Below are 72,089 nucleotides of genomic sequence, written 5' to 3'. Positions count from 1 at the left end.
GATGTAACACGAGCGTAATTGAAGTAGGCCCTAATGATGTGTTATCCATGCAAGTTGTTGGCTGAATGCGTGTTTACATTTGTTGGTCCTGGAAAGAAATGGTATGAATTTCACAAATATAATCACAGTTGCATCTTCCAGTGAAGATAAGGAAAAACATCAATACCTTTCTTTATTATGACAGCAATTCAAAATAAATGCTCTCATTCAACAAACTTATATGGCACGAGAAAACAACCAGTTGTACTTTCATACCGTCAACAAATTGTCGCCACGTAATAATAAAAAGCTACTTCCTACGATATTCACTCTCTATGATAATGACAGTAGTAATGATATAAGTTCGAATAATGATATTACAGCTGTAATAGTATATCCTTGTATCATAACCATTACGATGATTTTGATAAAGATATTAATGATCTAATGTTTGTAACGCGCTATGATCATTTTGTGTAAGGGTTTCTCATTTCCATGGCGTTTTAATTATTATTTCTTTTTTTTTAAATTATAGATCTCCACGGCTTTCTTAGTCTACAAAAACTTTATGTGTGTGGACATTTGCTTTGGTGTTCTTATCTTTCCAATCCGGCGATCCAACGTTTATCAATATTTTCAATTAAGAGTATTTCGCTGTATAGCACGTACCTCACGCGGTGCAGTTTTCGTAAACATATTATGACTATCCAAATGTTGTGAAAAGAAAATGTTACTGACAATATTTTCTTAATCATGAACACACGTGTGAAATCGTAAGGCTATGTAAGCTGTAAGTTTATCAATATCATAGCAACAAAAACTGTCATAGTATATGCAGTATAACAATCAATGTATAAAGCTCAAATATCATTCTTCTAAAGCTGCAAAAACTTTTGATATGCTTGGCAACAATAGACAGTTAAATGAAAAAGTGCAATTCGTAATGTATTAAGCATACTTACAACACAATTATCAACGTTTCTTTGCTTTTATCAAAGCAAAGTGAAGCGATGAACATGATGAACGGCCATGCGTAGGTCTATGCATGGAGTGACAGGGATTGTGATTAATGTGTGATGTAGAATCTTGGAGCGACTGACATGGACGTTAATCGCTCGTGCACCAGTTTCTGCCAAAAGTGTCACAAAATCATTTTGAACACGAGTCCTTGTTTGATCTCATCATTATCGCTAGAGAAAAACCTTCGTTAGTAGTCCATAATATAGATCCATGCTCCACGTATCTTCTAACATGAATTATCTCATGTTAATCGAAATCCCATGAGACCGAATACGTACACTGTTGTTTTCCATCACACCAACTGGGTTCTTCATTTTTATTCTTTTGTAAGATAGGATTAACCAGAAATATCGATGGCGATTGGTATTCCTCCGTCATAATGCAAGGTTCTCACAGTAATGTACAGAACGTCTTTACACCGTGTGATGACAGTTTCACTAATATAAAGCAGAAATTAAAATGGGGAAAAAATGAAATGACATGTTCCCCACAAAAAATAGTAATGTGTTGAATTTTTACTTTCCTTGAAGTATAGGTTTAATATGGATGGATGGATGGATGGATGGATGCCTATTTGGGACCCTCCACCTCATAACCAACAAAAAGTCGCCGCATATAGATGTTTAGCAATTGAAGGCAAATTCTAAAAGAGCAAAATATACGCTATAATATGATGTATAACTCCACAAAAATAAACTTCCCTAAAACATCTTTCTAACGAAAAGAAGTTGTGCACTCTAGAAAAGTGTGTATACTGAGAAGAGGCTCTGAAGAACAAAATCTATTCAAGCGCTTAATCTTTAATACCTAGCCGTGCTCTGTACAATATGAATTAGACAAAAACAGGTTGTAAAACTCCAGGGCAACAATAATGGAGGGATTGTCAGATTTAGCTGAGATTGAGCATGCTCTATTAGCACAATATTCTATTCATGACTTCTATCAACGTTCAATGCAGTAGCATTATTCCTTCAAAAGCTATTAGTTTGGAATACGAGGAGTCTGTAAAAGCTTTAACAAAATGAAAAGGGGCTTTAAATCCTTGGCAGTACATGCATATGTGTTATTCCTTGAGCCGCTTACATGGATATGGAGAAATGGAGAAAAAAAGTAAAGTTTAGCATTTTTACTTGACCTTCGACCTTTGTCCCAGTGGCCAAAAACTTTCCAGGAGATTTTTTTTTTTGTCTGGTAATACATACCTTCAGGTATATTGCATAGAAATAAGTGAAATAGTGAAGTTTTGAGCATTTTACGTTGACCTTTGATCTTTGCTCTTGATCATGAGCACCCGACAGTTGATAGGCACAACTACGTCTACTCTTATTTCAAATTTCATTAGGATACCTCAAACGAATATTTTAGCTACGGATGAACAATCCAAAAACATAATACCTCTGGCGATACTCTGTTGCGGAGGCATGGAATGGTTTCATGCCATTTTATTATTAGATTCTTAAATAGAAGAGAAATGTTGAGAGGCCGCTTCTCTATTGAAGTCATGCTGATTTCAGCAGACATGTTGCTCATTCAAACATGTTTTTTAACGGGCCTATAAAGTGCGTATAAAAAAAAAAAGGTAATTCAACTTTGAAGGGCTACTGTTTTATTATTGTCAGCTACGGAGAGCAATTTTTGTTGTGAGGAAAGGCGAACTCTTCCTCTTTCCATTCATACGTAATTATGTTGATAAATGTCATGCATTGCCAAGCTCATGAACTTTAAAGACAACAATGACAGATTGCACTTTTTCCAAGTTTGAGTGTCACATGAAGGAACAATGAATGGCTCACTGAATGAATGAGATTTCTCAGTGAAAGTGGCCAAATAAATAGGCCGCTTGCACGACTGCAGGTTTGCGTTTAGGGTTTGTGTTTAGGGTATCTTGTAACATTTTATGATCCATAACCTTTAACATGGCCATTTTCTAAGTTTTTATGGTTCATAATCTTCAACGTGGCCGCGTTGTATATAACTTGGTCACTCCCACAAAGGCAAATCCAAACACAGTCCTTTTTTTTCCTGTCCATATTCAACACATAGCTCGCAGCGACAAACGATGTCTTTAATATGAAAAGAGAGAGAGAGAAAAAAATGGATAATGGGTTAGCCTTTTTTGGAGTCCCTAAGTTATGGACAACGTGACCATGGTGAAGATTATGAACCATAAGGTTAGAAGAAGCTCTAAACACACAAACCTGCAGTCGTGCAGGATGGGCTGCTAATTTGACGACTTTCATTGACAGAGCTCATCCATTCAGTGAGACCTTGACTGTTCCTTTACCATAACAATCAAACTTGGAAAAAGTGCAATTTATCATTGTTGCGATTAAAGTTCACGTGTTCAGTCATGCATGACATTTATCAACATATTCATATTTAGGTATCAATGGAAAGAGGAAGAGTCCCCCGTTCCTCACAGTCAATATATTGCTCTTCGTTGCAGACAATTATGAAATAGTAGCCCTCCAAAGTTGGATTACCTTTTTTTTGACACGCATCGTACATACGCGAATTGAATATCTATTCAAATGCATGTCTATAAACCTTGCGCTTAACACTAAGAAAGAACGCACATATCCATATGTTATCTTAAAGGTTCCGGAAAAAAAAACCAACGAATTGGCAATCTAAGATGCAAAATATTACATCCAGGAGAAAAAAAAAGACCAAAATGTCACTCAGTACAGTTCAAACATTTTCAGCACAATATGGAAAGCAAACGGCAGACACCTCAACGACCTAACAAAATGACTACAATGGAGTTGAAATGACAATGTCAATGGCAATGACATCAATTTATCAATCCTATGTCACCATAACTGGTATTGGGGATATCTAATCTGTTTTACATGAATAACGTAGTAATGATTATTTACAATATTTACAGGGTATATTCACTGTGCTTATGTCTAACATTCCAATACAATCGATACAATATCTAATGAGTTGATAAACTTAAAGACACCAAAATACAATAAAGAAAACAATAAAGGTAAAGGAAAGAGAATGACGAAGAAATAAAGCAATACGGAGGAAGAAAGAAAGCGAGAGAGAGGGAGAGAGAGAAATACGCGATATAGGCGCCAGAAGAGCAAGAGTGTAATAAGCCCAACGTGATATGTGGTATTGGTAATAACATTTCTATTTTACAAGAATAATATAGTAATGATCGTTTATACAATATTTTCAAGAAGTCTATGGTGTGCCTATATATTTAATATATTCAATGATATTGAAAAAAAAAAAACGTTAACAAAGTAGAATACTCCGGAATTCAGTGAAGAAGAGGTAAAGAAAACAATAGAAATAAAGAAATACGGAGGGTAATAAAGACAAATAAACGCAAAAAGATAGGAGCGCCAGTAAAACAAGAATGCTTAAAGTGCACCTAAGTTGATTATCAATACCGAAAGTGGAGACCGAATAACATCACAACTCACTAAAGAATATAAAATGAACTCAAATTGTTTCAAGAAAGTGGAAAGAAGATTAAAGTATACTTAAAATGCTTCATAATTTTATCACATAAGTTTGAAAAGATTCGTTTAATCTATTTTTTAGCTTCTGGAGTTAAATAACGGATCTATTTTGTATGTAGTGAGTCTTTTGATAAATAATTCCTAAGATAAATATTTCTTTCCTTGAAAAAAAAAAACCCGGACATTCATTTAGAAAATAAAATTCATCTCCTAATGACTGTAAGTTACGGAATTAAATCACATAATCTTTTAATATAGATATATTTCAAAGACAGCGGTTGAGTGTTGTTTTATTTAGAGCATCTAAAGTTAGAGAAAATGATTCTTTTTTTTTAATTCAATCAAACATGTTTGAAAGTGGAAGTTTCGCTTGAATATTCCGTAAGATTGTGGAATGCGAATTTTCAAATATAGCAGAAGACAGACTTTGAGTATATCTTAGAGCCGAGGATTTTGATGAAATAATTCTTAAGATAAGTATTTCTTTCCTTAAAAAGAACGGACATTACAAATGGACATTAGAGCCAACGTTCAATTGACTTTTTTTAACCTATATTCACAACTGGATGTTTCGCACATGTCCCGCAAACTCCTATGAATAATCAATTTAGTTTTGTTTATCCAGGGTGATTGGTAAACATTTATTACGAAACCGATTACTTCACTTCCACACAACAAAACTAAACTAACTGATCGAAGAGCTGAGAATATTGATTGGTATATATAGATGGAGTGGATATGCTTTGGACAAAGGCTGTATACATTGTCCTTCTAGCATGATCGATTTGCTTATAAACTTGTGCTTTGTGGAATTTATTGCTATAATTAAAAGTGGTACACCAAGATACGCGTATTCATCAATAACTTCTACTATTTCATTTCCAAATTTAAAGATAAGTATTTTCCGTACTTTTCCACGAAAAAAACATAACTACTTTTGTCTTGCTTGTATTCACATGTAGAAACCACCCATTGCACACAAACTACTAAAATCAATTAACATATGGCTCAGACAGAAGTATGCATTAAAAATTCTCCTCACAAGCAAACTATTTCTACTTACTAAATTAAGACTTCCCTAGCACATAATCATATTCCTGAATATCATTAACCTAACCTCACAGCCGGATGAGCTCGCCTGAACACAATGATATGTGATACGGCATAACTGAATCCAATTAACTAATTTTCTTTTAAATATCTTGTCTGGAGTACCCTAACCAACAGAGGCGTCATTGACCTAACGAACTTTTGTACAAAATCAATGGTTACATAAACACTCGAGACAAATATATTCCTTTCCTGACAATATCCCCCACCTTGGGGATTCAATTACATGTACATTATATGTTAAAGAATATGTTTGGAAATGGCTTGGAAAAACTTCACAGAGTTGCATTGAAGAAATACGTACAGGAACTCAATTCGAACAGCATTACATGTCACTATAATTTCCTCAATAAACAGACAGGTTCTGTAGATATCCTTTTAAATGTTCACTATTAGCCTCAAGCTTCCATCGGATAACCATAGCATTACATAGCAGCATTAAACGTCATTAGAATTGCCTTAAAGACACGAACTTAACAAATCTGTCGTATTACAACTGTCACTTTTTTCTACAAGTCCAAGAAATTTAAAGCAGATAATACAGACATCAATCCGCCTTCCATACAATTATCTATAGACTTAAACCTCCTTCTATCGCTCCAACTCATTTTCCTAGCATGTTGTGTTTACATTTTCCGCGGACAATATTTCTATCAGCATATTGCCAGAATCAACATAATCGACTACGACATATATTACAGACCAGCGCATTCTCGTTATAAAGAACACTGACTTTACTAATGCTTTGTTTAAAATCTGGAAGCTCATTTCTTCTTTTCGTCCTTTTTAATTACATGAAAAAAGATGCAACTTTAAATATTAGTGTTTACCATAACATACAGTCTGCAGTCATCGACTTACAAATACATTATTACAAATCGAGATGTATAACTACTCACTTCTTTACTACTACATTTATTACATTTCTTTCTTGACTTGATGCTGTAACAAACTTTCCTGACAACAGTTTGCAGAAATAACACAATTTTCACTTCTTAACCTCACTGAAACAGATTGCGATTACCAGATTGCATGAGAATGGGAATGAAAAGGTGCACATTACGGACTACATCCGTAATCCTGACGATTCTTGTTGGTGTGAGCTGGATAGTAGCATTCATAGCAGTCAGACGAGACTATGTGTCCGGAATGCCCGCTAGCTTGAAGGCCAAACTACGCGGCTACACAAAGGTATAAAATATATTATATCCCTCGATCATGTAAAGTTTCTTGCCATATGATTGTACAAAGCACGAAAGTGGTGTAGTTTTACTAGCTAGCTACGAGCTGCAGGCAATCGTGATCGTGTGATCGATATCTACATTTCTCACATTAGAATGTACGCAGTGCGCGTAGTGGTGATATTAGCTAGCGACAGTGGCTAGCTAGCTAGCGCGGTGCCGACGGCATTACAGAAATCTGTGGTGCGATGGCGCTTGTGTGTAGTGAGATCAATGCAGTTCAGCTCAATTTGTCAAAGTGACTGCTTCAAGTAACGGAGGAATTTAACAAATTGCAGCAGAAGTACAACATAATTGTTCAGGTACAGTTTAGGAGGCATAAACTAAAAGCGATTTTGAAGATGATCTGGGTAACGAAGCCGCTTTAGGCCTACTTCTAGTCCTGGACCTCCTCGAACTTTCGGAGTTCTGCACGCTGTAATAGTGCAGCTCATGTGTAGGAATAAACAACGGTTTAAAAAGCGCAGCGGTGTCGTTCGCTACGCGCAGCACGCACTGCTGCTGCACTGCCACGACCTAGATTTAACGTTAAGCCTGCACATTTCCAAAAAGAACCTTGTCATCACTCTAGTAAAATGCTCGAGAGGGATATAAAACAAATATCGACTGCTTTCTTTCGGGCCATGGTAAAACTATTTGCCCTCGGTGATTTCTCAACAGTGCTATGTCCCTCGACTTCGTCTCGGGACATAGCACTGTTGAGAAATCACCTCGGTGCAAATAGATTTACCGTCTCCCTCTGTAGCGGTCGATATTTGCATATTATTAGATTTCTCCAGGTAGTAGGGATGTGAGACATCAAACGCGCACGCGCGCGCCCACACACACACACACACACACACACACACCCCTACAGAACACAAAGACACAAATATACATGTGAGAGATTCACCCTATCCGAACACTGCCGAAACGTGTACGTGTCTCATTGTCACGCGCATGCGGAAGAAATCAGCTTTGAGGAGCATGTTGCTCTCTACTTTTCCCTTTATTGAAGCTTTTGGCATACCATGACCTTCTTTAGGATCTTGGGAATAGTCGTGGTTGCGTCGTGGGACGTTCTGCATCACAGTAGTGTGCGAATATGTGCAACGTACGCTTACGGAGTCACGATCTCTATTCATATTTTTTTTTCTGCATTCAGTTATCTCTCTTTATATTCCACATACTAAGAATCTTGCCATAGGATTGGTCAAGAGCTGATCACGTGATAAAGCGTAGTTTTTGCCCATCACATCACCTGAGAAGAAAAGTTCGTTACACTCTATGATGATAGTCATTTTGTTTCGCTGATCTCTTTAGTTCGGTGGTCCTAACGCGTGATATAACTTACAATTTTGAGTACGCGCGAAATGAAAGTGCGTTGCACTCACCGAACTAAAAGACAGTGGAATGCGTGTCCCTATTGCCAACATACACAAGACCGTGCAGCCAAATTACCGTGTTGCGTCGCCATCTTGCTAGGGAAGTTTTTTTCCTTATATGGAGTGCACGCTTAGGCGCGGTCAGACTGGGCCACTAGTACGGGCGCAAGCAAGAGTGCGGCGTCCGGTGGCTAGTGATTAGTTCGGTGGTATACTCTCGCGATTATGACGTAGCAATGCACGTCATGACAATGGCCTTGCGCATCGGAGACACCGCCCGCAAACAGATCGAGAAGTTTGGCGGAAATTTTCGTGGGAAGTTTGCGGTCACACTGGCAAAACTTCGAGTTAAACTTCTCGATCGTTTGCCAGTCTGACAAAGTCGATAAAAAGGGTCTAGATCTCGACGAAGTCATGTTTGCACGGGCGCTGTGTGTAGGCTGTGTGGCGGCTATGCGGAGGACTCAAATTAGTTCTTTCAACATGTTTACGGCGCTTTTTTTTTTCTTGCTGTTGAATTTCTAAATTACTTTATTAAATCAAGAATTACATGCACCGTAAATAAATTAAGTTCTTCATTAATAAACACTTTAATTTAGGCATAATACTCGCCAGTAGTATAGGCCCAGAGTTTCAGTTGCTCATCAAAAGCAGGCAACATCCTGCGTCTGTCTTATTGCTTCATATCATCAGTGCTTCCACTTTTCAAGGTCAGTCCTCCTGAAATGAACACTAAAAACTCCTGGAATTTACAAAAAACATCCTGGATTTTTTTCATACAGGCTACACTAATGTGATAATACTCTTACCATGGCAACATCACATCTTGTTCAACAATGATGAGATATGAAGTTTGTGCATGTCGATCTGTACTATAGGCCTATAGTGGTCGCATGTGCCAAATTTCAACGTAAATGCTCAAAGACTGAGGGAGTTACCTAAATCCACAATATTTTTGTATGCTTTTAGTGAAAAATGTCGCAACCATGGCAACGCATTACTGACGAATGATTAAGTTTGCACATCTACGTACCATAGTGGTCACGTGTGCCAAGTTTCAAGCCATTTGTTTAGACTGAGGGAGTTAACTGAATTCACAATATTTTTGTATGATTTTCATTCAAAATATGCTATTACCATAGCAACGCATTGAACAACAATGACAAAAAATTATGCAAATACACAAGTATGCAAATCTACGTTTCATAATGGTCACATGTGCCTTTCATTTCAAGCTAAATGCATAAAAACTAAAGGAGTTAGGTCAATGCACACATTTAATTGTGTAATTGGTAAAAAGAAAATGTTTTTGCCATAGCAACAGATTTATTCATACACACATCAAAGAGGTTTTGAACAATAATGCCTTACTTTGATCGCATTTCCCAAATTTAAACTGAATTGCTGCAAAACTCACGAGTGTATTTCGATCCACAACATTTTACAAGATTTTCATAAAAAAATCTGCCGTTTCCATGGCAACGCTTTGTGCACTATCAAAAAGGTGTCTTGCATATCTGCTTGTTAAAACGGTCACACATGCCAAATTTGGAGTTAATCACTAAAAAAAAAAAAAGAAAGCAAGGGACCGACCGACCTGCTTGAGCGTGCACTCCATATAGGGCTCACACCTGTAAATAAAATGGACTGTCCCAGACCCCTTCACAAATTCGTACCAAAGATACCAAAATAAATGAAGAAAAAATTAATTAAAAAATCAATGATGTAGTTTGGCAAAAAACTGAATAGCTGTAGATATTGAGTATGAATTCCTCTACAAACTGCATTTTGGTTGGAAGATGAAAGCTTTTCTGATGGAATTTGAGGGGACTATATTTCATTGGGTACGTGTACGGAAAATAGGTGATTTTTTGAGTGACAAGAACTCGTAGTCTGGCTTTGCGGACCCTTGGACAGAATTTGAGCCGGAGAACCCACCCTGGAAATTTGATGGATGAAAGGTAATATCTCATTTTAATATCCAGGTTAGTGAAGATGAAACACCTCATTTCTCCCAGCTATTTTACAGAATTTTTTGAAATTTGAATTTTAACACACGTCTCTATGGGGAATTATTTACCCATGTGAGCCCTATAGAGAATGCACGCAATGCATGCAAGTCTATGGGAAGTATTCATCCCATACAAGCTCTGCTGGTTTATGTTGATCTTGTATTGTGTCAGATCTCTTCCTCCCTCCCCCTTCTCCTCCCTACCCCCTCCCTCTACCTCTCTCCTCTACTCCTCCCCCCCCCCAACTCTATCTTGCTACAATTTGTTTTCTTAATTATTATGTTCTTGTGGTACTAGATCTTAGTACATAGCAGTCATCAGTATCACACAACTTTGAATGACTGTTTTCTGTGTTATTCTTGTATTGTGTATCTTGTATTGTGTCAGATCTCTTCCTCCCTCCCCCTTCTCCTCCCTACCCCCTCCCTCTACCTCTCTCCTCTACTCCCCCCCCCCAACTCTGCCTTGCTACAATTTGTTTTCTAATTATTATGTTCTTGTGGTACTAGATCTTAGTACATAGCAGTCATCAGTATCACACAACTTTGAATGACTGTTTTCTGTGTTATTTTTGTATTGTGTATCTTGTATTGTGTCAGATCTCTTCCTCCCTCCCCTTCTCCTCCCTACCCCCCCCCTCTACCTCTCTCCTCTACTCCCCCCACCCCAGCTCTGCCTTGCTACAATTTGTTTTTTTAATTATTATGTTCTTGTGGTACTAGATCTTAGTACATAGCAGTCATCAGTATCGCACAACTTTGAATGACTGTGTTATTTTAATGTATTTCTTTGTTTTGGCTACCACTGAAACAGCTCAAAATACATAAAGTTAGTCTGTTTGACAAAACAAAGTCTTATCAAGTACTTTGTAGGCTATAAGGTGATGATGACACCCCCATAAGGATAACTGCCTGGATCTATGTATTCATCTTTTGAAGAACTGATCAAAACTGGAAGATTTATAAAAAAAAAAAAAAACTCCAAAGGGCATGATTTTCAAAAGTGTCCCATTGAGAAGCTTTATAACTCTTGAATGTGTAATTTCTCATATGATGTAGGGGCAAATATCATCAAAAACACATTTATGATGTTAAAAAGTCAAATAAGAAATATGGCCTCCACTATAGGGCTCACACCTGTAAATAAAATGGACTGTTCCAGACCCCTTCACAAATTCGTACCAAAGATACCAAAATAAATGAAGAAAAAAATTAATTAAAAATCAATGATGTAGTTTGGCAAAAAACTGAATAGCTGTAGATATTGAGTATGAATTTTTCTACAAACTGCATTTTGGTTGGAAGATGAAAGCTTTTCTGATGGAATTTGAGGGGACTATATTTCATTGGGTACGTGTACGGAAAATAGGTGATTTTTTGAGTGACAAGAACTCGTAGTCTGGCTTTGCGGACCCTTGGACAGAATTTGAGCCGGAGAACCCACCCTGGAAATTTGATGGATGAAAGGTAATATCTCACTTATCCAGGTTAGTGAAGATGAAACACCTCATTTCTCGCAGCTATTTTACAGAATTTTTTGAAATATGAATTTTAACACACGTCTCTATGGGGAATTATTTACCCGTGTGAGCCCTATAAGGAAAAAATTGCCCTAGCAAAATGGCGGTGGTCAGGTGAGTTAAACAAGTTTTGGTGGCTGCGTATTTCCTGGGTGAACACGCATTCCACTATGTTTTAGTTTGGTGGGGTGAACACGCATTCCACTATGTTTTAGTTCGGTGGTTGCACTGTGGTCTATCATTTGACCTGGGTCAAGTGATAGACCACAGTGCAACGCACTTTTATTTCGGTGCCACGCGCGGGGCGCGGAGCAAATTTGTTGTTTTGTCATTTACGCGCATACGTCATAAAGTAAACTACGTAGCCTAAGCCCTGAGGATACCCTAAGACAGCTAAAACGGTTTCAAATGTGGAATAAAATGGGAATATCTAGGACTCTAGATGTGGAATATAAAGCAAGTGATAAACTTTCAGTTTCAGGCAATGAGACAAACTATCACTTCCTCGGCGATCTCAGCTGCGCTTCGGAAAGATAGCTACATCCAGATCGCCTCGGAAGTGATAGTTTGTCCCATCACCTTCATCAACATTGATTATTTGCTTATTATTACACAAGAGTGATAGCCGAATGCTATATAGCCTAGATAGCATGATATTGCATCATTTTTGCGTCTTGCATCACAGTAGTGTGCGGATATGTACAATGTACGCCTACAGAGTCACGATCTACATTCATATTAGTTTGTGTGTGTGTGTGTTTTTTGTGTTTTTTTTTTCTGCATTCATTTATCTCTCCCTACTACACAAGAGAGATAGCCGAATGCTATAGCCTAGATAGCAGGATATTATATTCCATGTTACAGGTGCGATATCAAACAGTGCAATATTGGCCCTCACGAGTCCAATATTCCCTGGTATTCCATGATTACTATCATCTATAATGATTATCCAAACAAGGCATAAACATTATGTTAAATAATGACGTACTTCCGCTACACTTTGAAGTCGACTCTGCAATGAAAAGGGAGCGACTCGCACTTTACTTGCGTATAGAAATCATATAGAAGATATATATATATATATATATATATATATAATTCCTGCACGTAGTACATGTAGCGTAGCAAGCGTTCGCGCTATACAGGCAAGATAACTTTTAACTAATAACAACCTCTTCTTACTGCTTCTCTTTCACAAAAACAAAAAAATTGGGGATTATACAACCAAACAAGCTTTACTTTCATGTAGGTCCCGTCATACTTCTCTTTGTAGGCCTACATGATTTCGACCAGTTATCATCATGATTACTGTATATATTGTTTTTGTTTGTTTTGTACGTTATTGATAACGTAAAAGAACAATTACTTTTGATAGATGTTGATGTATATATGAGAAGCATGAAATAAAAAAAAATACGGTATATCATACAGCACTTAAAAAGAATGTAGCTATCCGATTGGTCGTTTGCTCATCATGTGACATGCAGTTAAAAGTTCAATTGCAATTTTGTATGAGCAAGCATGGCTATCGCACGGGTAAGGTCACCAATTTCTGACTCCCGTGTTATCAAAACTATGACAAGAGTGACAAGAGGGGTGCGCGTGCGCTTAGCCATTAGGGAGCTTTAGATTTTGACGCGCGGACGTTTGAGACGACGAGTGCGCTGGACGTTCTCCTCTCCCCTGCGTCGTGTAGAAAAGTAGCTTTAGATTACGCTGGGACGCAACGTATAAAAAATAAAATCGCGCCACCATATGATCAGTGCATGAAGTAGCTCTCTACGTTGCAAACTGTGCGGACGTAAAAATAGCCCAGTACGCGTAGTGAAAAACTCAGGTGACGCAGGCTAAAAATAGATCGACTTGACGCGCACTTCTGCGCACGCTCAGAACATGTTTTTTTTCCTTTGAACGTCCGCGCGTCTAAAATCTAAAGCTCCCTAATATCGCCATGGCAGCGCTCGATATATAATATATATATTCACTATTTCCCTGGGGAAATAGTTGGACTAAGATTTTCATGGTGGAAATATGTCTTGTCATTTTCAATGTTCTCAACCAATTAGAGGACAAAAAATAATTTGTGAGGGATAAAATATGCACTATATCCCTCAAAAATCATTTATTGTTATCTGATCGATCGGCGGCAATGAAAGCACACGAGCACCACTCATGTCACAAGCGCGTATGTGAGTTAGTGCATGACACATCATGTCACAGTACGGTTTTCCACCAAACGCTCAGCGTCTACGCTTCTCGAGGTAAAGTACATCGCGCAGTGGATGTATACATATACACTTTTCCCATGTAATTTTGTGAGTGAAAAAAAAAAGGATAAATTTAGATAGGTCAACCACCGATTATACTTTGCTGTTACTCTTAAAATTCCTTGGGAAGGACATAAAACTATACCATGCAGGTCATTTTTCGAAGTTCTGGTTAACCTACTTGTCTTCGGTGACTTCAATAGCACTATTTTCTTCGGGTCTGGGTCCCTCAGAAAACAGTGCTGTCGAAGTCACGTCATGCACATAGTTTTAACCAGAACCTCTCAGGCCTGGTATAATTTGTATTATTGCAAGACCACTAACAACGGTAGCCGATGTGAAGTCAATACATTGGCCTATGCGTTTTGTGCAATATGCTCTCGTATGGCACACTGAAAATCGAGTGGCCGAAAATATACGTTTTTGATGCGCCGCAAAAAAAAAAAAAAAAAAAAAAAAATCCTGTATATAGGTGATTGTCAATAATGATAATACGTATGAGGAATAAATCTCCTGAAATAATAGCTTTGCGCAATCTTTTCAAGTGCATCGATTTTCTGCAATTTCATTGACATTGTGCAATATACCAGTATTAATAGTATGAATATTTTCAACAATTATCATAATTTCCATCAATTATACAATACCTCTATAATATATATATATATATATATATATATATATATATTTTTTTAATTTCAATAGTTTATTCATTTCCATCATCAAAAAAGAAAAGAAAAAGGGAACATGATCCAAAGTGGTACAAGTTTTCAATTATTCTTTCATTCGTCTGATAAAGGCTTTTTTTTTTCGAATAAAAAAAAAAAAGAAACAATGCGCTTTGCCATGGCAACAAAAACAGTAAATAATCATAACGATGTAAAACAGTGTACCACTAAAAAGCCAAGCTTGTAAGACGTGAAACACTGGAACAAAAAAAAAAAACAAAAAAAAAAAAACAACAGCACCAATTTGTTATACCAATAAAACATATTCATTTTAAATTCTTCTATATACTATTGTACATTACTCATTGATTTGTATGCTGATACTATAAACAATACTATGATTTTAGAATGCAAACATATAAACTATATAACATATCACATTTATGGCACAGACACTATAATCACGTGAGTTACATCTTAATTTGCATACAGAACGATTGCCAAGAATAAGCACAGAGTATGACTGTTTGGCAACCGATAAGGAATAACATTACATGTTGACAAAGCATGGTTATTGGAACTGTAATACAGTGAACTTCTGATTTGTGTGTAGATTCGGAGCAGGTATACATATAGCATAGATATAATGATTTTGTGAAATTACCTGTGGCATTGCATGGTTGGGTTGTGGGTTGCTTTTTATCACAGCACTGTGCGGTTATGTTCAACATACAGACTCATGATCTATTTACGAAAGTGTCACAACGTGATAGGAAAGACTTCCAGTATGGGAGTCAAAGTGACTGAAATTTGCGAAAAGGCTATGTTGGGTTCATTTGTCAAAGTGAATACCATTGGGGTCAGTGTTTTCAGTCTGGATTCTAGGCCCGAATTCACGAAGGTGGTACAAATGAAACCATGGTTTAAACCATGGACAAAAACCATGGAGCGCCAAGTGTCGCACGGAATATTTCGTTAAGAAATCAGTCATTTCGTCAATGAAATGATTATTTTTTAACGAAATGACAACATTTTGTAACTAAATGAAGATTACGTCCACGAAATGATAATTTCGTTAATGAAACGGTCATGTTGCCAACGAAATGACCAATTTCGTAGTGAAATATTCCGTGCGACACTTGGCGCTCCATGGTTTTTGTCCATGGTTTAAACCATGGTTTCATTTGTACCACCTTCGTGAATTCGGGCCTATATGGAATATTAATTGACGGGACTTTGTCCTATTTTCCTTAATGCTGGTAATTTCTAGATTGTCAATTGATAATATTGTTCGGGCTGGTTGAACAAAATTTCAGTGACAGTCACGCCTCACTGACAGATTATAATTATGCTCCTGATTATGTGTTTAAAAGGACCATGTCACGCTTTAAAAGCTTTCTTTTCATACCACCTTATACATCCCTCCATTTTTAAACCACAGTACTTAAGTACTACCACCTTGACAACTACGAACACCCAGCCCCACTCCCCGAGGAAGGAGAAAAATGACAAGAAAAGAAAGGGTTCCCCCACAGTACTCCCAGATTGGGAATTATAAAGCCTACTGAAAACTACATGTTGTTATTTTACTCTAAAGTTCTACCGGTATTCAGGATCTGCACATACCTTTTCAATGACATCTTTCATCAACCTTTCCATTACAAGACGGGAGTTGTTTCTTTTTTTAGTTGTCCGTAGAATTTCATATTTTCTATTTTCAGCAATTTAAGCAGTCGTAAGTTCCTACTGCTTGTTCCATTGAAAATATGGTTGATGCGTGTGCAGGTCTACTGAAAGACGCAAACTAGATTAAAACACCCCGTTTGCGGCAGACTTTGTACAGGATGCCTAATTGCGGCAAGGGCCATTTCATTCATTGATGTAACGGCTCAATGAGGTGTCACTTCCCATAACGCTTGCGAGTAACTCCTGCTTGTGCTTTAATGTGGGACTAAGCACACATGATATTCATGAGCTGTTTTATTGATGAATAAAAGTGCCCCTGCCAGAAATAGGCACCCTGCCGCATATTTGGTGTTTTACTCTATACTATTTTTGTGAGACGACATGCGTGCTTATCTATTGTCTCACGATGCGAAAGAAAGAAAGAACAAGTGCGGATTTCCAGATGACCGTATTCATTACCCACACTGCGTTAAGATAATTTATTAAGTGCCGCAATGGGCTTGTTTTTGTGTTTCATCCAGTAGTTTTCCTTCTTTACGGAATGGGCAAGACACTTTTGATTCTATACAAGAATCAATAGTCTCCGAATACAAGGTTCCATAAAAAAAAAAAGGAAAAGAAAAAAGAAGCTGGCAAAATAAAGATTTCAGTATGGCACTCACTCTCAGACATCTACCCATTAAATCTTGTGCCAAATTGTTTCAGATGTTTGATAGTTTTGACGTTAGAATTATTTTTTTTTTCACTGCATTTTTTTTTCTCATGCCTAGATCGTGAAACTTTCCAAGATCAGGAAGAAATTTGCTACTTTTAGAGAGAAACAGTTTTTTTTTCTTCTAATGTTCTGAAATGTTCATTTATGTATCAAGAAACAAAGAGGGCTTTGAAATTCCATAATCTCAAAGAGCAAAAGCAATCGTTCTGTATGCAAATTATTAAGATGTTACTCATGTAATTATATTACAGATGTATTGTAGTGTATTGATGAAAATGATGATAATTGTTGAAAGTATGCTACCGTTATTTTGTACGTTGTTAATGAAACTGCAGAAAGTTGATGTATTTGAAAAAAAAAAATGGCATACAGAGAATAAATCAAATCAAATCAAATTTTACACTACCTTATGAAACGGTACCGATGGAGAGTAAAATAATAGATAATATATAATATACAGCAAGAAAATTGAAGATTACTTCAATTTCTCTGACTCGACGGATTTTGTGGCATAACTCATCTATAACATAATGTTAACAGGCATGAGATGCAATCACATATTTTCATTTCATCTTTCCTCCCGACTGTGAAGTACAAATACAGGGAAGATACGGAGAGCAAACACGCAGAAGCCGTTCTTCAAACTGTACGGACTGTGCCACATCCGTTTTGCCCCGCTCGTAATGTCAGCACAAAAAGCATGCGATTCAAGGAGTACGCCATCTGCCGGAATATATCGTGGCAAAACGTCACTGAGCTAACGAGCGGAGAGTTTTCATCATTCGTGGAGAGACCAAAGCACCGAGAGTTCCAGGTCTGCGACCAGCTGGAACTTGTCATCCAAGCACGTAACGGTCTGAACCAGACGAAGTCTTACGGCGGGGACTACTTTCGTGCAAGAATTTTCACCAAAAATCAGACCTTCGCCGCCAGTTCGACGACATACGGAGAGGTAATCGACCACGACAGTGGGACATACTCTGCTCTCTTCAGTCTAAAGTGGGACGGATTCGTCAACATCGAGGTCATGCTCGTTCACTCCAGTGAGGCCGTTCATGTTCTCCAGCAAGTGCAAAGTGAGGGATTCGTCGAAGCCGGTTATTTCGGAGGCTTTCGGGAGAGTGAGAATTCCTCGAAAGTAGAAGGTACTTTGTGCAATTCTGCTTTGCCGACAAAATACGTAAGCTTATGATATATATCGGAATCTATCGCTCTTTTCCGGTACTTATTGTTAGAGTATAGGGGGCCTTCGTACAAAAATCCAACCACACATCCATCCATTCATCCATCCATACATAAAAGCATACACACGCAGTGGCGTATCTAGGGAAAACGGCGCCCGGGGCAAGCACGAAAATTGCGCCCCTAATTTCTGAAAAAGTGTTGAACCCCAACCCCATCCCGGTAGGGACTTTAAACAAAGTCCACATGATGCTTTTTCAAGCACTTAAAAGGGATCTCTTGAACGTGATTTAAATGTAATGAATTTTGACAGATTTTGGCGAGCGAGCGCAGCGAGCGAGCCGAAAATTTTTGTATTTCAGCTTACAAAACATGGAATTCTTGTCATTTTTTGCTTACCAAATCTGACAATTCTAATCAAGATATAGTGACGGCTTTATAGATAACGATTTATACCAAAAAACTGAAGACTTTAAAAAATACTCTAACTTAGTGCGCGCGAGTGAGCTGAAATTTGTATATTATGTCCTCGTCATCATCACGTGTTGTTCTTATCTTTTTTTATATGAATTGTGGCGAGCGAGCGCAGCGAGCGAGCCGAAAATTTTTGTATTTCAGCTTACAAAACATGGAATTCTTGTCATATTTTGCTTATTAAATCTCACAATTATAGTGACGACCTTATAGATAACGATTTATACTAACAAACTGAGGACTTGAAAAAATACTCTAAATTAGTACGAGCGAGTGAGCCGAAATATGTATATTTCTGCGTCATCATTACGTTTTTTCCCTGCTCAATATAAAATGATATGAGTGAAGACAATAGACATTATCATTTTGTCCGCGTCATCGTCACGTTTTGTTCTTATCTTCTTCTCTTTTTTTATACAAATTTTGGCGAGCGAGCGCAGCGAGCGAGCCGAAAATTTTTGTATTTCAGCTTACAAATCATGAAACTCTTGTCATTTTGCTTATTAAATCTTACAATAAAAAATTCTAATCAAGATATAGTGACGGCCTTATAGATAACGACTTATACCAACAAACTGAGGACTTGAAAAAATACTCTAAATTAGTACGAGCGAGTGAGCCGAAATTTTTATATTTCCGCGTCATCATTACGTTTTGTTATTATCTTGTTTGATTCGGGGTTTTTTTCGCCCCCCCCCCCCCATGTTCGAAACCGTTGGCGCCTACTTTTGATCCAATTGGCGATCGCTTCAGAACGAAAGAAATTGCAGCCGCTGCTCCGTGTAACATTTTGCCTGCTAAATATAAAATAACATGTGTGAACCCAATAGACACTGTAATTTTGTCATCATCACGTTTTGTTCTTACCTTCTTTTTTATATAAATTTTGGCGAGCGAGCGCAGCAAGCGAGCCGAAAATTTTTGTATTTCAGCTCACAGACATCGAATTTTTGTGTGAACACAATAAACATTGTCTTTTTGTCCCCGTCATCATCATGTTTTGTTTTTATCTTGTTTGATTTGGTTTTCTGCCCCCTCCCCCCTACCATTCTCGGTCCCCCCTTCCGGGCGAGTTTTTTTTTTTCCTTCTTCTTCTTTTTCTTTTCTTTTTTTTTTCTTCTTCTTCTTCGTTTTTTTTTCCTCGTTTTTTTTTGCGCCCCCAAGGAGTGGCGCCCGGGGCACGTGCCCCCTTGCCCCCCCCCCCTAGATACGCCACTGTACACACGTACATAAACATGATAAATGCGCACATGTAGAGTGCACACTTACGCAGGTGTATATTTGATTCTGATATCAACTCCTCATGATTGGTCTATTGATGTGTACGGGAACACAGAGTCACATTGATACTACACAATATAAACAACCGTAATAGCTCATGGTTTACTAATTCATCATAAATCATGAATTGCACATTGTTATTGTTATCATTATTTTCTTTTTGCAGTAAGTATATGTGTCATGGTTAAGGGGATTTTTCACTCTATTTACTTCTGAAATGACCTTGTTTGTTTATTTGGTTGATTTTTTTTTAAAGCACACGAATCGTATATATGAGAGAAGGGAAGGGAAAAGGCTATTGTGCGCTATACGCTGCCGTTATCTGTAAGTTATAGTACTAACCTTGTGAAAAAGGGAATTCAAGAAATTCAGAGACTACAGTGGGTATTTAGTAAGTTAATGTCAGTTTTTTGTTTTAAGATAGATATGTGTGAAAGAAAATCTGAGACTAGAATCATGCGTGCTACCTACATTGCATGCAGCTTGACTTTCAGAAGCTGAATGAAATAGCGCAGTGTACGACGTATTAGTCGAAACGCCATCACAGTTATCAGTATAGGGTTCTGCAAGTATAAGTCTAGCTACCCCGACTTTCATAAGAATGCTACTCCCAATAGCTACATCTGTTAATTTCAGTAAATCTTATCGACTACAAAATATGCTGCTTTGAGTTTGAGTTTGAGTTTGAGTTTGAGTTTGAGTTTGAGTTTACTTTATTTCACCACGGGTCACTTACTTCAGCCAATGGCTGTTCTTCTGTGAGTCCGTGAAGTAAAAATCATACAGTTACAAAATACAACATTTTACACATAGTATAGGAAACGTTAAAAAAAGAACAACAAAAAAGAACAACAAACAAACAAACACACAAAAAACAAATCATATAGAATCATGCATATTACATGAAGAAAATGGGAATTAAGATACTGAAAAAAAAATGATTGATGCACAATGTTACAGTTCAATGCAAACAATTACTACGTATATAATTTATCCACCTCATTTTTAAATATAGAAAAAGATACACTTTGCTTTACATCATCTGATAAATTATTTAATAGTTTAGCGCCTCGATATGTTACACTACGTTTCTTGAAATGCTTTATAGTTGTTGTATTTGGTTTTCCTTTAATTCATGTCGTTTTGAGTATTCAACCCCCCTAAAAAAGCAACGAAATACTACATAAACACAAACATGATTTTGGCACAAACTGCATCAAAATTTTACCATCAGGTGCCCTTCAAAGTACATATCCAAGTGTGAGATTGCGTTAATATCAATCCAGAACAGGAACGTCGTTATCAAGGTATAATGCCATATATATTATTATTACCCTAATCAGGTACAGAAACTAACAATGTAATTGAAGTCAATGTACTATATGTTTGATTGCTTGTTAGCAAGAATGTTTTTATTGTATAGTTGTCCTACGCTGTTACGTCATTGTGTGATTACCTTGTTATTGCCTTTGTCATGAATGATTGTTCGTTAAAATAGTTGTTAAGGACTTCAAATTGAAATGCCGTACCCTCCCGTTTTCAGTGACAACAGCAGCTATCACTCTGTTGTATCACAACCAGTTCTGCCCAGTTCTTCTCTTCTTTCATTCTTTGTCTCCACAGTTTAATGTCTTTTCTACCCGTATTCTACCCTGTTGTATAGCATCCAGATTCTCGTCTTCCCTCCGGTCTCTGCCTCCATATCCTCCCTTTCTTCTCTACCCGTATTATACACGGTTATATCGAAACCAGCTGTCTCTAGTCCACCCCCCTTTGTGGAGTCTGCCTTTATCTCTTCCTCTTTTCTTTCACCCGCATTCCACCCCGAGCCACTTTAATGTCAAACAGGAATGTTGTAAAATGCACATTCCTTTCCAAAAAAAAAAAAAAAGATTGTATTGACATAAAAGATACTGCTTATTTCTCACTATGTGTTAGTTACAGTACTTGCTAGATCACCCCTTAAGTGTAGCATATTATTTGAATTTGTGTTTCTGTGTGTCTGTGCTCTGCAGTCCTGCAGGTCATGTCAATAATTTCGCTTCAATCACTCCTCTATAGTCTGTTACAGCACATCACGCACCGATGCACCTCGTCGTATACACCCCGTGTATGCGATGTCAGGATGCGCACTGCACTTCCCGTTGCACCATGATATGCTGCTATCACGTAATGCCACTCATTGTAAATGGATTCTGACTTTGGAATAGATGACCAACAGCTAGTCAACCACACAAGCCAGTACTTCACTATCAATGAATTTAAAAGTCATTTTTTTTTTTCAATAAGGCAAATCAGATTTGCGCTAGTTTCAGTTTAATCCATCTCAATTCAAGAAGCTTAAATAAAAATTTTTAAACGTTTGAACTATTTTTAAGTTCCCTCAATGATTTTCCATTTTCCGTTATAAGAGTTACCGAAACATGGTTGCACACCAATTCCCCGGATCTATTTGGCATTGAAAATTATAATTTTATTCGTAATGACAGAAATCGTGGCATGGGAGGTGGGGTTGCCATGTACGTTAATAATCAAATTAAATTCAAAATTCGAACCGACTTGCGCATTCAGGGAGCAGAAAGTTTATCTATTGAAATCTTTAAATGATAATGAGAAAAAATATTATAGTTGGTACCATTTACCGTCCTCCACAAAATGACATTCATTTTTTTTTTTGTGACAACTTCGACCAATGTGCTAACGAAATTCTTGGAGAGAGAAAATCCATTTCATTTTTGATGGGAGATTACAATATAGATTTATTACAACCCACCCATTTCCATGACATATTATTGATTCATTGAATCAACATTTATTCGAAGAACAATGGAATGACGTCTTTGAACTCCAAGATGTTAATTCTTCTTACGAAATTTTCTTACAAAAACTATTAGATTATTATGATAAACACATTCCTTTAACTCCCAAAACAAATGGAAGGAAAAGAGCTCGGCAACCCTGGATTACTCGAAATCGTCTTTACAAAATATCTCTGAGAAAACCTACTCCTGAAAACGTGAAAAGGTATAAAACATATAGAAACAAATTAACTACCTTTATTCGAGTTTCACGTAAATCATATATTTCAAATAAACTCGAATCTAATAAGGACGATAAAAGTGCTCTTTGGCGGACCGTTAATGAAATACTCAAAAAGAAACCTACGGAATGTCCTGACAGCATTACTCATAATGATAATGTCATTACCAATCCTGACCAAATTGCAAATATTTTTAACAATTTCTTTGTCAATATTGGTCCTTCTCTAGCAGCATCTATTCCCATAAATGATATCAAAAATTATAAAGATTACTTACCTGAAAGTGATCAAAATTCTTTGCCTTTTACTCCAATTAATGAATCGGAAATTATTGATACTGTTCTATCTCTGAAATGTAGTAAATCCTGTGGGCCTGATAACTTAAGGGTGAATTTGTTGAAAAAAATAATTTACCCCCTAGCAGCCCCTCTCAACCTATATTTAATCTATCCCTACTTAACGGTAAGTATCCAGACTCCTTCAAAATCGCCAAAGTTATCTCCATCTATAAAAGAGAAGATCCATCAATGGTGAAAAATCATAGACCCATCTCATTATTACCTGCAATATCGAAAATTTTAGAAAAAGGAGTTTACAAGCGTCTCTACTCGTTCATGATTGAAAATTAAATATCAAATGCGAATCAGTTTGGTTTTAGGAACGGATTTTCTACCGATTACCTAGTATGCTATAATCAAATCTGTTGACAATATCATTGATGTGCTTACTAAAAAGGAGCACATAATTGGAGTCTTTATGGATCTTAGTAAAGCATTTGACACTATCGATCATGACATTTTACTTGAACAATTACATAATATATGGTGTGAGAGGGATAACTTTGTCGTGGTTCAGAAGTTATCTAAGTCATCGAAAACAATATGCTGCATTTAAATCCAGCCACTCATCATATTCTGACGTGTCATGTGGTGTCCCGCAGGGATCTATCCTCGGGCCCCTACTTTTTTTGATTTACATTAATGATATTATCAATTCCTCTCCTCGTTTAAACTTCATCTTATTTCAGTGCAGACGACACCAACGTTTTTTATTCCCACAAAGACATTGTAACACTGGTTGATACACTAAATATGGAATTAAGCAACATCTCGAAATGGTTTAGAAGTAACAAGCTTTCATTGAATATTGATAAGACATGTTTTATACACTTTCATACGCTTCAATCCCAACCCACCCTTCCTCAAAGTATTTCTATTGATGATACAAACATTGCTGAGAAACATTCAACCAAGTTCCTAGGAGTGACCCTAGATAGCAATCTAACTTGGAATACTCATGTCCAGAATGTTACAACAGCAATATCTAAAGCAACTGGTGTTTTAAGGTGTTAAAATTTTTGTGTTGGAACCGCTGGATGAGGAGACTACTAAGGCTCGTGATGTCATATGAGTACAACAGTATAAAGAAAATGTAAAGAAAATTTAACATATTTTCACTTTTTTCACATAATAGAAGAGCACTTGACTTGCCTCTTTCTAAAGGCAAAGGGGATAATATTACCCATAAAATATGTCAGTAACGAGTCAAGGAAATGTGTACTTTTTTCCAAAGATGAAATTTTGTGAAATTCTCTTTATATTTTATTTATATTGTTGTACGCATGTGACATCATACACTGCAGTAGTCTTCTCATCCAGCGGTGACTGCACAAAAACTTCAAAAATTCATAACTTTTGAACGGATTGTCAGATTTTCCTAAAACTTTCAATGATGTGTTTTACTAATATTGCTACTTATCCTTATGTTAATGAAGGTGAACTTGTCCTTTAACTTCCTATTATATCGTTGTTTATGCAAGTCAAACGACTCTGTTTGAAATTTACTTTGTATATTTCCCACATGTTCATGGTTATGTAACTTATGTATATTGATTTGCAAAAAATAAAATATCTATCAAACAAACAAACAAACAAACAAATATTATGCGAATTAAGAACAGCATTAAACAAGCAAAGCCATAATGATAATAATAGTGATGATAATGATAATGATAATGATAATGATAATGATAATGATAATGATAATGACAATAATAATAACTACAACAACAATAACAAATATATCGATGATATCGATGATAATAATAATAATAATAAGGACTTCTTCAATGTTGCCACTCCTCTACCAGAGGGCCCTGCCGTTATTATTACCCTAATCAGGTACCAATTTACACACCTGGGCCGAGAGGGACATGGTGGATAAAAGCGTCTTGTCCTAGGACGTAAGCACTGGGCCGGAATGGAACTCGGGTCCTCAGATTAGGAGTCAGGAGTCTTATCCACCAGAGCCCTTATCCATTATGCCACAGCGCCCTCATTAACAGATTGAAACCAGTCTAGACTAAAGCAAATGTTTCTTCACCCCTGATATTGCGTGGACTATTCATAAAAAAACAAAAATCTATTTCTTTATCTGCAAACTGAGTACGATTAACTTTTGCATACGTCCACCACATTGACAATGTTGCTTATGTCGTAATGATGTGTTCTTTCGCTATTATTGTTATTATCATTTTTCCCCTTAACGGTTACAGAGATCCTTTAAGTCATGACTTTTCTGTTAATTTACCATTTACTAGTTCTTTCATTTTTTCTTCTTCAAGGTCAACACCGCTCAATCGGTTGATGATTATTTGAACTTGCGTTTTCCTTTGTCATTTTTTTTTTTTTTTGTACTAGGGCTTTATTATTTCGATCTCAAAAATCTTCGCCGTACGCATGTACAGTATGATGAAGATGACTGAACTGAAGTAAATTAAAGCGGACTGGTTAATGTCTTCATAGTATAAATCTAATAAATGAACGACTTGTTTGTGCTAATTAAAAAAAAAATGTCTGTATATGACTTTTGCTCTTCTGGCTTCACAAAAGGGTCCACTGTGTAATTTTACCGACGACAACAGTGGATCTCCTTGGTTCTGCGTGAAGCCTCAAAGCTTTTCATGTGAGCACTGGTTTGGACATCGCTCCCGCAGACGATCTTTATAGAAAGCCACCCGATTTAATGACAAGCATAGCACACTGCCTTTCAAAAAGTAAGAAATAGTGGGATTTTTTCTCTCTCTAGTCCGTAGTTCACGGTACCAATCAGAGTGGTAGTTTGAAAGAAACTCGTAGGGCATTTGATATCCAAATTCTTCTACTAATTCGTTACGAAAAACTACGCTTTGTTTTACAAGACTTGGCTGCTCGTTACGCTATACGTGTTAATTTTGCACGAACCTCAAGTCTGAATAGAGATTTGAGCATTGAATAACATGCTCAATGAAATGTAGTATCTTAGAGAAGAATATACAATGGTCACGTGGTAATGTTGAAGTGTCCTTACCACGACCCCCACATCAAATATTCGTCATGTTCGTTTTTGAAATATTTCTTAAAATCCCTCTGTCGAGGTTTGATCGTTCGAGCATCATTATCAACAAAAGTACGATACGGGTCGCTAGTCTAGCAGTCTCAAAACTGCAATTATTCGAAAATAACAACGGTATAGTTGCTGGTGCTGTAGTTGCTGGTGTAGTTCGTGACGTCATTGTAGGACATCGATGCAGACAAAATACAAAGAGAATTTAACATATTATTTTGAATTTTCTAGCGTAATGTGATAGCTCTTCACTTAAATATTTCAGAAAGCAAGGGAAATAATATTACCCTTAAAATATATCGGTAGCAAGTTGAGAGAATATGTACTTATGAATTCACTTTATATTGAATTCACGAATTGTTGCCGTCTTCGCATCCAGCGATGGCCGCACCACATCTTTAAAATTCTGAACTTTTGAACAAATTGTTTGATTTTCCTCAAACTTATATTCCACTGATGTGTTTTACTAATATTTGATGCATTCGGTGATTTGTATATTTGGTTGTAATTTTCCCTCAAGTGCGAGTGTGATTTTAGATCATGATTTTATGGAAAATGGAGAAACTTCTGAGCTCAATAAACTTTCTCGTGTCCGATTTCACTGTACATTCTACCAATGATCTTTTTTTTTTACTCAATTTATTTACGTCAAACTGATTAACGAGTTTTCACATCAAAGCCCATGGATCTGACATGTAAAGACAAATAAGCCAGTTTGCACTCCACTATAGCCTTTGTGCATGAGCAGAAAAGTGTCATTTGTACAATAAGGTACGTTGGTTTCTTCATGTATAAAATTAGTCATGTTTATTCGTGCAAACGTTATAAATAGCATATCCCCCTGGCAGCAAGCCTGCATGGTATATGGCGATATTAATAGAAGAAGATTGTTAATGCATTCAATACAAAACACTGAAATGTATCATTCTGGTCACCTAGTCTACACGCAAGTTCATTCTTTGTTTAAAAATGAGCTCCAATTACGTTGGGCAAGCTCGTGCATTATGCCGGTTTGAAAATGAGTAAAGTGCCTAACCAACTGGAAAAAAAAGGAAAGATATATCATACATACCAATGTGCACACGAGCTAATTTTGAACTGGATCATTATATCAAAGGCGTGCAATTGCGTTCTTTGAGGAGTATACTTTATGGGTCTTATCCCGTATGGGTTCACAAACTATATGATTTTCTTTCTTTTTTTTTTTTTTTTTTTTGGGGGGGGGGGGGGGGTCTTCTTGCACCGGTCCTTTCCTTATTTTCAATGTAAACAGTTAAAAGATACGTTGTTGTTGTTTTTTTTTCTCTCTAATAACCTTTGTAAACCATAACGTGGTGAGTTTGGTTCTGTATTTGCAGAGCTTGTGAGAGGATATCCGGAAACATAGACACAATAAAAGTAAAGTCACAAGAAGGTTAAGTAATAAGATCTTGTTGTTAGTGCTTTAAAGGGACTGTACAGTACTGGTTAAGGTGGCGATTCATGTTTTGAACATTCTTAAATGAGATAATGAGAAACCTCTTGTGAAATATGAAAGAGCACGTAATTTTAAGAAGGATTCAACGTTTATTTGATGAAGATTGGTTTTCAAATGGCTGAGATATCCAAAAAAGTGATAATAATAAAAGGCGACATGCCACAACTTTATCAGGATCTCTTTGTTTCACATTGTTTTTTGGATATCTCAGCCATTCCAAAACCGATTTTCATCGAATAAACTTTTGATACCCCTTAGAATCGCATGCTCTTTGGCATCTCATAGAGTGGTTTCTGAATATCTCGCAAAACGTTAAAAGCTAAATCCTCACCTCGACTAGAACTGTACACACCCTTTAAGGGATAATGATTGTTGCTTCTATACCATGTTTATTTTTATATTCATCTATCCCGTTTTATTTTTCACAGGGTAGCGCTTTCAATGAAAAAACAACAACAACAACCATGATTTGCATTGGGGCTCTGCAGAAAAGAGCACAAATTACATACAGAGTTACTTTACAATACAGTAAAATGAAGATGACACATATCAATCACAAGTTGAGTACAAAGGCAATGTTATAAAAAAAAAAGATTATCATGATTACAGAAGAAACATAGTTCACAGAAAGGCTCGGAAAACATCTCCACCGCTTTGAACCTGCTCGTAATACGTCGGAAGGGCCGGTCTAGAAACCTGTTTTAGCTGACACCTAAAGTGCCAGAACATTGAGTTGCACGTGCTAGCATCCTGGGATCTAAAAAAAGGTCGGTGCACAGCTGACTTTTCTTTTCGAAACGCCCTCCCCGTTCAGGGGTGGACAGGCAGAACCCCGCATGATGTTTCATGAGCCAAACAACGTAATTACGATGATGTTAATATCTGTCAAAAGCATTCAGACCAGCCAATGACACAACGAAATGCAACCCGACATAACTATTTTACGTTATACTTTTTAGCTATCATTATACATATGACAACAACACAACAAAATTAAGATGGAGTAGAAAGATAAGTTTTAAGCAATTATCAAAACTTATTGACACTTTCAGCATTTCGAATATAAAGAGGGAGTTAGTTCCAAAGAGCCGGAGAAATAACAGAAAAAGCCCTGTCACCATATTACGGGAACAGGTACGGGGATTTTTTATTGTGATAATCGCAAAGTGGAGGAAGAGAACGGGTTGAAGTGGAGGAGCGGAGAGATATCAAGTCTTCTAGATAAGATGGAGCAACCTTATTACATATCCTATAAACAATTAGAAGGATTTTAAAGGTGATGCATACATAATTGTATCATATTGACTGGTCTCTGGGGAGACATATCAGAATGCATCAATTACACTAAATTTCATAAGGAAATGACGTTTGGTGTGAAAGTATTATCGATTATATGATTTTTTTTTTTTAAATTCACAAAATGGCGCCTAGATGATGTCATGCGTCTGTGATTACAATGACAGCTATTTATAGCCACTAGTCATGGGCATGTGCAATGACCATGGGAAATTGCATGAGAATTGGTTATGCCGCTCCTGAGTTAATTATTTCCCACAAAACACGGCAGAAAGACAGAAGGATAAAGAAAGAATAAAGATTTTGACAAACACATTGATGATACTCATCACCTAACAAGACCACTACAAACACTACAGTACGAGAAAATGAGGAGGGGAAACATAGATCTATTTATAAGACCAATGTTTCGAGATATGATTTTACAGATATCATCAACACGACATTTTCAGGAGAGATTATTAACAATGGTAGTCCCTAGGATTAATGTTGGGAACATTTGTTTATGGAAATCTCACAGAAAGAAAAAACACCTCTGATTGTCAGACAAGAGGGTATCATTATTTCTAATGTTATCACGTAATCACTTTTCTGGAAATTTAGGCGAAAGTTTGGTAGCTCTTATCCATTGCTATTTATTGAACAATTCCATATCTGTTCTTTCAGAATTGAAGCGTGTGATCATTATGGCGTGAAAAGAATAATTTACTATCATCGTGATATTCATAGAAGACATGCCAGAATATCGTTAGTACATCAATGTTTCCAATTCATTTTTTTTTTCTTGTAATTTTCATACATTCTCCTCGCTCGTCCATTTCTCCATTCAAAGGTAAAGTTACATAACATCTTGTGATGACATAAATAACTACACCTTATACTTGTTCAATGTTTATTGTTCTATAGGATATTGAAAGTACTTCTGCATTGCTATTTCATTTCACTGGCCATTCGATTCACTTTTTATAAACGGTGAAAAGTTATACAGTGAGCCCCCCACCTCCCCAATTAGGTTACTAAATTTGCATCATTTTGCAATATGTCACTTTTGTTTGGAAATGGATTCTTTCTATCAAATTATTGCAGTTCTATAATAACCTACCAATCACAAATTATATGGGGGAGGGAAGTGCAGAGAGTAGGTTTAACATTGGCCAAAGGCAAGTTGTGCAAGGTTTAAAGGTAGGGAATCCCATTTGCTTGCCTTAAATGAAGAGTTGTATAAATACAGTGGTATGTTGAAGAGAGTATCATTTTAGAAACTCCCGTAAAGTATTGAAAGTGGAAGGTAACATTTAGTACATTTTTATTGACCGTTAGATTTTGAATTGAATTTTTTTTTTTTTTTTTTTTGGGGGGGGGGGGGGGGCTCACCGTAAATTCCAGTACATTACTAGGCTACCTTTGCAGACCCATGCACTGCATGTGTGTCCATCATGTATATTTTGTGAAGAAAGTTCATCAAAACTTACAAACATTTCTATATACATTCTTGCCACACACTCTATATGTTATTACATCAGCTCTTATACTTTTAGATTTGTGTTTATAGATAAAAAAATACAGAAGACTGCAACAAAAAGGCTTAAGTGTGACTGACACACAGAACTACTGAGTAGTTGAGTTTTGTGCATTATTCAAATTGTAGATAACTGTTGACTTCCAAATTTCTCAGCAGTGGCCTAAACAAGTCCCCTGAGGTTCATATTTAATGTTTTGCTGCATTTTGGGAGGTCTGTAAAAGGTATCCCCTACCTTTAAGTACTGTTCATCCTTTTCTGTTAAAGGTGTGTCCTCGGTGGTTCACAGCGAGGTACTAGCTCGATTGCCTTCTTGCCATCCCACTGCTCTTGACAGTCAAGCCGATGTCGCTGGCTTCTACTGGGGGAAGTACTGGCACTCTGGCAGCTGTAAGATTCACCAGTTCTCCGCGAAAGAAGCGATTTCATGCCTTCAAAACAAAAGCGTTCGTCTGCTCGGGGACTCTACTATCAGACAACTCTTTAAATATTACGCGAAGACATTGAAACTAAAGACTAGAATTTCGAGGGACGTTCCCTCTTGGTACATCGGACCGATGGAAGTGTTAGAAAATGAATTTGACATTGACATATCATTTCGGTTTCACGGGTATCCGATCGGTCGTGAAAGACATTGGGAGATAACATCATACATTGATTATGTGGTAAATGTCTTGGATAGTATCCGTGACGACGAAAATGTCACTGTGATAGTGTTGGCAGTGGGGGCGCACTTCACCATGGAATTGCCATCCCTCTTCGAGGTTCGCATCCAATCCATCGTTGACGCCATTCATCGTCTACGTGAGAGAAGTCCTCAGACCATAGTACTGTTCAAAAGTTTGAACACCAGAGAGCACAAAGATGTGGTGCACTACCTCATGAACAGCGACTGGGCTATGAGGGACCTAAACTCGAGATTGACAAGAATCATCTCAGAGGAAAATCACGTGGGTTTCCTTGATGCCTGGGATATGACTAATGCCCAATTTGCTTCACATCATATACATCCGCCACCGCCGCATATAGAGAATATCAGCAATCAAATGCTATCATATGTTTGCCCAAAACCTTAAACAGGATTGGGTTTGAAAGGAGGGGGGGGGGGGAGGGGGTGGTAGCAAAACATTGCTATAGTCGTCAGACCGAATTTCGTTACGGGTTTTGTTCTTGTTTTTGTTCTTGCTGTCATGAAAGGACAGAAATGACTTTTGAAATTATTATTTTGAGGGAAAAGCATGATTCGTGAGTATCACATTAAGTTCCTTGGAGCCATTGTAGATGGTTATCTCTCTTACATATTTCTGATTGTATTTGCCACTGTGACATAATTTCGCACAATATAAGCGTGTTAGATAGACTGAAATTTGATCTGTTAAAAATCATTACATGTGTTGATATACTCGTTCTTGATGTTGCTTTACCTTAGTTATTAAATCTTATTTTCGTTTACGGTCACTAGAATTTATTGGATGGTCTGTCACTTTTGCAAAAGAATGCTCTCTGTTAACTGTCTCTCTGTTCAACCATACGTTCACATACAAATCTATAATTTGCTTTCTATTAGTTGTTCAAATCAAGTTAAAGATTCGTTCTTACTTGATCTAGAATTTATGTAAATAATTATGTCATTCAACTTCCGTATATTTTCGATTCTATGCTCCTAAAAATCAATAATTAAAAAAAAAAATCCACCCAGGGCTCTAATGAGTTTCATTTACCTCTGCTCCAAAGGGTGTTATACAGTGAAAGACCGTTTATTAATACTTACCAAAATTATTGGAATTTCATGTGTCATAATAAAAAAAAAAGAATTAAAAAATTCCTTTGACATCATAAAAAAGTTCCTCCTATTCATTCATTTCAATAGGGATTGAAGTTTGCAATCTTATGATTATACAGAATCGAATTAGCCTGTTGCCATATAATTAGTTTTTCGTTACCCTCTCGAAGAATCTGCTTGGACAACTTTATTATCACAACTATTGCCTTTAGGGTTAGTTTTAGAAACTGTTTATGATAATCATTTTATTTCTTCTTTCCAAGCTTCACAATTTGTTATTTTTTTTTGACAAGATTTTTTTTTCTTCTCAAGATGGCTTTTTCTTCTGTGTGTCCTTGGCTGTTCTGTTCTCTTATGATATCATTGTGTTTGCCTTGTCTCGTTAATTTCGTCTTGTTAGGCAGTCTTTTCATTTCATTCATTTCATTTCATTTTATTGAAAATAAAATGAAATTCTCCATAGTAGTATTGTTGTTGTGGTCCGGGTCTCGTTTCATGTTGTTTGTTTGTGTTTGTTACTCTGTCTATCAAGTGGGCTTCCAGACGTTTTATTTTTATTTCTTATTTTCTTGTTTCAAACTACTTTTCTATCGATCTTCTTCCCGCAGGCAACCATTCTACAAGCATTGTATTTTCAGTGGTTCCCTCATTTTTCGAGCATTGCATATTGCTTTGATCATTTAGTATTCATTATATTCACTGTATCACTCCAATAAGGTGTAAATGTTGTATACGCTTTCCATTTCACTTCGTCTTGTTTACTTTATTTTCTGATATGAAAAAAAACCCCTAATATGTATACTTTTTGGATTGAATTGGATAAACAATACATTTATGGTAGTACACAGTATGGTTATTTTGTACAATTTCAACTATTTTCACGTTACACACATATACATGTGTGTAATGTGTGTATTATGTGTCAGCCGGACGGGTATCATAATATGCCCTTTCAATGCATAATGTAGGATGCAAATGGTGGAAAGTGTTCTCCGGGCCTTTTTGTGAAATACCTTTTGCCTGTAATATAGTATTCTATACATATATACACACTTTTTTTTATTCGTACCGAGTTTGTAAGCCATGTGTGATGTTTTGTTTCTCTTTTTTGATTTACTGTACTTTTGTATGTATCTTATATTGTTTTTATGCAGGGCCCATGTGTAAATCATTTTGTTAACTGAAAGGGCTACCCTCTGAAAATAAAACGGAATGAATAAAAAAGAACATATGAAGAGTTTGTTTGCAAAAACCGATAAGTCCATATTTGTCAAATGGAGATATTTGCGATTAAAGGTCAAGAAAAGTAAAGGGAATAATAAGAAAATTTTTGCTTCTTTTGACCATAACTTTAGAAATATACCTTTATATGTAGTGACCAATATATCATTTAAAAGGTATTATTTTGTACTTTATGACAGAGACCGTACTTCAAAATCTTCAAAAATGGACTCATCGGTTTTTGCAAACAAACTCTTCATATACAAATCTATAAAATAATATCAAGCGTTATATATAAATTTCCATACAGTACGGGATGCCAACAATAAGAAAGAAGCTTGAATCTTTTGTAATGGACAATATATTTGGACCCCGTTGCAAGAAAACATGAATTTCATATTAACTTTTAAAAAACTGCCGGAAACTTTTGGTAGTTGGGTTGTAGTAAGTTTGATGCACATGGTGAATGTCTATTTAGTCATTTAACTTTAAACTACTAAATGCTAAAAATTGGGTTTAGGGCGTTTCAAGTTCAAGATTATCATGCCTGTTTAAAAACAAATCATGAGTTTTAAACATGAAAAAGTCACAATTATTATCGAAATATTTACGCGTCATGTTTTATAACATAACGATCCAAGCGCGGCCATACGACTTTTGATACCAGTACCTGCTCATTTTATAAAATAGTCCTTCTTGATGCCAGACGTAATTATGTGGGGCTTGTTTTGGAGTTTAAGGATGCCTCAGCTTTCGATCCCAGGAGAATCTTCGTCAGAGGCAAAATGGACCTGAGCATACAAACGATCCCAGCAGAATATTCGTCAAGAGCAAAGTGGTCATTCTGCCACTCACGAAAATTCTGCTAAGATCAAAAGCTCAGGTCACCTTTGACTCTATTTTACTCCATTTTCTCTTCACTAGGGAAAAAAACACTTATTGAGTTTTTGTTTAGTTTACTTTTTCCGTTACTGTATGTCAAAGCTTGTTTTGATTCAATTTTCTAAAAGTGAATAGTTACTAGTATGCCAACGTACACTAGTAAAAGTGAATGGTTACTAGTATGCCAACGTACACTAGTATTTCGCCTATTAGTATACACACACAATAACACACACACACACACATGCACGCACGCACGAACACACGTACATATGGATATCATTATCCATCCAAATAGACTTGGTAAGTTGTAGTTAAGGGTGTAATAACCAAAACGAGCAAACCAAATACATTTCGCTCGGTCAAACAAAATCCACCCCCCCAAAAAAAATCCAAAGAATTTCTCAATTACCTTTTAAAAACTTTTCATTATCATTGTCCGTAGTGAAGACTTTTATGTTCTTGATGTGAGACTCTTCAGCATTGCGATTATATTACAAGCATTTTCAAGATTTTAGTTGAATGAAAAAAGACTAATCTGTCTCCGAAAAATCATATAGAATGTGCATCACAAACCCATTCACACTCATACACACACACACACACACACACACACACACACACATATATATATATATATATATATATATCTCGACAATTCACGTATTGGCTCCAATATAACGAAGAACCCAGAAATAAACTAGTAATGCATTTTCTTTGCCAATGAAGAATGAGTTTATTGTACTCGAATTTTCGGTGGCCTTCACCTTCTTCTTCCTTCCCTGTCGAGACTCCTGAAGAAGGTGGAGGCCACCGAAAATTCGAGTACATAAACTCATTCTTTATTGGCAAAGAAAATGCATTACTATAGTTTATTTCTGGATTCTTTGTTATATGATATATATATATATATATATATATATATATATATATATATATATAATTATATATATATAAATACATATATACATATATTATATAACAGAGAGAGTGTGAAAGAGAGAGAAAGAGAGCACTCCTATTATAAATTAGAATTTCGATACAAGGAACGATAAAAAACGGAAACATATAGATTTATTGGAATCATGCTTCGAATAACGTACACTCCAATCCTTAAATCGACGTTTTCTGTTACATTGCTTAAAAGAAAACTGATTTATGTATGAAATTAGTATATTGAAGAAAGACCGAGTTCAGCCTCTGCAAGACATCACCCCAAGAAATGACGAGGTAAGAAGTACATTAGCCATAAAGAGTCACACCATTTATTTCATTCTATTCAATGATCATTTTTTTTCTATCCAACAAAAAGTTAAACAACATAAAACGCATACCTTTGACGAATCATATGTATAATATTAATTTAATCAATTTGCGAGAAATACCTGATGCAGCGATGATCATTAAGTATGCAACAGAATCCGAGTATGCAATGCAGCCAACAAAGAAGAGCAATTTACAGTTGATTTACTTAATGCTCAGCTCGTTATAATGCTTATGAAAAATACAAGAAAAATACAAACTTCTAGACATTCAGGCATGACATCGGCCTATCCTTCAGCATGCTTCATTTCATTTCATTTCATTCATTTTCATTCTTCTTTTTCCAACAGAACGCAACACAGAATAAATCAGGAACTATATCACAAACGTCTACATTCGACTTTGCAAAGAATAAATGATACAGATAAAGATATTGCATGCATACTGGCAAAACCTACCAAGTTTCAGTTGAGAGAAAACAAAAGAATTGCGAGGTCCACCAAAAAGCAAGCTTGTATAATATGAACCACTGAAAGAAAAATCTTATAAAATACTTATTTGCAAATACTTAGGACAAATATAATTTAAGAAAGGACGGAACAAAACTGGAGAAACATAACAACACGACACGGTTTGACAGAATGGATGGAAAGAATTAAAGGAAAGAAAGAAAAAAGAGAATGCCTACACGCTCAACAAGGAAATGGAAGAGGGAATTGAAGAGGTGCTTGAGACAGCTGGTAGCTGGTGGCAGCTGGTGGTTTAAACAACTGAATCAAAAAATTAAGTGCCCAGCTTCATTTGAAAGAAAAAAGAAGATTAACAACGTTCTTCAAAATAATACGTTGAAGCAAAGATCTACATAAAAACAGGGTTCTCCCTATGTTGTCACTGGTTGTGTTAGCAAAATGTAATGAATAACGCATGACGCGATGATAATGAAAAATAGATGATTATAATAGCCAAACATGTGAAATAAGGTTCGTTGTTATTAAGGTTGGCTAATCTGAAAATAAAATGAAATTCATTTAGAGACAATATGCGTTGTTATAAATTAAAACGAGAGAAAAAAGAATGTAAGATATTATGCACTGAAAACTGAATGAAAATGTGCAAACACACACACGGACACAGATAAGTTCACAGACATGTAATAAACACACAAACACACACGATAAATATAGCAGAATAGTATGCAATCATAATGTGGAATTGTATAAAAACAGATGAAAAAGGAAGTATTCTAACGTCCGTATATTGTATATCACCCTTCCCCCTATTGAACACTTTCAAGGATGAGGCATACATAACGTAGGGACAATTATTGTTATCAGAGATCACTAAAAGGCAGGAAAAATAAATCGCACATGCGTGTACTGATCATCCCCTTTGAAAACGCACTGCTTATTCCTCTGATCATAAGGATTTAGCCCCTTCTCACCCTCATCGCTAATCAGGAACAGTGATTTTCATAGCTGCCCCACCCACAGATTAAATGCATTGAATTTTCGGAATACCAAACCTTATTCTAATTCCGGATTATGAACGATATTTCTTTTTCCCATTAACCAAGTAATAACGAACCTCATCTAATTTTCGGAACCCTTGAAATAACAAGCCCCATTTCATTTGGGATTAAAGAACCCTCGGAATAACTAATCGTATACAAAGGGATAGTACAGTTTTAGCTGAGATGGGGCTTCAGGTTTCGAACATTTTTGATGATGATTTTTTAAGATAATGAGAAACATGTTATGAAATATAAAAGGGCATATGATTCTATGAGGAAGTCAAAGTTTATTCAATGAAAATTGGTTTTGAAATGGCCGAGATATCCAAAACGAACCGATCCTATCAAAAGGTAGGACCCACCTTTAAGTAAGATGGCTTTGTTTTATTTTGCTTTTGGATATCTCAGCAATTTTAAAACCAATTTTCATCAAATGTGATCCTGCACACAAAAACCAACAAGAAGTCACCAGGCATGGATTTTTTAGTTAAGGGCAGGTTCTGAAAGAACAGACTCTAAGCTTTAAAATGATGTAATTTCTCAATTCAAATGGACTCTCCAAGCCTACCTAAATACAGTGTATCAGAAAGAAAGCACACTCTCTTGAAAAGTATGAATTGAGAAAAGAGGCTCTGAAGTACAAGGTTTATTCAAGCGCTTAATTTTTTACTAAGCCATGCTACCTGTGAGATGAATGAGAAAAGAAAGAGGATGTAAACCACCATAGCAACAACAATGAAGAGATTACCATATTATGCTGGAATTGAGCATGATCTGTCAACATATTATGTCCATGATTAATGGCAACTTTCAAAGCAGTAGCATTATCCTTTCAAAAGTTATAAGAGTTGAAAGTGAAGAGTGTGCAAAGGATTTTCAAGAAATGAAAAGGGACCTCTCAGACATACCTGCTCTCACTGCTCCACAAAAATGGTTGTAGAAGAAATGCTGAATACACACTTTCCCGTTCATTTTATGATCCTAATAAAGTATAAGAATAATATCTTTTGCAGAAAATAATATTACAAACTCAAAATGGACTTGGTTGACCCGATTCATCGTTTTTGAGTCCTCATGTAAAATCAAGTGGCACGACTTTTTGTTGGTTTTGAGATGCACGGTCAAAAAACAAACAAACAAACAAACAAACAAACAAACAAAACTTTAAATTCCATTTGGAATTGTATGCTGTTTGAAATTTCATAAATTGGTTTCGAAGTTTCCGGCAAAAAGTTAAGAGCTGAAATCTCACCTCAACCAATACTATACTATCCCTTTAATTTTCGGATTAACGAAAAAAATAATATACTAGGCATAGGGACTTTGTGTGTTTTGGATCGATCGTCTGACTTGAGTCAGTGCTAGAAAAGTCCTTTCGAAACCCACAGGAAAATGCAGACTACGGACTTGTATATGCGTACGCCGGCCCCGTTCACAGTTCACGCTCTTCACTCTTCAAGGAATGCTAACACAGAGGAAGAATAGGAGACAAAATGCATGCCCCGAAGACATTTATACAACAGTGACAAAATGGATGATATGATATTACATTTACCTATGAAATGCTGCCTATTACTGCAAGCGTCAATAACGGATCATGTTTTTCTTTCAAAATAATCTCATCTCGTACAGTCTTTTATTAAATCGAGTTTGATAAGGTGACTTCTCTACCATTCTCCATATTCCAAACCCCTCCTGTCAACGTGTAGTCCCACTTCATTATTCCGAAGGAGTTTGTTATTCCGAAAATTCTTTATACCTACAAGGAGGCAAGGTTCGTTATTCCAAAAATGAAATAAGGTTTGTAATACCGAAGGTTGGTAAGTACGCATCTGTTTTCATTCTCAGAGTGACTTTATTTCATTTTCGGATTACCGAACCGTCGGTCAGTGTCCGCATGTTCGAAATATCGAATCTTATTCATTTTTATTTTCCGATTAATGAACTTTCGGAATACGAACTCTACTTTAAATTCGGATCAACGAATCTTCGGAAGGATGCCTCAGATGTTCGGATTAACAAATCTGCGGAATAATGTGTTTTGGTCTTATGCTTTTGGACAAACATATGATAGCATTTGATTACTGATATTCTCAATATGCGGCGAGGGCGGATGGACATGATTTTTAGCAAATTGGGCATTAGTCATATCCCAGGCATCAAGGAAACCCACGTGATTTTCCTCTGAGATGATTCTTCTCAATCTCCAGTTGAGGTCCCGCATAATCCAATCGCTGTTCGTCAGGTAGTGCCCCGTATGTTTATGCTCTCTAGTGTTCCCACTTTTGAACAGTACTATAGTCTGAGGACTTCTCTCACGTAGACGATGGATGGCGTCAACGATGGACTGGATGCGAACCTCGAAGATAGTTGGAAAGTGTTTGGTGAAATGCGCCCCCAAGGCCAAAACTACCACAGTGACATTTTCAGCATCCCGGATATTATCCAAAACATTAACCACATAATCAATGGACGCTACAATCTCCCATTGCCTGTTACGACCAATTGGAAGTCCATGAAATCTAAAAGTTATGTCTATCTTGTATTCATTTCTTAACACTTTCATTGGTCCGAGGAACCAGGAGGGTATCTTCCTTGAAATGTTGGTCTTTAAATGAAATGTCTTGGCGTAATATTCAAAGAGTTGTCTGATGGTAGAGTCGCCGAGCAGAAGAACACTTTTGTTTTGTAGACATGACATGGCTTCTTCCTTAGAGAACTGGCGAATCTTACAGCTGCCTGAATACCAGTACTTTCCCCAGTAGAAGCCAGCGACCTCAGCTTGACTGCCAAGAGCAGTAGAATGGCAAGAAGGCAGTCGAGCTAGTACCTCGCTGTGAACCACCGAGGAAACACCTTCAACAGAGAATATCGATATAAAACTTACACAATCATGTAGACTCTGTAAATATCATGAATTTTGGCAGATGATATATCGGCAATTACCCCTTCACCCCCTGAAATTAGCAGTTGGTTGGATATCACGCGAAAATGCAATAATTTGATGGAAAGAATTTATATCGAAACATAAATAAGTTTTCGTAAAATTATGCGAGGGTACATTTTGAGAGTGTATGTTCATCACCGAATATTTGAAAAGTGATCGAATAAGCAGTGGAATTCAAGAGCACATAGGACAAATAACTTGTGACTTCCAATATATCCTTGAACGATGGACATCAAATAAATATATTGTTTATCTACCTATGCCGTGTTTTTGTCCCATTCATTGCACAGCCATCACGGCTTGGAAAAGATTAAGCGCTGGAATAGACCCTGTAGAACTACTTGAGAGCCTTTTTCTCAGTGCTTTCTTTCCAATGTTTTAATAGGTTAGAAGAGTCAATTTGAATTGAGTTATACATCATTTTAAAGCTTAGAGTCTGTTCCTTTAGAGTCTGCCTTTCATTAAAAATCTGGCAACTTTTCCCATTTCCAAGTTACATATCGCCCGAGTGATTCACATCTTTAATTCACTTCAAAAGTATATTGCACCTTGCTTTTTCTTATTACTCAACGTGTATTATGAAGGTTGACAGCGCTTCCCATTTGTTCATGTATATAGGTACTATTGCTTACGTACTGTAGAAAAATTGTTGAAATCGAACTTGAACCTGAAAGGTAGGGGATACCTTTTACAGACCTCCCAAAATGCAGCAAAACATTAAATATGAACCTCAGGGGACTTGTTTAGGCCACTGCTGAGAAATTTGGAAGTCAACAGTTATCTACAATTTGAATAATGCACAAAACTCAACTACTCAGTAGTTCTGTGTGTCAGCCACACTTATGCCTTTTTTGTTGCAGTCTTCTGTATTTTTTTATCTATAAACACAAATCTAAAAGTATAAGAGCTGATGTAATAACATATAGAGTGTGTGGCAAGAATGTATATAGAAATGTTTGTAAGATTTGATGAACTTTCTTCACAATATATACATAATGGACACGCATGCAGTGCATGGGTCTGCAAAGGTAGCCTAGTAATGTACTGGAATTTACGGTGAGCCCCGAAAAAAATTCAATTCAAAATCTAACGGTCAATAAAAATGTACTAAATGTTACCTTCCACTTTCAGTACTTTATGGGAGTTTCTAAAATGATACTCTCTTCAACATACCACTGTATTTATACAACTCTTCGTTTGAGGCATGCAAATGGGATTCCCTACCTTTAACATTTCATCGAGAAATACAACGAAATTAAAGAGATTTTCTAGAAATACTAGTAGCGGCGTGCACTAAAAAACAAACAAACAAACAAACAAACAGTTATTCTCTGTAAGCTTTGATGCAAGTTCTAACAAGGTATTTATTGATAAGAAGTTGGTGGTTATTTCTTTTTTTCATTCGATTCGATTCACATTTATTTCCATTATCTATTAACAAAATGAAATTAAATTAGCATATGCAAGTTTTGGAACATAACAGATTAAAGCTTAATAGAAAACACGTAAAACAAGGTAAAACCTTTTACAAGTTCAGAGAACTATAGTTTTTTGAAATAAACAGTATAAGAAGAACATACTAAGAAACTGATAATGTAGTATAGATTATAGTTTCCTCACACGAAGGGGAAAATAGCGGGATCTTTATCTCGTGCAATATATTTCTGACTGACAACTAATTCAGATATTTCCCCTGAAGATAAATCAATAACATACGAATATAGTCCGCTTATATCATACGATGTATAGGAATCGCCATTATACAAGAAATGATAAGATAAGAAACTTATTGCGGGTTGTATTTCTTTTGCCATCTATATGTTTACAATTTATGTACAGAAATTTTGACAGAAACGTAATTGTATGAACTTACTAATCAATCAGTGCAAAGAAACAACAATCACTGATCATTTCAAAGTACTAATGACAATATCTTATTGCCAAACGATTTATTACCTTCATGGGATTTTACGTTTACCGAGTCTACGTCTCCGGAAATATTCAAACAAGCTCTGCAAGTAGAAAATTAAATTCATGACAATATAGTGCGAAAAAAGGTTGAAGAAACAAATCATCACTTCTTTAGCATGCTACATTTCAAAGAAAATTATAGAGAAAAAGAGTGAAAATTTATTACAAAAAAAAAAAACACCCTAGAGGGGGAATGCCCATACGAGATTTGAATTTTTGATGAAAATGTTCATCAATTCGAATCATGTTTGATCAACATATGACTGCACACCATTGACACAATATAGCTCATAATCAGCTCATGTTAATATTGGCACAAATTATTTTTTTTTTCTCTGTTGGTTAGACACTTCACTCGTTTATAAGCGGCATAATAGATAAACTTGCCTGACGTCAAAACTAATGGAATTCATGTTCAAACAAGGAAAAAACGTGTGTATAAACTAGATGTCCAGAAAGGCCCGTCAACTGCCACTTCGGCAGTCATCCCTTTCATTATTTTGTATTCAGCTCATCAACAGCTCTTTGTTTTTGTTTTTTTTTGCTCTGAAAATTGCCAAATACCAGTCTTGATGTCGTTTGGATGAGTAGCAAGCACCATTTATAAGAATTACAAGGATTACTAGTTTATTCATTACATTGCAGATGCTTATCTCGGTGAATTTGATAACTACCATGCCTCTCATGCGCAGAGTAGATCCGTGAAATGGCTTATTCATCTCAAACATGTCACATCCACAGACTCTGAACTTGGGAATTTAAATATGCAATTTAACGTAAGTAAATTGAGTAAAATGATTTAAAAGAATTGTAGAAAGGACATTGAAATATGAGACAGAAATAAGTTCATTTGTTTTCATGACATTTGGTTATGTAATTACAAGTGCACTTAAAGGGGAATTGATGAAAAATCTAAAATTCAGTGAATGCATGAATATTAGAAATTAATAGAACACTCTAATTTGGACAAGGAAATCTGTAGAACTATAATGACTTTTAAAAGTTTTTTGTTTTGAGTGCCAATATAGGGCCATACGAAGATAACAACGATTTGTGAGTTAGAGAACAATATATTCATAAACATGAATAGGATACCACGCGCTTAAATTTGACTAACCCAAATGACACAGCCATTTACCATTTTGTCAGAATGTCGAGGGAACATGTGCTTTGCATCGAGCACAGGGCGGTGGAATCTTATTATCGATCACTAACTTGAATTGTATGATACTTGACATCTCAAGTTGATGTAGTCTTCTTATTCATGTTCAGTGATGACAAAGGGGGCTGAAGGAATTGGTCGATTTTTCTCAAGCATTATTGAAGCCCCGTGGTGTAATTGGTGTCTGACTTGTGATCATTGTTTGCCAAGTGTCGGACTCATGAGCCTTATTTGCCTAGTGTCGAGATTGTGGGCTGTATGATTCGTGGACTGTGCGTCTCGTGGGTGTCAGACTCTTGACGTGCACCCTCTGTAGTTGCTCATTCAGAGCAAGGAATTTCATGTTCAGAGCCAGATCACCAGCACTTCATGCTTTGCAGTTGCGACCAAAATCTTTGCCTTGAAGTCAGCCTGAAGGAAACCGAGGTTCTTTATCAGTCAGCTCCTCACCAGAAATACAAGACCATCACCCCCATCGCCATAGGGCACACTGAACTCAACATAATCGATCAATACACCTGTCTCGGTAGCATTATCACGTCCGTTGCAAGGATACACAAGAAAATAAACAACGGACTTGCCGAGGCAAGCAGCGCCTTTGGTAAAGACTGAAAAAAAAGAGTCGGAGACAACAACCACGTCTGAAGAAACACAGACCAGGATCAGGGTGCACGTAGCCGTTGTCATACCCATTCTCCTTAACGGCTCAGAGTCATGGGCAATCTACCAGAATCGGCTACAATTTCTTGGCCGCTTCCATCAGCGTTGTCTTATCGTTATCATCAAAATTCACTTCAGTGACTTCGCACAAGAACTTGAGCTGGCAGAAACATCAAGCATAGAAACTACGCTGCTGCAAATCCAACTGCGCTGGACCGGCCATACCTGTCAAGAATGGAAGACCATTGCGTTTCGAAGATCATATGTATGGTGAGCTCTCCACCGAGACAAAGGTGCACCTAGGAAGATATTAAACATGTTAAAAGAATGCCCCTGTAGTGCCTGTCACATTGGACAGTGGGCTTCAATCGCCTCTGACCTTCCATCTTGGCGACTCACTGTCCGGAGGGCAGCAGGATCCTTTGAAGATGACAGCAAAACCACCTCTTTGGAAAAAGATCAGGAGGAAAAAAAAAAAAAAACCCAAACCAAACCACAATCAACCAATATTCCCGTACAGTCCCTTTAACTTGCCTGATTGTCCCGGATCGAACTCGTCGGTCACCTTCGAGCTTGCATCAGACGTGATCTATCTCCTCCCCCTTCGTTAGCCAAGAAAAGCCACACACACACACACACACACACACAAGCACACACTTGAGGTGCCACTTCCGGGGTTTCGATGCAAATTTTTTTCATTTTCCGACAAAACATAAGTTACACTTCTTTTGACAACAGAGAATAAGGTAAACAGAACATTATGTATTGAAAAGAATGTACAACAATTGAGGACCTTACAGTAAGTATACATTGTCGTAAAAAAGAAACAGAAGTGATCGAAATGAAGTACATGTATAACTTTGCTTAAAGTGCGAAAAATGGAGAGACCCACTAAAAAGACAGAGCTTGTAGAATGTGGGCCCCTCTGGAAAAATAACATCAATGGGGAGATTAATTGAAGCATCATAAATACAAAAGGAGAAAAAAAGAAAAAAAGAAGAAGAAGAAGTCTGGAAACCCACTGAGAATTAGATTCACAGATAAATACATTTACTTTCATAGACGCGAACAAACATAGAAAAAGACTAGACAACGAAACAACTACTGAAGAAAAGGCTGTACGGGACAAAACGGAATGGACAAGACTAACAAACAGAAGACAAAGTAGCAAACGAAAATGCACAACAGAGACAGCGATCTTCGACAGAAGCATGTCAAGAGAAACAGATGATAGTTGTGGAGAAAAAAAAAGTGATATTGTAACGCCTGAAAAGAGAAAAGCAAGGAAATGAAGGGACGTATGAACAGTAGTAAGACAGAAATTCAAGTCTTTGACGCTTTGGGCGATAGCGTAGATGGCAGCAGACATCCAAAAGAATACAATTTATTCTTCAAAGAGGAAAAAAGGTAATTAAGTCAGTATGTAAGAAAGAAGGCCAAATGGCTGGTTCAGTACTGTAGAGTGTTACGACCAAAATCACTCTGAGAATGATCGCACAAAAGAAACAATCAACTAATGTTCAGGCGGTTTATTAACAGTGATATTGTGGGTACAGACTCGTAATCGGTTTTCACATCAGTACAATAATGATCAATAGAAACAATTATAAATCGGTAGCGGAATCACTTACACGTAGTACAGCCAAATTTGAAAGCAAGTAATCCTTTGACAGTGTCCAGATACGATGTTCGATGCACAGATGAATGATCCGCGATGCACCGATGAATGATACCTCAGACGTAAATCCAGAGGCGCAGGTTGTGATAATCCTCGGTATTAATCCGGGGTAAAAATCCAGGATATACGTCCACAGCGAAACGTGCAGAATCCACAGGAAACGGGCAGAATCCAAATGTTATGACGACCACGTCCAGTTGATGCGTTGAATGATGATTCACTTTATAATGTCCAGCAAGGAATCCAGCCCGTCACAGCTTTGCCGTAATAATATCCGTTGACACTTAAATATGGAGTCTCTCTCCAATGTAGGCAAATTAATTCTCTGCAGGCAAAATGTCTCCCAGGCCTTATCTCCACAAACACAGTTTGTATAGCAGGTCAGCAGGTAACACAGGACTGACTATAACAAGTCGCTTCAGAGCCAGAAGTGACGTAACTCTCAGAGCAGAGGTGTTGGGTACTCTGCCTACCTCAGAATTTCTCCGGCTTATATACTATCCATTCACCCCTTTCTAGTACATTCTGTAATTTTCTCCAACCTGGGGCCACATACCTGAACATACTAGCAAGTCCAAATTCCAGGAATCCTGGATGACTCACTGTCTAACTATGTGCATAACATCATTGCCAAAATTAACTACCAATCACATTGGGCTACAGGGATAGTGCCTCACTCAGCCAAGTATGTAAGCACTTCCTAGAATATTCTGGAATAGGTTAAATCATTCTAGATTGAGTGAGCTATAATGTATTTCCTGTCACATGCATGTACTGTAGCTAACTTGTATACCACGTAGAAAATTCTCCACTGATCTGGTCAGCCTGTATGTACTATATCTATATCATATAGAATGTTCTCCATTAATCTGGTCACCCCGTGTACATACACATTAAAACAACCATGCATACAGCCTTGATACATGTACATAACTACTTGTGTGTACATTTGTGACAAGAGTCATACGATTGCAATAGAAAGGACTTTTTAGTCTCCTCTTGAAAGAATATATAGATGGGGCGTTTTTTATATCATGATAATAATTTGGGCCTATATAGATAAGTGTATTTTTAGCAAGGATCGTGCGTAAAAGGGGTAAATGAAATTCATTGGAACCCCTAGTGGGATATTCATGAAATGATTGGTTTTTAAGGAACATAGAATCAAAAATAGATGGAAGCAAATTGTTGCAATAATTGTACATAAATTGGCCTAAATTATACAAAAACAGATCTTTAATTTTTAAGAGCTTGCTAGAGGCAGGGAGGTGGAAGAACCACCTCCCTGCTAGAGGCAAACAACGTGTTTGTATGAGAACGTACAGGGGAATGGCAGATAACGCGGAGGGCTTTCTTTTGCAAGAGGGACACTCTTTCAAGTAAATTCTGATGCGTGTTGCCCCAAACTAAAACTCCATAATTCAAATGAGGCAATATTAACGACGAATATAACATAAGTAATATTCTTTTTTTTTGTGAGTATGGAATATGAAATTTCAATCTATTTATAACACCTATATTACGCGATATTATGTTACAAATATTATCAACATGTGATTTCCAGGAAAGTTTATCACCCACAATGACCCCCAAGAATTTAATATTTGATACTCTTTGTAGATGAGAATCATCTAAAACTATATTTGTGTTTAAACTATCAACAGTATTACTAAAAATCTTACAATTCGTTTTTTGAGCATTGAGTGATAACTTGTTAGCTCTGACCCAGTTTGTCACTTTATTCAATTCAATATTGATTTTGTGATCGAGAAAATCAATATCGTTATGGGCGAAAAATACATTTGTATCATCTGCGAAATGAATAAAAGAGAGATCATCAGATACGCGACAAAAATCATTTATATAAATAATGAACAATAATGGCCCTAAAAGACTTCCCTGTGGGACACCACATTTAACTTCTCTGATAACTGAATCATTATTTTTAATTGTAACAAATTGTTTTCTTTCGCCGACTAAATAACTCTTGAACCACTCCAAGGCCTTCCCACGTACTCCATAATGCGATAATTTATAAAGTAAAATGTCATGATTGATGGTGTCGAAGGCCTTGGAGAAGTCCAAGAAAATACTAACTTAATGAGAATGATTATCAATGGCATGAACTACTCTACCAACGAAATATAAAAGAGCATGCGAAGTACTATGTTTCTCACGAAAACCAAACTGAGAGTTCGTAAAAACTTCATGTACCTTCAAAAATTGATCATTCTCTTATAAATAAGTTTTTCTAAAACCTTAGACAGTGAGGACAATAATGAAATTGGGCGATAATTGCTGATTACAAGTTTATCGCCTTTCTTAAATATTGGTATTACTTTAGCCAATTTCATTTTGTCGGGAAACACACCGTTAAAGATTGACAAATTAAATTTGTGAACAAGTGGATCAGCAATCGAGGAAATAAATAACACCCTTAAGTATAAAATTATCTATCTCATCATAACCAGAACTTCGTTTGTTCTCAAAAGAGGAAACTATATCAATAATTTCAAATCTATAAGTCGGTGTAAAAAATATGGAATCAGAGTTGCGCTGGCCTAAAAATTCAGTAAAATGAGTTTCTGTTGCAGGAATAGTTTGAGCATAATTTTCACCTATTTTTTTTTTTTTTTTTTTTTAGGAATTAAAGATATTTGCAATATGAAGAGAATCATTAATCAATTCATCATTCATTTTAATTTTGTCAATGTCAGAGTTTTTACTCGGAACATTCATGGCCTGTTTTAGAACTTTCCAAGTATTTTCCATATCATACCTATATCTCGAGAATTGCTTAAAGTAATATCTTTTCTTTTCAGAACGTAAAATCATTGTCAAAGTATTTTTGTATGATGTATATCTATTCTTCGATTGCTCAGTTTTTTCCAACTTATATTTATAATACAAACGATTTTTCCTACTAACTGAACGAAGGATTGATTTTGAGATCCAAGGTAACCTGGGTTTTTTTTTTTTTGTAATCTGTTCTATTTTTTTTTTTGGAATTACATCATCTAAATGATGATTGAATATTTCCATAAAATTATGAAAAGATATATTGATATCATCGCTGCCAAACACTCCTGACCAGTCAGCATTGGAAAATGATCAGTCATATCTGAAAGAATTATGAAAGAATCGGGGAGGGGTAGAATATTACAAAAAAAAAAAAAGGTTATCAATGAGGGTGGCAGAACGATCTGTAATACGTGTGGGTTTGGAAATGAGCGGAAGAAAGGATGAGGATAGAAGTGTGTGAAGAAAATCACTAGAGATATTATCATGCTCAGACTTCAGCAAATCAATTTTGAAATCGCCGAGTAAAAAGCAATCCTTATTTCGGAAAACGTGTGAATTTGCCAAATCTGAATAATAGGATAAAAAAATCATTAGCGTTTGAATTAGGAGGTCTGTATACAATGCCTAACATAAGATTTTTACATCCTGGGATGAGAATTTCTATAAACAAAGATTCAACCGTATCGTCCATTTTAGAAATATCTTGATGGACAATAGTTTCAAAGGAACATGATATGTACAATGCAACACCCCCACCATTCTTATCAGGCCTATTATTAACAAATAAATCGTAACCATCAATTGCAAAGGAATTTTCTGCATTAGAAGTTAACCATGTTTCACTTAATCCAATAACCGATAACGACTGACTTTCATCAGATTCTAATAAATACTTTAAATCATCAAAATGTTTATTTAAACTCCTAATATTTAAGTGTAACAAAGAAAACGTATCCTCAGAGAAGTTACGGTTACATTTGTATGAATCATATCTTTGTATTGATTTACTGTAATACAATTGCATAACATATTTTGAGTGAAATCATTACTAAAATCATGAGGCAATTCATTTGCTCCTGTATTCAGGGTATCGGTAACAAAATCATCATAAGGGGTGGTTCCTGTACTGGTTAGCCCACTAACTGGGTCAGAGTCTAACCTAGTGTTCCTAAACAATTCAAAAGAGTCATCATTCGATACGGAATAAAATGGAGCATTAAAAAAATAGCCATGATTAAAGGTACGAGACGAGATTATAAGAGTCTGCGATGACAACAAAACTAGGATGTCGTAAATAAGTGGATGATACAAGAAAATAACCAGTCGCCAGAAAGAGGCAAAACACTGGAGTAATCTACAAGTATAAATGGCGTCAAAATCACGATAAGCAGGAGATCGCTGAGGAGAAGAACGTGAAACGAGAAAGAGCAGAATAAGGTAAGTGAGAACGTTCAGAAGCATCGTCAGAGAAAGACATAGAACACACACAACACAATAACAAGAATAATTCAAGTGTCTCTGTGGGCTTCCGAAAGAGGAGAACAGGGATGAGAAGGGAAGTAAAAGAACGAGCTCGACCGGTTGTTGTCGAAAAAGGAGAAGTACAAAGACGTGAGTTGCACTAGCGTAAGAATTCAAAGTGTTGCACAGTGCGTATACTTGTGCATTGCAGCATTGACACATCAACTGAAACTTTGACGGAAAAAAAGAATCAGTAAGAGTTCAGTGGAAGCAGTATATATCGACAGCATTAATGGCTGTCCGTGCCAATCATAAATTTTTGGCAAAGCAAAATATCCAATGTTACATAAAAGGAAGAAGAAGAAGAAAAAAAAAAAGAACTCGCCACCTGCAACGTTACCTTTAAATTCTTGATCACAAGGTTCATTGGAACAACAGTCCATTGGTACTGTCATATATGGTACATTATACACGATGTCACGTGGATGTTGCTTAATAGTAATAATGCAAATCAAGAGAAGACATACATATACAGAAAATATTACCTAAGATTCATGAGATTCAATATAGAACATGAGGCATTAAACCATGTCATAGAATTGAAAATATAAAGTGAAAATAGAGGTACTTGGAATTCAATAGTAGGGCCACTTCAGCAATGTAACCAGATACATGCATGTTCTGTTCATAATAGTTAACAAACGCTGCCCGTAACAATCAAAAAAAGAGAGAGGGTTTAATAAAAAAGGAGAAACGCGTTGCGGCAGGCATGGCCTGTCTTTCGTCAAATGAATTCCCGATTAAAAGAACAGTAATAATAATTTTCTTACTTTGCGAAAGGCAGTATGCTCTGCTTGTCATTAAACCTGGTTTCTTTCCATACAGATCGCTCACGGGAGCGATGTCCAAACCAGTGCTTACATGACAAATTTCGAGGCTTCACGCAGAACCACGGAGATCCACTGTTGGCGTCGGTGAAATTGCACAGTGGACCCTTTTGTAAAGCCAGAGGAGCAAAAGTCACATACAGGAAAAAAATTCTTGAATTAGCACAATCAAGTTTTTTTTTTCCTATGAGTGCACTAGGAAAAGAGTAAGCATTTTGCTTTAATTCTGTTCAGTTCAGTTCTCTTCATCTACATGTACATGCACAAGGCGAAAACGTTAGGAGCGAACTTTTGTTTGATGTATATTACCTTGTATTACTTTATGTGGAAATAGAATTGCTTGAATAAAAAAAAAAATCATTGAACGAATAAAGCTGACTACTAACAAATGACAAAAGAAAACACAAGTAAATAAAAAAAATCATGAAATGATCGAGCGGTGTTGACCTTAAATAGGAAAATGAAAAATCTAGTACAGGCAGGAATAAACAACAAGCCTTTACATAATTATAGGAACTTTATTATAGATACTCGGAAAGGAATGATAGGGAAAAAAAGCACACACACATACATATAAAATCTGACATGAACAACATTAGTTCAATTCAGGCGATGATTCTTAACCCCAGTGATAAACTAACTACGAGAAAAAGTTCTATGGGGCGCCAAGTGTCTAGGTTTGATTTCGTTACGAAATCATTCATTTTGTCAACGAAATGCCTGATTTCGTGACAAAATCGGCCGTGCGATTCCTGTTAAAAATTCTAAACAAAGTCATTAGAGAAGTTGCTGTACATATCAATAAGAATGATTCTGACGCTTCACTGTTGGACTGGAAAATGCATTTCATCCCTACTTTGTCATCTTATACAGGGCTGCACACTAACCCATTTTTTCTGCCGGTCCAACCTGTCTCTGTCGGACCGGTAAATGCCCCGTTTTACCATTTTTTGCCGGTCCGAACAGAAAATTTACCGGTCAACAACGACAACCTAAAAAAACATTAAATGACTTGCAAACTTATTTTCTTGTTTTTTTTTTATGGACGTACCCCCTTACCCATGTACATTTTACAGATTAATATTATCTTTTTTTAAACTTGCATTATTTATTGCACAAGAAATAAAAAAAAAGATAGGAAAAAATAGAATGTTTGCTTGTGAATTCAAGTGTAAAATGATAATGAACAAAATCAGATTGTATCAAATACGTTTGTGACTTTTTCTAAACATCGGCGCACGAACTTGCTGCGTAACCTGCTCTTGGTGGTCAGTTGGATTGCGACGATTTAATGAATTATTTTAGCTGTGATATTTTCTGATGCACGCGCTACAAGTGGTTCTTACTTTTCTCCCGATAATCTATTCGCATTTGTGCATGCGTTCTTGAAAGGTACACGACATGCAGGGCCGAATTCGCAATCCTTTTTGCACCCATTTCCACCTCAAATATTAGCGGGATTGTGACGATTTCATAAATTACTTCGGCTGTAATATTTTCAGATGCAAGCGCCAAAAGAGGTTGAAAATGTGTCCTTTATTTTTCCCGATAAACTCTTCGAATTTCGTAAGTGCGTTCTTAAAAAAAGATGCACCACATGGCCGAATTCATGATACTTTTTGCGCCTATTTCTACCTCAAATATCAGCGGGATTGTGACGATTTCATAAATTACTTCGGCTGTAATCTTTTATGATGTAAGCGCCAAAAGAGGTTGAAAATGTGTCCTTTATTTTTCCCGATAAACTCTTCGAATTTCGTAAGTGCGTTCTTAAAAAGATGCACCACATGGCCGATTTCATGATACTTTTTGCGCCTATTTCTACCTCTAATATCAGCGGAATTGTGGCGATTTCATGAATTACTTCGGATGTAACTTTTTGTAATGCACGCACCGGCGAGAATGGTTGAAAATGCGTTCTTTATTTTTCTCCCCATAATCTCTTCGCATTCCGTACATGCGTTCTTGAAAGGTATACGACACGGCCGAATTCACGATCCTTTTTGCGCCTATTTCTACCTAAAATATCAATGGGATTGCGATGATTTTATGAATAACTTCGGCTGTAATCTTTTATGATAACGCGCCAAAATGGGTTGAAAATGTGTCCTTTATTTCTTCGCATTTCGTAAATGCGTGCTTAAAATATATACGTCACGGCCAAAAATCATGATTCTTTTTGCGCCTATTGTTTCCTCAAACTTCAATGGGATTGCGATGATTTCATGAATTATTATTCGACTGTAATCTTTATGATGCACGGGCCAAAAGGGGTTGAAAATGTGTCCTGTATTTTTCTCCCAATAATCTCTTCGCATTTCGTACATGCGTATACGACACGGCTGAATTCACGATCCTTTTATCGCCTATTTCTACATTAAATATCAGCCGAATTGTGGCAATTTCATGAATTACTTCAGATGTAATCTTTTGTGATGCACGCACCAGCTAGAATGGTTGAAAATGTGTCCTTTATTTTTCCCCGATAAACTCTTCGCATTTCGTAAATGCGTTCTTAAAAGATACACGACACGGCCAAAAATCATAATTCTTTTGCGCCTATCGTTTCCTCAAACTTCAACGGGATTGCGATGATTTTATGAATTATTATTCGGCTCTAATCTTTATGATGCACGGGCCAGAAGGGTTTGAAAATGTGCCCTGTATTTTTCACCCAATAATCATTTCGCATTGCGTACATGCCTATACGTCACGGCCGAATTCACGATCCTTTTAGCGCCTATTTCTACATCAAATGTCAGCGGGATTGCGATATGTCATTAATTATTTCGGCTGTAATCTTTTGTGATACATTCACCAGAAGGGTTGAAAATGCGTTCTTTATTTTTCTCCCGATAATTTCTTCGCATTTGTTCATGCGTTTTCAAAATTATACATTGCATGCAGGGCCGAATTCGATATTCTTTTTGCGCCTATTATTGTGTACTCAAATTCCAACGGGATTGCGAAATTTTCATGAATTACTATTCGGCTGTAATCTATATGATGCAAGCGCCAAAAGGGGTGAAAATGTGTCCTTTATTTTTCTCCCGCTAATCTTTTCCCATTTCGTACATGCGTTCAACAAGGGAAGGTATACGACACGGCCGAATTCACGATCCTTTTTGCGCCTATTTCTACCTCAAATATCAGCGGGATTGTGGCGATTTCATGAATTACTTCAGATGTAATCTTTTATGATGCACGCACCAGAAGGGTAAAATGTGTTTTTTATTTTTCTCCCGATAATCTCGTCGCATTTGTGCATGCGTTTTTGATAACCAACACGGCATGCAGGACTGAATTCAAGATCCTTTTTGCGCCTATTATTTCCTCAAATTTCAACGGGATTGCGTTGATTTCATGAATTGTTATTCGGCTGTAATCTTTTATGATGCACTCACCAAAATGTGTCCTTTATTTTTCTTTTTCTCTCTTCTCTATAATCTCTTCGCATTTCGTACATAAGCTTTTGAAAGATACAACGCGGCCGGTCGAATTCATGATCCTTTTTGGGACGATTTCTACCTCAAATATGTAAGCGGGACTGCCATGATTTCATGATTTTTTTTTCCTCCCTAGTATTATCTCTTCACATTTTGTGCATGCGTTCTTAAAAAGTACACGGAAGAGCCGATTTCGTGATCCTTTTTGCGCCTATCTTCATTATGAGACCATTCTGAGCGAATGAAAATATTCATTTGTGAAATGACTGTGTAAAATGAAAATGAACGCAATTAGATCCATTTACTGTATCGCTGAATATCGAATGTGTTTTTACTTTTTCTAAAAATCGACACAAGTAAATTAGTTCTAACATAACTGCCACGCTGCTGCGAAGCCGGGATCGGATCGATCTTGCGTTAAAAAATCATGAGTAAAATGAACCAGAAATGCGTGCGCTTCTATCAATGCTTCTTGTCTGGCATGACCGCCGATCGCAAGCAAACGAAAAGCAGGACTTTACACTGTACATGCTCTGCATGTATTGCATTGCATGGCAGTGCGTGAGCAGCGCCAAATGCGCAAGCGAGGGCGAATAACTGGTCGACTGCTAGTGCTCAAAACTAATGTATGTTTACTGTACAAAGTGCACCGGTAGACATAAACGAAAACTTGCGCAAAACTTGTTTAACAGTGCGATATCTTGCATTCTGTTTCACCCTGATCGGGGCTGCTCTTTTTCTTTCTACTGACCCCACCAATGCTTTTTTTTTACTGGTCATGTCGGACCGGTAACTTGTGGATTTCCTGAAAAGTTACCGGTCCGACAGTGACTTTTACCGGTCTTTGACCGTCGGACCGGCGCCAGTGTGTAGCCCTGTCTTATATACAAATACACAAATATAACATAACTCGCACATTATTATACATATAATTCATACATAATTATATGGGTCAGATTTTTCAACGATGTACAATTGAGCTAAAACAACACAAAAATTTAAAAGTAGAAATTACTCAAAATCATTTATCTTACCTGAAAGAGTACAATCAAGCTTTAATATAAAGCCAATTATACCGGGATTTTCCCAGAGAAACAAGTTTTTATTCACCGCGGAAGTTTACCATGTCCAGCAGGGCCCCGTTTTATCAAGATAAAGTTAGCGTTGATTGTGAACTTTATCCAACTTGGGCCCTGTTTTATCAAAAGATGAATTTAATGTTAAGTCAAGATAATCTATGATTAACTTCTCATATCAACTCTAAGTCCACTTAATCTATGATTAACTTTCAAGTTAACTTAAAGTCCGTTTTATCAAGACACCCACAGTTGGAAAAAAATTTAACTTTCTCCAAAATCAACTTATAAGTTTTCTCAACCGCTCCCAATTCATGATTAACTTAACAGTTGATAAATATCAACTTTAAGTAGAAACAGTCTAGGTAGACTCAATTGTAAGGCAATTTACAGAAGAAAGATGACTGGAGAAACAAATCAACAACCAAGGCCACCAGATGTAAACACCTCATAATATCGTTTTCACCTAAACGAATATCAGGCCCATTCCACTTTTAGAACATTGGACCTTAAGAATAGTGAAACTTAATATTTAATTTTCGGATTAACAAACTTTCGGAATAAGAACATTTTTGATAAGGAACCTCCTGAATTAATTGCGAATCTTTCTTTCCATTTTCGGAATAACAAACTTTTGGAATAATGAATCTAGGGAATAACGGACATTTACGTTTCTTCTTGCCACATGCCCGTTACAGACTTCTTCCGTCATTTCATCCTTTTCGTTTCAATATATTCCGAATGCGACTGCGTAGCACTTTTTGGATTTGTTTTTGTTTTCTTTTTGGTCGCAGCATGTTCAGACTACTTAGGGAATGAGAGAAAAATCGTTGTAAAGAGAAAAAATAAGAATGTATAAAGGCATAGAATATAATTATGACAATTACAGCGAACGTCCGTGATAGAGACCAAAAAATTGATAGATGTGTTCTGTTTGAGATGGCAGCTATACCTTCCTCAAAAGATATACAAGAGGATCATCTGTCACTAAAAAGTGACACTGTTCCTCTATCTCCTACTATGAAATTCATTGACTTATTCTACCAACGAACATCCGTGAGCAAAACGTTTTCCTGTTGTTATCACAGGTAAATTGAATGCTGAACGTTATTCACTTATGGGTATGAGAGACTCAGTGATTTGATAATATTTTCAAGTAACATTAACTTATCGTACAATGATATAACATCAGAAATTTTCTTTCACGGACCGAACGTCCGTGAGCGAAACTTTCAGAACCTAAAACAATGCAAATTGTCTCGAAACCTCATCAGAAAGAAATTCAAACGCACAGAAATTACAAATTACGCAAAATTCAAGTTTCCTTTAACGTGGCTTTCAGTGTTAAGCTGTATTTATATAACTAGAGGGAATACAAGCGTAAAATTGCAAGTAAATTTTGAGCTGTTTGTTCATCATGATCTCATACCGCCTCAAAGGGACTGTACAGTACTGGTTGAGATGGGGATTCATGTTTTGAACATTCCTAGCTGAGATAATGAAAAGACTCTTATGAAATATGAAAGAGCATGTAATTTTAAGAAGGATTCAACGTTTATTTGATGAAAATTGGTTTTCAAATGGCTGAGATATCAAAAAAAGTGACAATAATAAAAGGCGACATGCCACAACTTTATGAGGATCTCTTTGTTTCACCTTGTTTTTTTGATATCTCAGCCATTTCAAAACCGATTTTCATCGAATAAACTTTTGATACCCCTTAGAACTGCATGCTCTTTGACATCTCATAGAGTGGTTTCTGAATATCTCGCAAAACGTTAAAAGCTAAATCCTCACCTCGACCACAACTGTACACACCCTTTAAAATTCTGAAACTACTGCTCTAAGCTCATTGTTTACTTTTTAAAACTTTACTTTTCGTTATTTCAGCTGAAAGTTTTAAAGAATAAATGGCACTTTCGAGACAAGTTATCCCTATCTGTCAGATTGTTTACGTCACGGACGTTCGCTGAAATTGTCAAGGACGTTCGTTCTACCACTAGGGTCATGTTCCAACTAATGGACAGGGAGTACGTATCTTTCCTAACTCTTTCAAAATTTTGAAAGGGTATTTTCAAATGTAAATTATTAGAATTTTGACACCCTTTCAATATATATATATTGCTCAGAGAGGGAGAAGAAGGTGGATTTTAAGAGAAAATATTTACTATTTGCTTGGTTTTCGGTGAATCGCATGGTGCAAAAACTGCAGACGAGCTCCAGTCCGCTCCAAACATGACATGCAGCTTCTCGGCTAGACAGCCGGAGGTAAAATGTACCTGCACCATCAAAGCAAGATGGTGCCCCACTCGATAACGTTTTAATCATCACGGACGTTTTTTTTTTTTTTTTTTTTCTCGAAGGTTCGTCTAAAAATGTAATTTCGGTTCGCATTTTACAAGGGATGGACAGAAACTAAAAAAATTCATATTACCATGTGGCTAGATCTTAGTTCATTACGACTCAGAACAATATCTCAAATAACGTTCAATGGGCTACGATCTGTATTAGTAAATAGGGGACGCACGTCCGTGACGAAAACTAAGAATAATTTCGCATAAAAGAATGTTACATCCCATATACATTGTACAGCCAGCAGATGTACATTCGGTGGAACACCAAATTTTCATACAATGGGATATGGCAGCTGGGACAACAAAGTACAATGTAGAATTTGCAGCAGCGATAGAGATAGAAGCATCACGGACGTTCGTCTGTTTAGGACTTTGATATTTGAATTGTTCTCTGTAATTTTATACGTGCTCATAGAGTTCTTATAATTTTGTGGTACATACCCATGATATGTCAAATCCAGAACACGGTCAGATAATAGATGCCACGTACGTTAAACAGTCACATCATTGGTTTGAATATAAAAAAAAAAATATTGTGAAAATAGCATTATTACCGCATTTTTACGCCTTAAAAGAAAACTGTACTGACATTTTCTAATTGTCTGATAATTCTAATCTACATTTTTGATGCCTACTACTGGGAAGAGAGGATTGTAAAACCCAGGATAAGCCTGTAATGATTTTTTGAAAAAAATGAAAACGAGCAAGCCATGGAACGATCCACACAATTTGGCCTACGTCACAGGTGCTCTTGGTGCACAACTCCGACATTAGCAAGACGAACTACATAATGCCAATTTACTGATGAAATCTCACACGAAGTGCTGCAAAAGCTGTTATTTAGTATAATTGCAATATGAAGCTATAATAAACATGTTAAACAATATCTATTAATCTTTAAAAGCAATCTCTTCAACAGCTTTTTATTTAGACAAAACTTGTGGGGAAATTCCAGATATGCAAAATGAAATTGGCATCGTTATCCGAACGTGCTGCCCATATAAGACTGTGTGTAAGTAACGTTATTGATGATCATGATCGAGCGATGGTTCGCCAGTTTTAACGTAGATGAGGGCTGAGTGAATCTAAATCTAAATGTAGATAGACTCTCTTCAACGGCACGCACGATTTACGCTTAGTAAGATGAAAACGGTACCCAGTACACATAGACTCTGAAATACTAGAACTAGGACTAGGACTACTGAGCAGTCCGAGGAGTAGGTTCTACGTGGCAGTCCAAGTTTTGATGAGTAGGCCCTACACCCACTCACCGTCGACATTGCAGCTGTAGGCCCTATGTGCACAGCGCTAATAAGGCACAGCGTAACGTTACATACCCCTGCTGCCAGAACTTGAAGAAAGTCCAGACGAAAGTCCAGACTCCAGATCTAGATCTGGACCCTTGTCCTGCAGGCACTGTGCTTGTTCCTGTGCTGGATTTTTCAGGTAAGGTATCTGCTTAATGGATTTCCGATGTTTTGTAGTCGAGATAAATCTCATAGTGGTGTTATTTACACCAAGGACTAATGTTAGATCTAACAGTTTGTTTCAGTAGGCCTACTAGGACCCATCATATCTCGGAAGAGTGGCCTGACCACGTAGATTCTAACACAGTGTCGCCGCTTCGCGATCCCAGCGCTGGTGTACGTATATAGTGCTAGCGTACTTCCGTATCCATGTAGATATCTCAAAATTCACCTTGCCAAATGGCACCAAACTCACAGGAAATACTTTATGATTTATATCCAACAGCTCACGTTAATTGGAAACAAATCACATGTCGGGAAGCGTAAGTGTAGATGTCGACTTTCCTGTCGGCGTCGCTAAAAATAATCTGCTCTACGACTAACACGAATGATTGCGGCCAGGCCCTACCTACCTGCTGCGCACGCACAAACTGAAGTTAGCCATTGAATATCATGAGACAAATCTTTCAAGTAATCGGGGGCAATTTAAATAAATTCAAAAAGTATTTGTGGTAAGTTGAATGAAAAATTTAGTTCCTATATCACACAAGTCGCAAAAATCATTACACTTTTGAGTTTAGTTCTCGCGTAAATGCCCCGTTCGCACAGTCTAGTCGGCTAACTTCAGTTCTAGATTGTGCATCTTGCGTTCGCCAAGATCTCTCGCGAAGAGTGAGTTTTTTTTTTTTAGTGACGACTTGACAGTCGACGTCAATATTGATACTTCTCGATTACTGATTTCGTTCAAATATAAAAGAATACTTTGAAATATGCTATGAAGTATATCCTGTAATTTTGGCGCGATTTGGTTTAGTGAAATTTGAGATATCTACATGGATAGAACAGTACACAAGCGCCGCCTGCTAGCTAAATTAGGCCTAAGCGTCGTCTGCTACTCGATACGAATTAACGCACGCGTATGCGAGCACTTGTAATCAGTAATAGTGAGAGCACCTGTGACATCATAACATCCGGGCTCGTCAGCTCATTAGCATAATTCTCACCTAAAAAAGTTCCATTTTTAACTTTAAATTACGGACTTAATCGTTATGAAATTTTGATTCTGTTTGCACCGCTGGGTCTTTTAGAATTAAAAGAACAACATATAAAAAAATAAAAAAACGGTACAATGCCCTTTTAAGTCCTTGTCAAATGCAAAATATCAGTCGAAAGTAAACCAATCCATACATTTCCTGAAAGGAAATTTACCAGGTTTTGAGATGATATGAAAGAAACTGGTTTCTTAGATCATCCTGGTGTGTTCTAAGGGAAAGAGTGCCATAAGGTGCGACAATTGGCAATTGTACATTGTTCAAAATTCTCACCCATATAAGTGTGTGAGTGCACTCTACATTCTATGCAAGTATACCTGTCTATATCTTTGTGAGTGGATGATAATAACTATAGATTCAAATATAGATTGTAAACTTACGTCTTGTTTCGGCAAACCAGAATCGCACACAGTAGCTTCTACTTTCGAGGAATTCTCATTCTCCCGGAAGCCTCCGAGATAAGCTGCCTCGACGAATCCCTCACTTTGCACTTGCTGGAGAACATAGACGGCCTCGCTGGGGTGAACGAGCGTGACCTCGATGTTGACGACTCCGTCCCACTTGAGAGTGAAGAGAGCAGAGTAGGTCCCATTGTCGTGGTCGATTACCTCTCCGTCTGTCGACGAACTGGCGGGGAAGGTCTGACTTTTGGTGAAAATTCTGGCACGAAAGTAGTCCCCGCCGTAAGACTTCGTCTGGTTCAGACCGTTACGTGCTTGGATAACAAGTTCCAGCTGGTCGCAGATCTGGAACTCTCGGTGCTTTGGTCTCACCACGAATGATGAAAACTCTCCGCTCGTTACATCAGTGACGTTCTGCCACGATGTATTCCGGCGGATGGCGTACTCCTTGAATCGCATGCTTCTTGTACTGACATTACGAGCGGGGCAAAATGGATGTGGCACAGTCCGTACAGTTTGAACGACGGCTTCTGCGTGTTTGCTCTCCGTATCCTCCTTGAACGGATACTTCACAGACGGGAGAAAAGATGAAAAGAAAATACCTGATTATTTCTCATGTTTGTTGAAATAGAAATGAATTACTTATACAACAAATTCCGGCGAGTCAGAGAAACTACACCATCTTATTCTTTCTATGCTGTGTACAGTATGTCCCCCCCCCCCCCCCACAAAAAAAAAATACAGTCTGATTTTTGCATTGATAATTATTCCAATTTGATTAAACTGTCTGAATGATTTTCAGGGTCTAAAAATATAACATCCTACCTTTATTTTGCAGGAAACTCCATTCAATTTGGTTAAGTGGTCACAGAGATATGTGAATCGTTGTGAAGCATGTCGTGGATGTCGTGGGGGGGGGAACATACGGTATTATAGGCAAATACTATTCGTGTATTCTTCATTGCTTTAGTTTCATGAGGTTAATATCATATTTTCATAATCATTATCATCATTTTTTATTCTTATCATTTACGGGAGTATGATTGCGGTGTGATGATGATGATGATGATGATTTTTGCTATTATCATCAATATTATCATTGTTATTACTGTTACTATTATTATTATGGTTTGTGAATCTTTTGTTTGTTTGCGCCCTTTGTCCTTTTGAGGCATTTAATTTCAGTATCCTTTTTGTTAATAGATTAATAAATGATTTTCAAATCAGAAAGACATATGAAAAATAAAGTGGATTTTTATGTTCTCATTTTTGCTTATTGATGATCTTACCCTGTGAAGAAAATTACGTAGAACTCAAAGATGTTTTTTTTTTTATGATAAAATATCTAAGATTTCGAAGGATTGCACCAATACTTAATGGGTAAAAAGTTTCAAGTTCGAATAAGCCCTCCTCATACTGAAGACTTTGTACCCCTAGTTTGTTTTAGTCCTTTGAAGGAATTTCGCATTTGGAGACTGTTGTCCTTTGTGTAAAAATGAAAAGTCTTTTCCCTAGTCCATAAGGAAGGAAAAGACGACAAGATACAATACAAGCCAAGTGTGGTATAATCTTAACGGAAGGTAATAAACGCAGTGCTCTGGAAATGAATAATTATTCTTTCTTTCTTTCCCGCTCGTCTAGTGCGAGACAACAGATAAATGGAAATGCAACATTGCTAAATCGTGTCTTTAAATTTTCTTGCGACCGCTCGGAGACACTGTAATTTCACAATAGACATGATAGACATCTATGAGTCCTGGGCTAGCGAAGACATCTCTGCAACTAGCAAAATCTACAGTCGCGAACTAGTTTCAAGCCCGGTGAGATAATGAGTACCCGTTAATTCGTTCATAAACCGACACAGCAATATTCTCAGTTCTCACTGCATTTATAAATGTATATACTTAATTAAAAGTACGGGCTTTATTCCTAAACCACTCATGAACTCACGTCAATGCCAATCATGCCTTTGAATAAACCTCGCTATTTCCAGCTAATCTCAATGAGCCCAACAAGTCGTCTCATTCACAATGATAACAGACAGTGACAATCACACCGTCCACCCCACATTCCACACATTGTGAACTCTACTGGTTCTATGGCAAGCCGCATTGTCACTGGTTTCTGTATGTCTCTGAGTGCAAAATGATCACATTTTGAAAATTGCAAGGGTTGACAAAAATGGTCCCAAATCATAACGCATCAACCAAAATTAAAGGACTTGGTGTCCTTCTATTGAAAAAAGAATGGCCTTTCCAATAGTATGCAAAATAATGACATATTTGCAACAATATTGCTGAAGTTCAAGATCTTGGGTGTTCCGTTCTTTTTGGGCCACCCTGTATAGGTATGCGCGCACATGAGGCATTCCATATATCGTGTTACATTGAACCTGTATTTAGGTTTCGTTCTTCTCTGGTGTGACCGAGAAGAGGGGCCCGTAACACCAACCAAGGATAAGTGAGCACCTATCCCAATGAATGAGGTTATGTTAATTGACATTCGAAAAAAAAAAATACACTGCCACAGAGATAACACGTAAAATGGTCAAATTTTACGAGTTTACTTCGATTTCGATTTTTTTTTTCACTAGGATGATGTCACTGAATCAAGAAACATGCATGTCAAGTCAAAATTCGACAGACTGAATAGGCTACAACATACTGAAGTCTGAAAAAAAAAATAGGCAAGGATAAGCTACAATATTGTTTTTTAGTGGGTCCCGCCATTTTTCGATATTTTGTGTAATGTTATATCGTCTATATCACTTCAATCAATTTTCATTACAACATATTTGTTACCCCAAGGTTCCACAATTATGTTTTCTCAATTTACTTTGTATTGATTATATGTAACCTTATTCTCTGTTACCAAAGAAAGTGAAATGTTTATGTTCTTTTCGAAAAATGAAATAAAGTTTGAATTGAATTGAATTGAATGAATTTGAAATTTGATGACGTCGTTATGAAATTTCACATCGTCTTCAAATCCCACTGCACATAGATATTACCGAAACAAAATTGCGTGCTCCTAAACGAAATTGCTTCTTGTTCGCCCCACTTGAATGGTCGATAGATTCCAAAAGAATGGCGTTGCTAAATTTGAATGACCATCTCACGAATTTGATTGCCAAGACTTTAAAGGGATCTCATAGTCTTAGTGAAGATCTAACTTCAGGTTTCTAATATTTTTTGGTGAGATAATGAAAAACCTCTTGTGAAATATGAAAGAGCGTGTAATTCCAAGAGGGATTCAACGTTTGTTTGTTGAAAATTGGTTTTGAAATGGTTGAGATATCCAAAACTTTGTTTTACATTGTTTTTGGATGTCTCAGCCACTCCGAAACAGATTTTCATCTGACAAACCTTGAATTCCTCTGACAATACTATATCGTGTTATTTGTTTCAAAGCTATCAGCATTACTGAAGAGTACAGTTGTAAACGGTACTAAAAGTAGATATATTGTAAGGATGTATATGGTTGGCACACTCATACATATAAATATAATTGCATGTATAGCGGTTATGGGATTTCATACCACATAGAAAGTGACAATGCAGTACAGTGTATCTAATAGCACCAAGTTATAAAATTACACCTACCATTTTAATAGTAGGTGTTCGGGATAATAGGGTTTGGGATAGTAGGGTTTGGGATTTGATACCACATAAGAAATGGCAATGCAGTATACAGTGAATCTGATACACCAAGTCATAAAATTACACCTGCCATTATAATGATTTCTTATTAATGAAAATTACTTCAATTCTATGTGTTGTCAGTTCACAAAACCAGAAAAGAAAAAAAAAAACAAAACACTGTCTGGATTATACAGGGACGCAAATCAGCTCAATGAGCATGTAGGCCTATTCGAAAGTTAGAATGTAGGCCTATTTGAAAGTAAGAATGATGTATAGGCCCTATATCAGTACTTTACCCATTCAATTTCTTACTTGTAAAACAGTCTACTGTGCTGTTTCCTGCCACGCGTTCCACGCCGATGGTGGGCCGTTGGGGCTACTGATGTTTCTGGTCTGCAAAATAACTCGCGTGCCACTAACTATTATCCTGGTTGCCAAGTTGCCGCGTTCTTTCCTTAGGTTGTAGGCAATGGTAGCAAGCCTGCCACGTTCCCGCTTCATGGCTGGTGGGAGGTCAGTACGGATAGTGATGGTGGGGTCCGTGGCATGCGAAGTGGAAGCTGCTTGGCGTGGACGTTGTTGGAAAGCGCGTAGAATCCTGTCGCGATCCTGCATACGGCCAAAACGAACAATAATGGGGTCGGACTTGCTGTCAGCTAGGGTGTTCCCAGCGGGGGCCCTCCTGGGAAGCCTGTGGGCATTGACGAGGGGTATGGTGCGCATAGCTTCTTCCACCGGAATTTTTAGTAGCGTAGCAAAAGTAGAGAAGCACTCACCGTAGACATCCTCCCGTGTGGAATTGGGTTTCCCGTAGATTAGGAGATTCAGTTTACGTTCGTGAATTTCAAAAAGTGTGAGCTTCTCATCCAGTTCGTCTTTAACTTTCTCCAGTTTTTTTTTTTTATCACGTCAGGGATTCGGTTGCTTTCAATATCTCCAATCCGATTTGAGGCATCAGCTGCAAAATTTTCCAACTCGTTAACAGTTTTTTTTTTTTTGATACCAGACATTTCAGATTTCAGAGCGTAAACGTCAGATAGAAGAGTGTCCAGCTTCGAATTTAGCTGCGCGTTGTTTGCTTCAGTAGCCGTTTTCATACTGGTTATCAGTACAGCCAGGCCACTATTAGATGGCGCCGCGGGCGTGTTCGAGACTGAAGACGCATGCGTCCGTCTAGTCCGACATGCTGCTCATATTTCCTATATCTATCCAATATTTCCTATATCTATCCAATACGTGTTGTATACTGAAAGCCCAAATTCGTTCAGAATTTGAAATACAAATCTTATTTGATGGTTGACATGGCAACGATGATTTAACAGAATACTTAGTTATTACGTCATATCATTCATAAAAAGGTTGGGGAAAGACACTAACTTTGGTAATTAACGTACCAAAACCATGGGACTGTGAGCTGTTAAAGGGGCACAGTATTCCCCCGTCCACGACTCACGCGCGGCTTGCATAAACACGTCAAAAAGTGACAAAATTTGGGCAAAATTAAATAATAATAAATTAAATATTTCTATACCTTTCTGTAGCTGCGAAGTTCAGTCTTGGTGCTGACGGCAATTCCGGACATATAGCCTCGTCTGAGTACTATGGTTGTTGCCATCAAGCTCACAAGAGCAAGAATCATCAGGATTGCGAATGTGGTCGATATACACCTTTTCATTCCCATCCTTGTGCTATCTGGTAGTCTTCAGCTGTTTCATTGGGGTTGAGAAGTGAAAGCTGATTTATGCTTGCAGACTATGCACATATATAGACGTACAATGGAAGACATAGCGAACGCACGTTTTTTATTAGGACCAATACAAGAGGCCTATACAGGTACATGCACGTGCAAGAGAAGTAGTCCAAAAATACCTGGTGCTACAAAGCAAAAGCTTTCTCCTTTGTTGAACTCAAGTGTCTTCTTGATAAACCTGATAACGTTAATCATGCTAACATTGATAAATCACCTTTATTCGCCTTAGTTCAACGTAGAGCTTCTTGAATAAATAAAACAAACCAAAAAAAACAAAACAAAACAATGACTTTGGCGAGCAAAGTGGTAGTGATAGTTGCCTAACTAAATTTGCAAGCTACAACAAAGCACTCACCGGAGCAAAAGATGATTACTATTCATATCAGCCGGAGGGATCGTGGACCAAGACAGTACTAAGGAAGTCCAGGGTACTGTCCAGCGAGTTCCAAAAGTCTTCCAAGTGCTTTTATTCTTGAGGTTATCCTCGAAGACTGATCGATTTTTCTCATATGTCACCAACAAAGCTAGCTGCAGCAATCCTGAAAGCACTGGGTTATTTCCTCACAGGGAGTACACAAACATTGAATTCCCGCGGCAGCTGCTCAGAATTTTGTTAAACTTTCCATCGGAACTTCTGTTATGGCTGGAAAACGAGTTCACGGTCAAATTTTCGCTGTCTTGATATCACCATCACTGATGATGTTAGGTTGGTCGTTCTAGTGTGTTTGCGCCAGTATATAGTGACTAGTATCGCATGTATACATTGTGTCATCATATGAACTCTGGTTTCAGGCTTACTGCAGCAGGATGCGGTATTGTTATACTGTCTTGCCGCAACCAGAGGAGCTAAGAATCATACGTAATCATGTACATGTCGCCCATAGATACGTAATTGCCGTGTAACAATACAATTGTAGCGGAGTTGATATGGTGGCTTGTACCGAAAGGGTAGGTAGCGTCGGTCCGCGTTGGCTAATTCTCTTACCATTCAATCACTTCCACCTCCTCCCCCCCCCCCCACGGGTTTCACGTGACACTGTTGAACTTCTCTTCATCCAGAAGAACTGCAGTGTTAAGTTAATATCATAAACGCCATTTCTTCTTTCAAACATAATTGTGCATCATCAATTTCACCTTATAATGGTTTAGACTTTATAATGTTATTACAAATATTCCGTTTTTCTGTGAATCGAGTTTACATGCGAAGCATGTTCTGAAAAAAGATTTTTGAGAAACTGTTATTGAAGAGAATGCACAAAATTCTTACTATTCCACTGAAGACAAAGCAAAACAATATACAGGCTCTATAGCCAAGTGTGGAGAAAGATTGGTGGTCCGAATCACACCGGGGTAGATTCGCAAGCCTACAATAAAGCCCGCCTCCACATACGAAGGAGCTTTTGATTTTCGCAACGCGGACCTTCAGAGGAAAAAAAAATGATGAAAAACTGTTCTGCGCATGCGCAGAATAGCTTATCAAAATTGATCTTGCGTTGTCTGATTTGTCACGGTTGGCTTCTGGGCCTTTTTTTTTTTTTTTTTTTTTTTTTTTTGCGTCTACTGAATTCACGACGCCGAGAGCTACTTCATGCACTGATAATGATATGGGGCCGCCATTTTTCTTTGTACTATGTTGCGTTTTCCCGTTAAATCTAAAGATATTTTGCAACACCATGCAGGGAGAGAGGAGAACGGCCAACGCAATCGTCGTCTAAACATCCCCTTCGCAAAGACTGAGCTCCCTGTTTTGTGTATCAAAGTATTTTTCATTTTAATTTAAAGGGATCGTCTGGTTTCGGTTGAGACAAAGCTCCGGATTTCTCATATAGTTTGTGAGATAATGAGAAACCTGTTATGAAATGTGAAAGAGCATGTAATTCCAATAGGAATCCAACATATTTTATTTGATAAAAATTGGATTTGAAATGGCTGAGATATCCAAAATAGCGCACTCCTAATAGAAAGTGGGACCCACGTTTTATTACGATCACTTTGTTTTACCTTGTTTTTGGAAGTGCAGAACAGATTATTTTTTTTTTCATCAAATATACTTTAAATTCATCTTAGACTGGTATGCTCTGTACTATTTCATAAATGGTTTCTTGGTATCTCACAAAAAGTTTCAAGCCCAGTGTTCGTTTTCACCAATACTATACCATCCCTTAAACATGACTGCCAATCTGCAGGCTTCCCCCTTTTTGCCAAAAAAAAGTATATACACAACCATCAGATTCAAATTTTCAGAAAAAAAAGGCAAGATTTGGAATTCAAAGATGACATTTCAGAAGTAAAATTTGAAAATCGTCAATATTTTCGTTATCGTGATGGTACCATCTCAAAGTATTGGTGATGAAAAGTATAGGGACACATTTTCCAGGTTTTTTTTTTCCTGTTATCAATACTAAGGATTGGGGGGGGGGGGGTTGGTATAGTCATCGTTGGTATAAAATTTATATTACTCCATCTTGAGTAGATTTGTGCATAATTTTGCCAACAGGTTGATACCTTTATGTTAATTCTTTCGGATTAAAGTCCGCAGAGGTCCACGCAGAACATCAGTAGAAGGGTCGTAGCGATAGCACCTCGCAGGCAACTCCCACGCAAATTGCCCGTATAGAACGTGAATAGAACGTAAGTAGCACACGTTCAGCAGGTAAGAAACACGTGAAACTCTCCCAAATCATTGTCCGCCCGCAGAAAATTATCCTGCGTGCTGGAGAGTCCATGCACGCAACAAACCCGCGTAGCTTGCCCGGAAAGGTGTGACAGGGCCTTTAAGAATTGGCTAATGTGTGTTTCTGATGCGTGTTTAATAACATTTTGCTTAACAGTCTAAGAAGTGTTACTTTTTTTTTTTTACTGATTTTTTCTTTTTGTCTGCGTGTTGTATTCTCTACACACTAGATAATTGCTGCTAAAGATACTGAAAGGGACAGCGAACTAATTATAGTTCGGTTTGTTGTGACGGAGGAATGATGCATGTTTAAACAGAAGTGCCCTAATAGGTCAGGGAATGTGTGCTTTTCATTTTGAAAATAAATATAAAATATAAAAAAGGAAATTCCTTTTATCTTGCTTTTCTATCATTCAACTGCTAAATGTAAATGTCAAGACAAACTTCAATTCAGCTAGATTACTTCATGTGTAATCCAACTGTGCTTTGGATTTGCAACTTGATAGTGGTATTACATTATAGTGCAGACGGATCACAGATACGTGGGAAGTGCGATAAACAATGCAACGCCCAAACCGAAATTTCGTGCATGATCATGACTTTATTCATATCCTCAACTCTCAGACGTTTGTCTGGTCGTTTCTTTCCCAGCTACATTCACAGAAAAAAGAGAATGGGGTTCCATTCTCTGCGAGATCATAAAACATTTCAATGCCATTTTCATTGTTGCCTAGACTGTTAACTGCTTTTAACTTTTGTCTGTGTGTCGCGCTTTTTCTATAACTGCCCTCCGTGTGCACGTATCGAGGTCTGTTCTCAATTATGTCAATAGGCTAAATATAGCAGACACATTTATTTATCACTTAATGAAACTTGTGAAAAAAAAAGAGACGCTGTAGTACCCTGAACTGGAATCATAGATGTACATGCCTAACAGTCCAAGCAAGTAACCTGAAATACCCTCTCAGGGCTATTCAGCGGCTCAACGAAGCGATGCGATCGTTATCTCTATTCTCATTGCCGGTCGTTCCGATTTATGACTAGAAATTCTGCGTATTTTGCTGGCTCGTGCGAGCGCTGCACGCTCGCCATGAGCTGGGTGGCCTTGTACACCCACATGCAGGCCGGACAAGTCGCAGCGTCACATACCAGCCGGGGAGATACCACACACAGCCTTCGCATCCACCAAGTATTGTAAAGTAACTCGCGCTAAGATGGATTGCAACAATTTGCACAAATCCAAACTAATTTAAACTACACTAAGTACACGTTGTTGCAGGATGATAACACAAAAAATAAACAAAATACACAGTCCCCCCACAGTCATGTACGCACACAAGCACAAGCACCCACAGCAAACACAAGGGTGTCAACAATATCAAAAGCAAAAACATAACGAAAACTGGCATCATTCAGAAAGTGTTGAATTCGAGTATCTTATATGTTATCAAGATACAGTTGTGACTTGTATCTTGAGAAGAACGTATAGCAATTTTTTTTCTTTTCAAATCATGTTAATGTTGTATCAATTATTAAATCTGTATTTAATAATCACATCCAGTATCATCTGCAGTGTGGACATATCATACTATAATTTGAGCAACGTTTGTCTGTCTGTCTGTCTGTCTGTCTGTTTGTTCCTCTACTCCTCCCAGGTCCTTGGTCCGATCTCCATCAAACTTAGTGGGTGGATGCAGGTTGACCACGAAATTGCCCTTGAGGGGTTCATTTTTGAAAAGGTCAAGGTCACTGGGGTCAAAGGTCAAATTACTTCTAATCTTCGTCAGCTGCAATAAGCAAACACCCGATAGAGGGGGCTATGTAGTCCTACTCATAATATGGGGATTCCCAGGTGTACGCCTACTTATGCTTCCAGCAAGTTTGGCCAAGATCGGACCTAACGTAGCTCCATGATCGGACCAAGGAGTAGCGCAAAACAGTTATTTGACCTCCGTTGACCCAGTGACCTTGACCATTTCTGGGGGAATCCCCATAGAGGATTTCTGGCACTCCACGGGTACACTGACTAGTTAGTATAATCATGGAGCTACTTAGTAGCTCCATGGTAAGAACCAGTTTGCGAACGCGCTGCGGATGACGTCATTGTGCGTACGCACTGTCTCATCTGTCATCGCTCTCGCTCACGGGGGCTTAGCGAGGATTACTTTTTACGAGTCGGCTTCGAGCATCACTTCAAAAGGACCCCAACCGTTGTTACTCCATCTCTGTTAGTAGCTCCATGGTATAATATACGCATCTATAATATAAGAGTAAGAACATCTTCTATAGACGATCAAACGCAATTTCAAACCCCAGTTTTGGCAACTGAATGGATTTCGTTCTCCTACCTGCCCGTGGCCAGTACACTTGCCGAACTGTAAAGACGATGGTATCACACATCTCCTCAACTGGAACTACAGCTGTATTTTCAGTTATGATTCTCTCACAGTCCCAAGTAGATATATCACAAAACGCCATCTTAGTCTTCATAAAATGTTATCGATGCAGTCATGGCAGCGTATATTCCATAATTCAGGGAGATGGAAAGAGAATTGAGTAATTATACCTAGTTAGTGCACAGGGATAGACTGTACCATGCTAATGCCAGGTCTCAGTGGCAGCTGACTGGTGTCGAGGAAACCCCACTAGGGAATTAAGATAAAACACAAAAACAACATCACTCCCCCACCCCACCGAAGAACCCTCTGGCTGGTATGTGTACGTAACTTTCCACAGCAGACACTCTGCCGAGCGAGACTGCCTTTTCAATGTCACAACACTTTCCCAACGACGCAGGGACGTGATCAATTCACATTTGATTTTTCTGATAAAATGCGTTGATACCATCTTTTAATGTCCCCTGAAGATCATACTATAAAGATGTAAGCATCGATTTCATCCTACATAATGTATTTCCAAAACTTACAGTCGTGATTACATGTACATTATATCAAATGTGAGATGAGTGAGGTTCCTTCGTACAGCAGCGAACAGCGGCAACCAAGCAAGCAACGCGAGCCAGGGAGCAATACGATAACCATTCCACGTGGGCTAACAGCACGGAGGCACGCGGTGTGTGCGCGTTTTTCTCTGTTTCAGTAGCGATAGCCTGACAAAATTCAGACCGGATTCAATGAGACTAAGTGAACAAAATTTTCGAACATGTTGTGCTATGACAGAGAGCGTGTGAATTTTGCTCACCGTGGATTATCCTGCAAAAGGGTCTATGATAGGAAAAACTAATAATCTTCATTCTGAGGGAAAATGAGCGCAATCCGCGGTGAG

The 72,089-nt window shown here is 37.3% G+C and overlaps 2 protein-coding genes across 2 annotated transcripts; one reads left to right on the top strand and one right to left on the bottom strand.

The window, feature by feature from the left end:
• Positions 1-13,248: 13,248 nt before the first annotated feature.
• On the top strand, positions 13,249-31,793 carry LOC140240519 (NXPE family member 3-like). Its single transcript, XM_072320286.1, has 4 exons — positions 13,249-13,263; positions 17,656-18,243; positions 25,932-26,031; positions 30,985-31,793. Exons 1-4 carry the CDS (start codon positions 13,249-13,251, stop codon positions 31,791-31,793), a joined length of 1,512 nt encoding a protein of 503 aa, XP_072176387.1.
• A 7,630-nt stretch (positions 31,794-39,423) lies between these two features.
• Positions 39,424-62,704, bottom strand: LOC140240518 (NXPE family member 3-like). The gene is made up of 5 exons (XM_072320285.1): positions 62,690-62,704; positions 60,719-61,306; positions 50,888-51,051; positions 42,280-42,335; positions 39,424-40,232 (listed from the first exon to the last, which is right to left on the bottom strand). The coding sequence occupies exons 1-5, from the start codon at positions 62,702-62,704 to the stop codon at positions 39,424-39,426; spliced, it is 1,632 nt and encodes a 543-aa protein (XP_072176386.1).
• Between the last annotated feature and the right edge of the window lie 9,385 nt (positions 62,705-72,089).

This window comes from Diadema setosum, chromosome 17 (genome assembly GCF_964275005.1).
Source record: "Diadema setosum chromosome 17, eeDiaSeto1, whole genome shotgun sequence".
NCBI classification, from domain to species: domain Eukaryota; kingdom Metazoa; phylum Echinodermata; class Echinoidea; order Diadematoida; family Diadematidae; genus Diadema; species Diadema setosum.
Note: the sequence above shows the minus strand (reverse complement) of the source record. Positions and strands in the feature narration are given on the sequence as shown.

Bases quoted from the DNA above. Each gene is read 5' to 3' on its own strand.
- LOC140240518 (XM_072320285.1), bottom strand. The intron at 51,052-60,718 runs GTAAGTTTACAA...GCTTTACAAAAG, and splicing joins CTGGTTTGCCGAAACAAGAC to GGTCCACTGTGCAATTTCAC. The intron at 40,233-42,279 runs GTAATAAATCGT...TCTCTGTTGAAG, and splicing joins AAACGTAAAATCCCATGAAG to GTGTTTCCTCGGTGGTTCAC.
- LOC140240519 (XM_072320286.1), top strand. The intron at 18,244-25,931 runs GTAAGCTTATGA...GCTTCACAAAAG, and splicing joins CTGCTTTGCCGACAAAATAC to GGTCCACTGTGTAATTTTAC. The intron at 26,032-30,984 runs GCAGACGATCTT...TTTCTGTTAAAG, and splicing joins CTGGTTTGGACATCGCTCCC to GTGTGTCCTCGGTGGTTCAC.